General features: G+C 46.4%; 2 protein-coding genes across 8 annotated transcripts; one reads left to right on the top strand and one right to left on the bottom strand.

The window, feature by feature from the left end:
* Window positions 1-3995: 3995 nt before the first annotated feature.
* EOLA1 (endothelium and lymphocyte associated ASCH domain 1) lies at window positions 3996-12946 on the bottom strand. 4 transcript variants are annotated; one of them, XM_081043889.1, is made up of 5 exons: window positions 12865-12946; window positions 11929-11981; window positions 9218-9500; window positions 8266-8444; window positions 3996-5991 (listed from the first exon to the last, which is right to left on the bottom strand). In XM_081043889.1, the coding sequence occupies exons 3-5, from the start codon at window positions 9468-9470 to the stop codon at window positions 5956-5958; spliced, it is 468 nt and encodes a 155-aa protein (XP_080900015.1). In that variant the 5' UTR covers window positions 9471-9500; window positions 11929-11981; window positions 12865-12946; the 3' UTR covers window positions 3996-5955. The 4 variants fall into 4 exon arrangements, with proteins under 4 accessions (XP_080900015.1, XP_080900016.1, XP_080900014.1 ...); XM_081043890.1 differs by having other exon boundaries at window positions 12742-12889; XM_081043888.1 differs by having other exon boundaries at window positions 12725-12889.
* Window positions 12947-13382: 436 nt separating this feature from the next.
* Window positions 13383-40233, top strand: IDS (iduronate 2-sulfatase). Of its 4 annotated transcripts, XM_081043296.1 has the most exons (10): window positions 13383-13645; window positions 15191-15249; window positions 21189-21330; window positions 22009-22186; window positions 24710-24798; window positions 27230-27430; window positions 29017-29187; window positions 30361-30487; window positions 32623-32796; window positions 35386-40233. In XM_081043296.1, the coding sequence occupies exons 2-10, from the start codon at window positions 15236-15238 to the stop codon at window positions 35856-35858; spliced, it is 1569 nt and encodes a 522-aa protein (XP_080899422.1). In that variant the 5' UTR covers window positions 13383-13645; window positions 15191-15235; the 3' UTR covers window positions 35859-40233. The 4 variants fall into 4 exon arrangements, with proteins under 4 accessions (XP_080899422.1, XP_080899423.1, XP_080899421.1 ...); XM_081043297.1 differs by lacking the exon at window positions 22009-22186 and having other exon boundaries at window positions 13593-13645; window positions 21194-21330; XM_081043295.1 differs by lacking the exons at window positions 13383-13645; window positions 15191-15249 and adding an exon at window positions 20415-20655 and having other exon boundaries at window positions 21194-21330.
* The last annotated feature ends 30799 nt before the right edge of the window (window positions 40234-71032 follow it).

The raw sequence follows: 71032 nt of genomic DNA on the forward strand, positions 1-71032 counted from the left end.
AAGCAGAGAACCCTATGATTTCACTGATATGTGGTATGTACCCCCAAAACAAAAGAACAAGACAAACAAATGAGAAACAAAAACTCATAGACACAGACAATAGTTTAGTGGCTACCAGAGGGTAAGGGCTGTGGAGGGTAGGAGATGAGGGTAAGGGGGATCAGAAGAATTGACTCTATTTGTTACCATACAATGGGATTTATAGTTGATGTAACACAGAATTGTACACCTGAAATCTATGTAACTTTACTAATAATTGTCACCCCAATACATTAAAAAAAAGTAATAAATGGATGGATGTCTTGATGATAAATAAATAAATCAAAGATCAATCAAAAAAGAAGAATTTATTTTATTCTACTATTTCTATTATTAGTTTTATATAAATATTTAATATAGAGATTACAATATATTGCGTATAGTGTGTATTACATACAGTGCATACATTCTTGTTGCAAAAAAAATACCTCTGAAAATACAGATTAAGCACAATTTCTCGCTTTACAAAATTCCTCCCCAATTCAGCCCCCTCCTCAGAGGTCACCACAAGTATTGCTGTATATGATTGCTAAACTGATTCTAGGATTTTTCCATACACAGATGTGCTATGAAATACACATATGTGGCATTATCCATGATGTACGTATTGCTCAGTCATATGCCTTTGCCACTTAATGAGATGGATGCCAGATATTCCCATGACAGCACTTATAGACGTACCTCACTTCTGCAAGACAGACAAACAATCCTATTCAAAGAGAACTAAGGAATTGAACAGATGTTTCTCCAAAGAAGATATACACATGGCCAATAACCAAAGGAAAAGATGTTCAACATAGTGATGTTGAACATCACTATGGTGATGGATGAACATCACTAATCATTAGGGAAACGTAAAATAAAACCACAATGAGATGTTACCTCATCCCCTTAGGATGGCTACCATAAAAACATATAGAAAATCTCAAGTGTTGACAAAGATGTGGAGAAATTAAAACCTTTGTGCATGGTTGGTGGGAATGTAAAATGATATAGCCGCTGTTGAAAATAGTATGGTGGGTCCTGAAAAAAAAAAACTAAAAATAATTTGCGTATGATCCAGCAACCCTGCTTCTGAGTATATACCCCAAAGAATTGAAACCTTGATCTCAAAGTGATATCTGTACAGCCATGTTCATAGCAGTATAGTTTAGCTAAAATGTGAGAGCAAACCAAGCGTCTACCAACAGATGAATGGGTAAACAAAATGTGATCTAATGAAATATCATTCAGCCTTTAAAAGCAAGGAAATTCTGCCAGGTGCTGTAACACCGATGAGCCTTGAGGACATTGTGCTAAGGAAAAGAAACCAGACACAAAAAGACAAATGCTGTATGAGTCCCTTCATATGACGTACTCAAAGTAGTCAAATTCATAGAGCCACAAAGTAGAAAGGTAGGTGCCAGAGTTGGGCTGAAGGGTCAGTAAGGAGTGACGGTTCAATGGGTGTAGAGTTTCAGTTTTGTAAGTTGAAAAGAACTCCGGAGGTAGATGGTGGTGATGGTTGGACAACAATTAGAATGTACTCAATACCAATGAACTGTACATTTAGAAACAGTTATGACAGCAAATTTTATGTGATGTGTATTTTACCGCGATATTGAAAACAGATAATTTATGTTACCTTTTAATTTAAAAACACACTATAACAGAAATAAAGAGCGCCTTTGATGGGCTCATCAATAGACTGGACACATGTGGGGATAGAATGAACGGGCTGGAAGAAATGTAAACAAAACTTCCAAAAGTAAAACACAAGGGGAAAGAGAATGAAAAGATGGAAGAACATTTCTGAGAAATGCTGGACAAGTCCAAAAGGTGTAACATAGTCCTAAGAGGGAGATGAGAAAAAAAGGGAAGAGAAAAAATAAACAGGGGAGGTGTTTAAGGTGATAATGGCTGAGAATTTTTCCCAAATCAACAACAGAAATGAAACCGCAGATTCAGGGAGCTCAGAAAACACCAAGTGGGATGAGTAAAAGAAACACACAAACAAACAACAACAAAAAACCTGGGTTAGAACAAATGCTGGCGCGGATGTGGAGAAAAGGGAACGCTAGTGCACTGTTGGTGGGACTGCAGATTAGTGCAGCCACTATGGAAAACAGTATGGAGGTATCTCAGGAATCTGAAAATGGAACTACCCTATGATCCAGTAATTCCACTCCTAGGCATCTACCCGGAGAAATCCAAAACTCCAATTCAAAAATCTGTATGCACTCCTATGTTTATTGCAGCACTTTACACAATAGCCAAGATATGGAAACAACCAAAATGCCCATCGGTAGATGACTGGATTAAGAAGCTGTGGTACATTTATACAATGGAGTATTACGCAGCCATAAAGAAGAAAGAAATCTTATCATTTGCAGCAACATGGATGGATCTAGAGAACATTATGTTAAGTGAAATAAGTCAGAAAGAGAAAGACAAGTACCATATGATCTCACTTATATATGGAATCTAAAGAAAAGACTATGTGAATGAACTAATCAGAGTCAGTTTTGGGGACGCAGAGAAAAAACCGAGAGTGGTTAGATGGGTGTGTGGGAGGGGGTTGGGGATAAGGGGAAAGGTGAAGGGATTTGGAAGCAGCTGGTAACCACAAGATGGCCTCAGGGTTTTTCTTTTGAAAATTAATTTGGGGAAGGTATTCTATAATGTTGTAAAGATTTTGTTGGGTATCCGATGGACATGCGTCCTATTTGGGAGACCACCTCAGGGATACTGTGGATACCTGATCATGGCATTGTACATCAGAAGCTAAACATTAATGAATGCCAACTATAATTTTATATATATAATGTGATGGTTCAGTGTGAGGTCGGAGGGATAGTGGATGGGGGGAGGGGGGTTCACAGTATGAGGGATATAAATGATGAACGTCTAAGTATTACCTTGTTTTGTACACCTGAAACTAATAAATAAATTAATTAATAAAAAAAAAAAAAGAAAAAGAAAGAGACAAAAATAAAAGTCTTTTTCCCCTCCAAAAAAAAAAAAAAAAAAAAAAAACCTGGGTTAGGCATATTCAAACTGTGGGAATTCAGAAAGAAAGAAAACTTGAAAGAATCCTGTGAACAGAATGCCTCCTGTTACTTCTCTTGTGCTCCTGCCACTTGGCCAGGGAGTTGGACCCACAGGAGGGAAGTGCAGGATAGTGGGGGACACTGAAGTCCCCACTTCAAGATGGAGGACGAGAAGGGGGTCCCTGGGAGGCAGGGAGTGTGGTGAAGGCGGTCAGTTCCAAACAGTTTAGACTGTCCATGTCCAGGGGGGGACCTGTGCAGGTGTTCGTCCTGGAAAGCTCCAGAGCTGCATCCTCCCAGCTGCGTTCTCACCAGCTCAGTCAGGTGTGCTCCCAGGCTCCGCAGTCAGTTGTGATCCCAGCTCATATAAAGGCAACATGGCGCCTTTTCCTCAGAAGGGGTGCGAAGCTGCCAGGAGCACTTCTGGTAAACTCAGATCATATAGTCTTTCCCCTGCCCTCCCCAGGGGTCGGGTTGAGGTTTTTCTCCATCCTGACACAATCAGCAGGTCCCCTTCAGTAAGTAAACTTTACATTGTTTCCATCACATCCTCTTCTCCCACAGTCCCTTTGGTCTAGACGGGTTATATGCAAGAGGGACAAAGCATTTTCACACACATTGTCGAAAAGTGACCCAGAAAGACAGGTCATGTTCAGGAAGTGGTCAGGACAAAATTCTGAATTTTCTGCATGTTTCAAAATGAGTTTCCATAACTCTTTCCTCCTGACCATTTCTCCAGTGAGGGGCAGGAAAAGGCAGTGCCTTTCTAGAATGGCTCCATGAATACAGGTGCGAGAACAAGGACAGACATGAGGAAACAGGCAATCAGTCAGTCCTTGCTGTCAACTGCCACCAACCTGGCTAGTCCTGCACAAAACTCATCTGGAGACTTGTTCTGTCTCTAATACAAAGAGTTCACACCAGACAGAGAGTGTTTCAGGCTGACTTTACTGCCACAACTCCACTGTGGGAGAGGGGGGGGGGCAGCGATGTCCCGAGAGGTGATTTGGCAGGTACGGTAGGAACTAGAAGAAATCCCTAGAGATCAGGTCTCTGGGCCCACAAGGATGGGAGTGGGATTGGCTGTTAATGACGATGGCACGTGGTCCCTGTGGAAAAGCCCTTTTCCCCCAATGGCCCGGTGCCATTCTTAGCCTCCAAGGATTCACTTTCTAGAGTCCCCTTAGCTTTGGACAAGTACAAAATGAGACATCAAGAGATAGGTGAGTTTCTCCTCTGCTCCCTGTCCCTCCACTTGTGGACTGGGGGTGGCCTTTGGGCAAGAACAGGGCAGGCATGAGAGTGTCAGTAAAATGCTTTGTTTCAACAGAGCTGAATGTAGGCCAGGTCCCCGAATCAGTCATTAAAAAGGAAAGTCCAAAGGAGACCCAAATTGGAAGTAGGAGGCCAGAAATCTGGGAGAGCAAGAGCCAATCCACCCAAGTGAGGAAAGGAAATGGGGCCTAGAAGAGGCTCTTAGCGAGGCTGAACCTCAGGGCATCGGGTCAGGGGGGGGGTGATTGAGAAGGGTAAATACAGGTGTCCCAAAATGAGCCCGCCTTGGGTAAAGAGAAGAGATCTTATGAGGAAGACACGGAACCAAAGCCAATCCTGTTGTGATCTGGAGAGGGATGAGATTTGGGGGCAAGCACAGCTCAAGAGGGGACGCCCCCCTGCAGCGGAAGGTGGGGCTGTCCACTGGCAAGCTGTTGCCATGGGTAATACCATGTCTGAGGTGTTTGGGGGTAATACTGAGTTTGACGAACCAGAGCAGTGCTTCTACCATGTTGGAGCATAGCCCTGCTCTGGGGAAAACTTGACCAGGCGCAAGAAAACAGGAAGCTTTGTTTGGGCCCATCTGAGCAATACTGACCACCTAGCAGGAGGAGGCAGAAGAGACCAAAGCAGGAAGAGGGGGGTCCGAGATGGGGGCTACCAACTGAGACTGGGCCAACCACCACCTTCAGGGAAGTACAGTTCCCTGGGGTCCCCTCTGACACAGGCAGTCTTGGTGGTAGCCAAGCTAGGGCTAACCAGGGCCTGGCCCTTGAGCAGTTGGCGAGACCGGCAACAGGCCTCCCCCATCTGTAGGAGTGGGAGTGGAGGAAAGGATCATGGCTTCTTAAGCCATCCACTGCCTAGCAACATGAAACCATGTGCCTGGCAGCAGATAGTAATACCTGACCTGAACCCTGCTTTGCAGTACTTTTGGAAAGGAGAGAAGCTGGGGTCCTGCCCCCATCTCCTCCCCCACACTTGGCCAGGGCCCCCTCTCCAGACCAGCTTTTATGACATCATGTGACTAGGAAAGTAGACTCTGACTTAAGCAGCTGGTTGCCCCACGACCGAGTCAATAGAATTTTGGGAACATATATATTGGGCATCGTTGCTGTGACCAAAGGCATTTGTGACCGAGTATCCCAGGTGGCAAAAGCTCCTGATCCAGACTCCATGGCTAGTCCAAGTACCTATGAGACAGAAGAAGCCATGCTGGCCCCATCAGGGGAAGGAGAGCCAGCAATAGGTGTCCCATCTGTCTCACCCCTGGATCCAAATGTGGATCCCAGGGAGATTCTGGGGACCAGTGGCGAAAATGCTGTGAGCCAAGGTCCGGGCCCCCAAGACAGTCCACAACCGCAGGACCCAAGCCAAGGTGCTGCCAATGTGGACGGAAACAGGGCCATTCTTGGGCTCTCCTTCCCCAGAAAGCTCTGGATGATAGTGGAAGATGTCACCTTCACATCTGTGTGCTGGAATGACGATGGAGACGCCATGATTATCGAGAAAGATCTCTTCCAGAGGGAGGTTCTTAGCCGGAAGGGCGCAGAAAGAATCTTTGAAACAGACAACTTGAAGAGCTTCATCCGCCTGCTGAACCTCTATGGATTCAGCAAAATACGCCCAAATGACCCTTCAGTTTGCTCTGCAGGGAACAAGACAATGATGGTAAAGTAGAAATCCTCCCCTTCCCCATGTTCTCTGTTACCCGAACAACTTCTTAGTACGGGTAACAGAGAACAATGCTATCCAAGAAGAATGCTATCCTGAAAGGGTTTCATTTCCAAGGATAACTCTTTTTCACATGAGACAATATTTACCAAAAGTTGACAAAGTATAGGTTTTCATATGAAACTATAACCCCCTTAGAGATAACCTGATGAGATGACTAAAGACCCTAAGGGGCCATTTAATGTCAAATAGATGTATTTTCTCCCAGAATGACTAACATGATTAATTTTGTTTCAGATCTACCGCCACTGCAATTTTCAGAGAGGCAAGCCTCTGCTCCTCGAGAACATCAAGAGAAAATGTAATCTGATGATTATTACTTGCCCAGGGACGAGCGTAGCAATTCCAAAGAGAAAGAGGGAGGTAACCCCTACACGACGCTCCCAAAGAATCCAACTCAAGAAATGCGCCAACGAAGCTGACAAAAAGACCCAGAAAGAAGGCCCAAGAGCCCGGGGACCCAGTGGCACCCGGTCATTCATATTGCCTGATATCTGGTTTATGGGCAATATAGCTGCACGTGCCATGGAAGACCCTTCCTCAAGTGAGCCAGGTGGCCCAAGTGGGGAGGGCACATCTAGGAACATCATGTTTGCACCCAGGGCTACTGCCATAAGGGATGGTGTCGGGGAACTGCCCTCCCACCCCCCAGATCATAGTTCAGTGATATCTTTGTATAACACCTGTTATTCCTTCCTGCTGGCTGCCCTTTCAGTCAAGGCCCCACGCGAGGCCCCGGAGGAGGACGACGAGGAGGAGGGCACCTCAGATTACAAGTGCGCACTCTGCGAGCATATCAAGGACAGTCCAATTCCACAAGCCACTGGCGACTGATCAAATCACCACTGTGTAACTGTAGAGGATTTTCAGATTTAATAAAGAAAAGCAAAACTGCCCGTCAGTAAATAAACATTGCAATGAGAATTGTGAGTCTGTTCTTTGTTCCCATGCTACACACACCTCATCAGATGAGACCATGAGGCTGGAGACCCGGGCCCAACACGCTTTGGTCCCCATTGTCCTCTTTCCTTTGAAGCAGCAGCATTTTCACACACTCAGCTGAGGATCAGGTTGGGATGCCCTTAGGCAAGCCCTGGAGCACCTGGTCCGCTGAGCCTCACTTGCTGGTCAGGACCCAGAACAGGCTGGCTCCTGACCTTGGGGGAATCCCCCTATATTATTCATGCATCTAGAAAAAGGAGTGTCTTTTCTCATGGGATCCCTAGGATGCCAGGGAGTTACTGATCAGCAGCTGAGCGACTCTAGACCAAGTTCCAGGGGCCTTCCAGAGAGGCCCCTAAACCTAGGGCCAACACATCTGCCCAGGGGTGTATGACCACCACAGTCTGGCTCAGAAGACAGGAGGTTTGAATCATCGCCTTGGGGGAGAGCCCACCATCCTCACAGCTAATAACCACGAATCGCTTTGCCAAGAATTGACCCCTAAGAAATAAAAGATTGTCCACAAAACAAACAACACTGGTCATCACTTTTCCATCAGAGCTGTATTTCAGATCCTTTCCTTGGTCATGACATAATTGGGTGCCATGTCTACCACATGGCTTCATGAGACAGGGACAGTTTTACAACAGAGCAAGAGTCACTTGCTGGGACAGACAGGTGCTCCGTCTCCAAGTCTGATGGCCTCTTCGCGGTGAACGGGCCATCCCTGGCTGGTCACCCTCTGGCAGTCTCTCAGCGCCCACTCCCAGCCCTCCCACAGGCTCCCTGGATGCTCTTGAAACATCCTGGGAGTACGACCAGAACAAAGAGAGGGGAAAACGTGTAAGGGAGCCCCGAGTACTAACCAGTTTCTTTAACACATATTTCTTTGTACAACACAGGAATCAGCAGGACCGAAATCAGTGGCAACGCCAAGACATTTAGCGGCAGCTTTCCGTGTTTCCTAAAGTTCAAAGTGCTTGACATTGTCAATGAGCCCAGAAGGGCACCCCAAAGGAAGGTCCCCTGCATCTGAGTGGAGAAATCTGTTTACACAAACAGCCCGTGGTGGCTAATGCTCTCCGTAGCACGGCCAATTCAGATCGAACCCGACCTCTATGTCCATCCGCAGCACGATGGAGAGTTGATGGTCACGCTTCAGCAGGTACCTCAGTCCCCACCCTCTGAAGCGCCGCTTCCGTCAGGCCTCCTGCCCCAAGGGGATAAGGTGCTCTGGGATGTCTACCTGGAAGATATCCTTTCCGCCTTTCCTGGGTATGGGCTCCAGCAACCACCTGGGGTTTGAAAGTGCAGTCAGGTACTTCTGCCTCAGGTTGGTCAGTACAGCTTGATTTTCCAGTTCCACGATATCATCTGCAGCTAAGTTTTCTGGGCACTGCAAAGTTTCCCCAACGTCAACGAGCCCTGTGCAGGAAGACAGAAGCATACAGGTGTGTTTCCTTCTGGAAACTAAGGCCCACCTGTGAGAGAACACGGTTATTCAAAGTGCCAACCACCAGAGACTAAGCTGGTATCACCCAATGGACATGGAGTGAACTGGGGCCCTCTGAGCACTTCCAACATGCCAAACTCTGTTCTGGGAATTCTGGGTGAGGCTGAGGCAGAGCAAGGAAGAGAAGAGGGCCTCGTTCTCAACAACCCCACCTAGTGCTGGGCAGTTCCCAGCCAGACTGCGGATGGCCGCAGGTACAGGTGAGATGGGCCTTGGCTGCTGCGGGGAACCCACAGGCCATCAGGCGAAAGGAGCTGATGTGGGACGTCAACCAGTGAGGGGAGGGATGCGGTGGGCAGTGGGAGTGGGGCCGCGGAGTGCGGTCAGGCCGGCAGCCTGAGTCTGGAGGCCAGCGGGCCCTCTGTGAGTGCTGTGCGGCCTCTGGTCGTCCGTCACGTTTACACACACACGCGCACACGTGCAGACATGGACCTCTCGCTGCCTCTCAGGTCATCAATGGGAATGAGGCCGAGTGGACAAGGGTGAATGGACAATTCACCAAAGTCGGGGAAACTCGGATCACCACCCCCAGCCCGGGGCGCCTTGCTGCCCTTTGAAGTCGTACTGCTTAAAGACACCACGGCCCAACCCTAAAAGGTTCAAAAGCAAACAAGCCGCCAACTCCTGAGCAAGGCCTTGGGGGACCCTTGCAGGTGTCTGAGCAGCTCAGGGCGTCGTCACTTGCCAGCTATCACTCCACGGCCATACTTCTCCCCTTCCTGAAGCAAGGCCTGGATCTGAGCGGGGGTCATGCCCAGCCTCTCCAGCAGCAGCTCCCTCCAGGAGGTGTCTTCCCAGTCCCTGTGAGCAATGTGGATGGCCAGGGTACAGTGCTGGTGGCTCCTCAGCAGGGGCCGCCAACGCGTCTCCAAGGTCTTGACCCCATTTAAGACAAAACCTGCGTAAGGCTGCCGGAAGGAGAGGCAGCAGAACTTCATCTTCCCAGAGACCCGTGGGGCTCAGGCGGCCTGCGGAAACACAGAAGCACCAATGCCAATAAGCATCACGCATCAGTCTTCCCACCTCATGGCCCTGAAACCCCACTGACTGGGAAGGCGGGGAAATAGAGTGCTGGCTCCTTCTTCTATCACCACGTAGTTGGCTGACAGGCCCAAAGGAAGGGGCTAGTCATTGGGATGCCTCATCCATCAGATGGAGTCTTTGGGGAGCTCAAGGACGAGGATAGGGACAGCTAGAGAGACATTCAGCGCAGCATGTGTTCAGTTCTGCAGAGTAGGTCACTGAGCCCCCGTAGCCCCCGTGGAGCACAGAGGAGGGACGGAGGGAGGGAGGGCCCCTTGGCTTCATACCCCGTGGGCAGGTTATAGCCCCTCCCAGCACAGACAGGGACCATCCTGGGCTTTGCTTCTTCTCCCTCCCCCAGCACCCCAATACTCAGCTCTGTGGCCCTGCCACCTCAAGGCACTGCAGGTCCGTAAGCTCCCTGGTACCTCCCCCAGGGCTCTTCAGCACAAACCCTTGGGATCTAATTCCTTGTTTCCTCCCAGCTCCTTTGGGTGCCAGCCTCCTCCATCCCCTTCCCATAGCACTGCTGTCCACTGTCAGCAGATACCCCCAGCCCTGACCCGAGCTCAGAGAAACTAATAAGGGGAGTAGGACAACTGGCACTGGTACGCATGCACTGTCTCCATGCTAGAACCTGGGATGGGCATGATCCAGGGATGGGAGAATTCAATCATCAATTAACTGCATAGGGACAGCTCCACTGTCACCCCACTCTTCACTTGAGAAGGCAGCACCGAGGGATGAAGTGATGGCCCATGATCATAGGGGCCCTGACTACATCATCCCTGTCCTTGTCTTCTTTCCTTGTACTTGGGGTGGCCCTCCTCCTTGCCGGAGGACAGAGCTGTGCAGTGCGACGAGCAGGGCCTCGGGGCCGAATGTCAGTCCAGTCACAGCAGCTGGCAGAGCCACAGAGTTCACGTGGCTGTGAGTACCTGGCCCCTAACAGGACAGTCACAACTGGTGGCTGCCCATCACATCATCGTCACCATCATGAGGCGTGGACTCTGTACTCCAGCCATGAATGAGTCCTCCCACTCTGGTTCGTTTCCATCCTCCCATCTTCAAGGATGTAAATCTCACGTCAGCTATGTCCTTGTGTTTATGGAAACCCACCCACTCAGGAAGACAAGGCCCAGAAAGAACGTAGCCTGCTGTTCACTCCCTTCCCAACCCACCGTCCTGCCCGTCCCTGCACCCAGCTCCTCCACCTTCCTTCCCTTTCTCAGGCTGAGCCACCCTCCCCTGTGCTCTGGACACCACCCCTTTGCTCTCTCAGGGACCTGGCTCCCGTGACCTTATCCATAATGAAAAGGTCTTTCCATAGGTAATCAAGCTACAGCGAGCTCATTGGGGTGGACCTCGTCCTATGACTGCTGTCCTAACAATAAAGGGGAAGCTGGAGAGACACACATGCGTGGAGAAGGCTGAGCTGTGGAAATGAAGGCTGAGAGCCAGAAGCCAATGGATGCCAAACCTTGGCAGCAAACCCCCAGAAGCTTCGGGATAGGGATGGAGCTGATTCTCTCTCAGCCCTCAGAAGACACCGACTCTGCCAATACCTCAATCTCGTCCTGCCAACCTCCGAAACGGTCAGACGTCACCTGTTTATTGTTTCAGCCACCAGGGCTGTGTCCCTTTGACAGGACCACCCCAGCAATCGACTACAGAGGTGTAAGCTCTTTCCCAGTATCTCCACAGACTGCAGCATGGTCTCGCCATTAACAGCACCTCCAGCACGTGCCTTCATGTGTGTCCATCTTCATGTATCCTAGTTTTTGCTGACTGTATGGTGTCCCATCGCTAGTTGTCTCCTACTGTTCTGACTTTCCCGTGTGGATGAAGAGTCACGGACTGCTTTGCACTTTCTGCCACTATAAAGGACATTGCCGCAAACACTTGCTGACTGCAGATATGTTAGGAGGAGGCCTGGGTCACGTGCATGCACACCTGCGATGCCAATACACGCCAGCAAACAGCCTTCCCTGGGGCTTACCCACATATGCTTCACCAACCACGGGCGACGGTGCCATTTCCTCACATGCTTGGCAGCCCCGAGCAGCAGCACTGAGCTTAACCTTTGCCCACCTGATGGGGGAGCAAAGGGTCACCCTAGGTTTGGGTCTGGATTCTTTATGAGGGAGGCCGGATGCCCCCCTGGAGCCTGGCCATTTCTATTTCTTCCATTGGGGTGTATGACTGGACTGCAGCGTTGCCTGGCTCCCACCATCCACGTCCTTGGCCCTTTTATCATCAGCATCACACGAGCACAACAAGGACACTGAAGTGTGTGGATGGAATTCCTCGAGAGAGCTGTGGGAACTGTATATAAAGCCAGGAAATGCCCTCCTGCCTCACCACACAGAGTACCTGCTTTGCGGCCTGAGGAACAACTGCTCTTCCACTTGTGTCAGCTTCTTCACCTGCACAGACAAGAGGAACGATGACGACAGGTCATTAGGGACAAGACAGCAGTGTCGCCTAACGCACCAGTCAGTCCTCTACTCAGCAGGGACTGAAGACCACCAGGACCCAGGCCCTTCCCACTGATGGGAAAGACATCTCACTCATGGTTTGTTCTACTAATCATGCCAGTGGCTCTCTGCTCCCCTGCCTCCTTAGGGACCACGTGTTGTCCCGCCCCCAAGCCCAGAAAATGACTTCCCTTAAGTGGGTCGTGTTCTTCTAGCCCAGTAGACCCCGTGTCCAAGAGGAGATAAACGTTACGTCCCCTCACATAGTCACATGGGCTGGATTCGGGGACTCTACAATCTACAATTCACTTCCTCTCAATGTGATCCTGAGCAGGTCCCACTGGGAGGTGTGCCATGGGCAACCAGCTGAGCCCAGCACAGCACAGCCTAAGGGTCCCCTGAGGAGGGCAGGAGAGAGGGCAGACCTGTGCATGCGGACCAACACACTCGCGTTTGTATGGGCAGTGGCAGGTCACAGGCACACACACAAGGATGGTGGCAAGTGACGGGAGGAAGGGACAGGAAAGTGCGACCTCGGTCGTCCTGCAAGCGCTCCCAGCCCCACAGTCCGGGAAACCCCAGCTCACAATCACTGTTCCCCGGAAGGGCCTAGCAGGCCGGCAGCTGCACCGCACATCCTGCTTCCCTTCTGGTGACGCTAGTCTCCCGACCCCACCCGCCATGCAAGTCACCAGCACGCTGGGCCAACCCGGCTTTGGCCAGCAGGCTGCACAGTCCTCCGTCACAGGCGCCGGGAATACTGCCTCCTACGCTCAGGTGAAGTGACAATCCGGGGCGCGGAGAGACTAGGAGCATGCAGCCCGCTTCTTGCCTGCGCTTCCGTCGCCCCAGGACTCAGGAACTCTGACAGGTGACAGGCGCCGGCTGTGTATAAACCCGCCCCTTTTGGGCGTGGCTTAGAATAGCACGTAAATGTATTTAAATACGCAGCACGCCTGTACGCCACGCAGCCCGCCCTGACGCAACGTAGCTCGCCCTTACGCAAGGCAGTTCGCCTGCACGCACGAATCTCCCCCAACGGTACGCAATTAAGCATGCTGGTACGCACCGCAACGCACCGGTCGGTGCGCGAGGCAGCACGCCGGTACGCAACGCAGCACACCCGCCGTTACGTGACGCAGCACGCTAATACGAACGCAACCCGCCGGCGTGCAGCGCCTACGCGGGCACCGAGCACTCCCCCTGCAGGCACGCCCGTCGCAGGCACGCCCACAAGAGACACGCCCTCACCTGGCACGCCCACAGCAGACACGCCCACAGCAGACACGCCCACAGCAGACACGCCCATCGCTGGCAAGCAGCCAGGCAGTGACGAGCACACGCACAGACGTACACAAGCTGATGTGCACGCTGGCCACGGTCGCTAGGAGACGCTCTTGGACTCGCCAGACGCTGTGGCGCGCGGGACCACCCGGCCCGGTCCAGGGCTCCGGACTGGCGGCTGGGAGAGTGACAGGACGGGGGAAAAGTAACTGCGGGGCGGGATGGCGAGAGGAAGGTGCGGGGGTGGGGTGAGGCGGGCCATAGACATGCAGGAAGGAGGCAGAGCTCGCGGACCAGTGTCTGGCGGCTGATCTGGGGGAAGGCGCTCGGTGAGTAGCTGGGGATGCTCTGTGAGAAAGCTGGGGGAGGAGGAGCCGCGGGAGGGGGAGGCGGGGCCGTGAGAAAGAGCTTGGGAGGAGCTGTGGGCGGAGCTGTGAGAGGAGGGGGTCGGAGCGCTGGGGAGTAGGAGCTAAGGCGAGAGGAGGCGAAGCTAGGCGAGAGCTGCAGTGGCAGAGCTAGGGTAGGAGCAGTGCAGAGCGGGGCGATAGTTGGGGAGGGAGGATGCAGCTGGGTTTACTGCGGGGGGCACACGGTGGAGCTGCGGGGAAGCTGAGAAGGAGGAGCTGAGCGGGGGTGGAGCCTCGAGGGAGCTTTGGGCCCTGGGAACTCCATGGCAGCTGGGCTAGGGCTGAGCCGTGCCAAGGCCAGGCGGTGCCCTTTAGACTGCGGTGACATGTGGTGCCCAGTCCGCACTGCACCATAAGCCTGACTCGAAGTGGCGGCCCAGTGTCCTCAGTGACCTAAGCCGACCCTAGAATGGACCCCGGGGACAGCGATGTGGAGAGAGGGCAGGACCTCTAGCAGAGTCCCGCACCTCAGGACGGGATGCCCACACCAGTTGTCCTTCCTGCCAGCTCCCCACCACCCCCAGGACTGCGAGCAGATTGCCTCTTTTTTGCAGGCCAGGAGGAAAATCCCCACTGTTTCCTGCTGCCCCTCAGAGCTGACAGGTCCCAAACAAAGGCAGCTTCCCTGTCACAGCTGTTTCCTCTCTTGTACCTCTCAGGTAGGGCGCAACCCTCTCAGTGCCTCCACACTTCGCTCCTCGTGTCCCCTTACCCTCACCTTCCTCGCTTTCACCTGATGACCAAGCCCTGTGTCCCTGCCTCTGAAATGCCCGGTCACCATAAATGCTCCTCTTCCTATCCCTGCTGCTACTCCCTGAGTTCAGGCCACGTGGTCTGAGGCCAGTGCTATTACCGGAGACTCCGCACTGGCTGGGACGCCCCTGTCTTTCCTCCTCCAGAGGGTCCTCCACACGCCTTTGAACTGCACACGGGCCCCATCAAGCCTGGACTGGAAACGCCACCGCGTCCTCTCCTGTTTAAGCCCAAACACCTGGGGGCCTTGGGATGCTCCTTCCAGTGTCCCCCACTCTCTCTCATCGCCCACCACTCTGGGTCACTGTGCTGCAGACCCCCTGCACCCTGGGCGCACACACGTGTGCTACCAGCACACCCCCTTTGGCTCTTGTGGTTGCCCAGGCCTGGAATGCCGCCTCCTCCTGCTCTGGCAAACTCTTGTCCTCTTTCCAGGCACAACTTGAACAATCTCTTCTCTTCCCCACCCCAAAGCATCGGGCACTCTGGTCTCCCAGCTTTGGTAGCACCCTGTACCTTCTCACCCACCTTCCTTCACTGGGTGCTTGTCTCTCAGGGTTGTAACTACTCGCTGCTGAGAATCTGGCCCCCGTGGGGCTCTGAGTTCCTGGAAGGCAAGGCCTGTGTCTTACTGGTTTCTGTAAGCCAGACGTCTGAGACACAGTAGTTGGGTTAGTAAATGTGGAATCAGCAGAGGACTTCTTTCTCTTCCAGTGAGCTGCACCTACTCTCTCCTTGCAGAAGCTCGAGGCAACAGAAATGCTGGCGATGAGGTGAGGGGCAGAGTGCGCCTTCATGGGCTTTGGGCCTCAGGACTGCAGGGGCCTTAGTGACCATCAGGTCCAGCTCCATTCCTGCCTTCCCCCATCCTCAATCCTCGCCCCAAGAATGGTTACCAGCTGCTTTCAAACACCCCAGAACTGCCTCTTAGGGGTTTCAAGTCACGTGGGAGGGTCCCCTGAATGGTGGGCTGTTGGTGTTCCTCCTGAATCCTGTGGACTGAAAAAATAGAAGTGTCCAGTGAGCCAGCGGCATCCACTCCATGGCTGCTAGTGTGGGGCAGCAGTGATGGCATTACAGAAGGACTCTGTTTTCTCACCCTTGTGTATGCGGAGAAACAGGTGACAATCTGCCCGGGGCAGCGGAACAGTAAAGGTGGGGAGTGTGGTGTGATGAGGGGGAAGTCCAAGGAAAGTGGCTACAAGGCCAGTTCCCTTCTGGGTGGGGGACCCAGGAAGTGGCCTGGCCATGTTGCCGGCGGGGGTGGCATGGTATTGGGCTGCCCCTGTCAAAGGGACCAAGTGGCTACTCAGTCTTGAGTTTTAGTACAAATAAGACGTTGGCTCCAAACCCTAAGATGATCTGATTTGTGACCTGTAGGTGACATTCTCTTCACCAGTTGGTTCCCATTCCGTCTCAGGCACATCCTGGCAGGGACAGGCCTTCATTCCCTCCCGCTCTGGTCATCTCCGCAGGCAGGTCAGCCCTGGTCTCCCGGACCCGACCCACTCACGCCTTCCACTGCTTGGCCTTCCTCGGGCCTCCTGGAGCCCCGGCAGCTGTCAGTGGACGCAGGGGCCTTCTTGGGGCCCCTTCTGTTTCCTTGAGCCACTGTGCCTGGGGTGCTGCCCCCTCACTATTACCACAGTCCTGGCCTCCGGGACAGGAAAGAGGGTCCTACTCAAGCTGTTCCCCACAACACAACCCATCCTCTGTTTATGACGTCCTTGCCATTTCTGCCCTTGTTCTTTTTAGGGGACTGTGCCCATGGATGTGGCCTCCTCTTCTGAGCCCCGGGCACCTGCTGAGTGTCGGCCGTCCTTTTTGTCCCCCTGGAAGCAACCGGCAGAACACACTGTCCCCAATTGCCATTGGAGCACCTGCCGTTGCAGGTCCCTGTCCCTCTCCTCCCCACCCTGTGTGCTTCTTTCCCTCTGAGGCCCTGGGCGGGTTGCCGTTTGCTCCTGCCATGGGTGAAGAGTGGCTAACTAAACATATGCCACCCAAACTCCCTTTCAATGAAAGCCTCCTGGTCCCATTTGCTGAGAAGTTACCCCTTCCTTCACGGTTTGCCTCAGCTGTAGATAGCCACCTTGCGCAAGATCAGACTCCTCTCAGGGTAGCCATGTTTAATGACTTATCAAGGTGATATAGAAATATCTGGCCATCTTCACCTAACTAGAGACAACTATGAATGGCTCTTCCTGTTCCAGACTGCCCTGTGAGGTTAGGCCAGGCCTGTATCACAGCTCATTTGTTCCTTCTTTCCAGTCTTGCTCCCTTTCCATCCTTTCCAGTGATATTTGCCCCAAAGGCACCCCCTGATAGACATCCTCCTGCAGACTTAACTGCTTCAGAGGTGCTTTCTGATGAACGTAATTCATAAGAGACAATAAATGCATATGTCTGGTTAATTGACTCAAAGTGGAATTGGAACCAGTCATAATTTCTGTAATTTTCCAGAAGTTTATTTAATATTTGCTTATATATATTTTGTATAGCCGGATTAGAACTGTTTGTTTTAGAGGCCCATATGAAATGTCATGTGGACTCAGATCTCCAAAGCAGTGCCAATCTTGAGACATCGGCGATGTGATTGTATGATGCTCTCAGCGAAAAGATTTAGTGAAAGTAGGCTACTCCCTTATAAACTGCTCCATGCATTGAAATCTACTGTGCGAATACAACTGATATTTAAGAGGGAGTTTCACCTTCTGGTTAGTTAGGGGGCTCAAGTACTTTGAAAAAATATCATCTTTGACATTTCAGTAATGGGGATTGTTGAAGTCTAGAATGTCTCTAGCAGTCGGAGCTGCTTTGTGTTCCATAAATAGGGTGATGTATCCAAAAAAATCAGTCATTAGCTTTCACTTTCACTTCTGAATTATCATCTGCCTCTACTTCTGCATTTGACCATTCAAGCCAATCTGTTGCTCTGCAACTTCAAGTTCAGCTGTGTCTGTGGCTTGCTGGGCTTTGTCAGAAACCTGAAGACATCCCCTTCTCCCTCCATCTTTCCTTTGATTATGTCCATAGCTAGATTGAGGACAAAGAGGCTGTTTTTTTCTCTGCATGATTGTGTAGGCAACACATACCCCAGTGAAGCTCGTGGCTTGGTCTTAATGGGTGTAGTTTCTGTGGAACTGTTCAAACCTGCTCTCATGGACTCTTTTGGTGTCCATGCTTTCATAGGCATAGGAAGCCCATTCTACATCTACTTAAGTGTTGTTAGGGTCATCCTTGGAAGAAATGTGACCTTGGGGTCAAAGTCTATTCATGTTACGAATGAATAATGTTGTTGTGTTAATTTCCAATAGCTGTGCTACAAGTGACCACAAATTCAGCATCTTAAAACAATACACACTAGTTCACAGTTTTGTGGGTGAGAGGGACAGGCACAGCTCAGCTGCATCCTCCGCTCAGGGTCTCCCAAGGCTGCAGTTGAAGTGTTGGTTGGGCTGCAGTCCCTTCTGGCGTTCAGAGTTCTGTCAATCTAACCTGGTTGTTGGCTGAATCCATTTCTTTGTGGTTCTAGGGCCGAATTCTGGACTCCTTAGTGGCTGTTGGCTAGAGGCTGCCCTCAGGTCCTAAAGGCCACCCGCTGTCCCATGCCATATGGCTCTCTCTATGGACACTTACAATATGGCTTTTCAAAGACCAGCAGGAGAATTTGTCTAGTGTTTGCTAGCAAGATGGAATCATATGTCCATCATGATGTAGTCACAGGTGTGATAGCCTGTCCCACCTTCACCATATTCTATTGGTTAGAAGCATAGCTTCCACCACACCCAAAGGGAGGGGATCATACAAGGGCATGACTCATTTGCGGTCACCTCAGGGTGTGTCTGCCACAGCTGTCAGTGAATATCAGCTGTTCACCTTGATTCAAATCTAAACTCTCCCAGAAAGATACAGATGAGACTGCACGTCTGGTCTCTCATATCTGTCATCAGAGTCCCAGCTACTGTTCAGAACTGAGTCTCCACCTGCCCCTTCTTGGTGGTCTCCAACACATCAGCCACATGTCAGAGGTGCTTGAATCAATGTTGGGCTGGGAGAACTGGTCTTCACATCCATTGCTTCTTCTGGGGAAACCCTTCTTTTTGATAAATCAAAAGTTCACCTGTGTGACTGCGATCAGGTTGTGCTGCTGCCCCTCCTCCCCGGAAGTGCACAATCTGTGGGGAGGAGGGCAGGTGAGGACCAGTCTGCCTCCTCCTTCCTCATGTATTCATTCCCCCAACCCTACCCCTGGGCCTGGATAGGAAGGTAGTTCATGCACCAAAGAACCGTGGACATTTAGAGAGGCAGGAAGTGTGTTTGACTTTGGCTTCATTCTCTTCTTTGGTCAACCATGGGGTATACCGAATTATTTTTCCTTAATGGCTTTCTGATAGGGACAAGTATAAAATTAGTTCACAAGACATAGGTGGCACCTATTGCTAGGAGCAAGTATTATAGATGCCAAGGAAAGAGGAAAAAGAGGAAGGACACTTTTCTAAACATCCACTGGAGTCCTTGTTGGCACTGTGCTCACGTTTCTGGAAACTTAAGGACATAATTTTGGGAGGGAAAGGGCAAGACCCTGAGCAGCCACCTATAACCAGGGAAGTGTGAGGATGAGAGAGGGACAGTGAGGGGCCAGCTGAAGCATGGGAGTTTCGGGCCTTGGCTGGGGCTGCCCAGCCCCAGGGGTTGAGTGTGCTCTGGCCTGTGGAGAGCAGGCAGGAGCAGGCCCTTCCCCGGGGGGTGGGGGGGGTGCCAGCCAGGCTCCAGAGTGAGCAGGTGCCCTGCTGCGAAGAAACAGCAAGGCAGGCTAAGCAGCAGTAGCAGCAGGCGATGACCATGCTCTGGCTCCCTCTTGAGGAGGCACAGCTCTCCTGGAGAGACACTTTGCTCCTCGACTTGCTGGCTGTGTGTCCTTGGTCAAGTGAGTCAGCCTCTCTGAGTTGTAATTTCTGGATTTGTGAAATGGGAACGATGGCATGTAGCTTGCAGTGTTGCTGTGAGGAGAAAATTACCATGCTGCCCAGGGCATAGGAAGTCCCAATAACCATACTAATACTCATGCGGAGAAGATCTCCAGTCTGCCTCGCATGTGTTAGGTTATGTTACTGGGAGGGGGGGGTGAGTCAGAGGGGAAACACGGACTGTGATGTCCTTCCCAACCTTCAGGCCCCCACAGACAGTGAAGATCCTTGCCAGGAAGTCATGACCTTGACTGCTCCCATTCCATTACCAGGCAGCCACACCTGGCCTCTGTGGTCCTCTAACACTCTCAAGCACGTGCCACACAATGGCTGTTCCCTCTGCCTGGAGCCCCCTTCCTGCAGACATCCTCTTGGTTTGCTCCTGCGCATCCTTCAGGTTTCTGTTTGAATGTCACTTTACTAGCCACCCCATAGGAAGTGACAACTCCTCCCATGCAGATCTTGCATGCCCACTGCCACTCTGTTTATTTGGTTACATATTGTCTGCAAGCTACCGGAGGGCAGGACTTAAAACTCCTCATGCCGCCAGCAGGGCTTGGTAAGCACATCTGCGGTATTTGTTGAAAGTTAAGAGTATTTGTTGTTAAGAGCATTTGTTGAAAAAAATGCGTAGGAAAGGGGGTTCTTTGAGATGGACCCAGGCGGGTTCTGAAAGGGCCTGATTGAAGGAAAATGGCATTTGGGCTTGTGTGCAAGGGAAAAGTGAGTTTGAGAGAGAAATGAGGGAAGAGGAGGGCATCCAGGTGAAAAGCAAAGCACGACCAAGGCCCAAGAGGCAGGAAACTGTTGGCTAAGGACAGTGGTTGTATCTCAGACCTTTGGAGACACCTGGAAAGACGCCGCGCACTTGCTCTTTAAGGAGGATCAGTTGCACGGGCCTCGCTGGCCACCAGGCCCCGCCCCCGAGGTGCAGTGCGGGGCGGGGCAGAAAGTGGGGGCCTAGGCACGCAGGCGCAATCGTGCTCCAGCGGCGTCCTGGCCTCCCAGCCTCCCTGTCACGCAGCCTGGTGCTGCGGAGGCGGTGGCGGCTGCGGCTGGGCACAGGCTTCGTCGCCGGTCACCATCGTACCCTTAGCTGCCGCACGGAGGCAGAAATGTCGCCTCCGGGTCGGAGTCAGCTCTGGCTAGGCCTGGTCTTGGGCTCTGTCTGCGCCTCGCTAGGGTCTGCGGTGCCATCCAACGCCCAAGGTGAAGCCTGCGCCCTGTCCCAGATTGCAGGCGGGGAGACGGGGCGGGGGCTTCCTCCCTCCCAGGTCCCCTGCATTCTTTCCTGTACATATCCATCCTTTCCTCTCTTGCTCCCTCTCTGATCCTGTTGCTCCTTCCTTCCTTCCCTCCCTCCCACCCACAGTGCTTTTTTCCCCTCTAGCCATACTTCTCCCCTTAAATTCTTCTTTCCTTTCCTCTGTCCTTCCCTCCCCCTCTCTCCTTCACTCTCCCTCGCTCTCCCTTGGTCTCTACCTTGGTCTCTCCCTTGGTCTCTTCCTCTGTCCCTCTCTCTGTCCCTCCCTCGTGCTGGCTTGAGGCCTGCATGGTCAAAGCCTAACCCTGCCACCCAGGACTGGGCCTTCCTCTGATCACCCTCTCCCACCCTCTCTAGCCTGGCTAACTAGGCTGTCAAGGTGCAGGGGACTTCCTTGGGCCTGTCAGTACCCTAGCACCTACCATGGGTGGGGGTTCAGTGTTAATGCAGCTGACCTCACCGAAGCCCCACCCTCCAGTGCAGATGCTCTGAATGTCCTTCTAATCATCGTGGACGACCTGCGCCCCTCCCTGGGCTGTTATGGGGACAAGCTCATAAGGTCCCCAAATATCGACCAACTGGCATCCCGCAGTCTCCTCTTCCAGAATGCCTTTGCCCAGGTATGTCTGGGGCCCTTGAGGTGTGGATGTGTGTGCCTTGTGCACTGAGGGTGGGGTAGGGGTGGGGTCCCCTCAGCTGTTGTTCGATGGCACTGATTGTGCCAGGCGTCTCTCTGTCAGAGGGAAGAATCATGTGGAAAATGGTGTTTGCGATACCCCAGTTCGTCCACTGACAAGGAAGTTTGTGCTTTCAAGGGTGCCCTTCCTCCTCGGATGCAGGGGGTGCCCCAGCCCTCAAGTGCTCAGGATGGTCCTGAGCACCTTTCTTCCCTAGGGAAAGGGTTGTGTAGTGCTGAGAAGGAAGAGGTGCCGCAGAGTGCCACCTGCAGGTCCACAGACTGACCTTGGGCGAGTGCCAGGCAGCTTGCCATGGTGGCACAACTTCCTGAACCCCTCACAGGGCCAGCCCTGGGACCCTTGCCTGCTGTGTGAAACAGTGTCCTGTAGGAGGAGGACACAGTATTCTCCAGGTTTGAGGGGCTGAGTGCTTCCCTCCCTCTCTCCCGGGAGATTTACTTCTCTGAGTAGGAGAGGCCCACATCCCACTGGCTGGCTTTGAGATCCTTATGACTCAGCTGTCCAGCTCTTTGCTGAGGACTCCGGAGGTTGCCTGGTTACATTCAGCTCCCAGCTTGTTTTCCTCTGAGGGCAATTCCCTCTGCTTCTGCTCCCTAACAGCAAGCAGTGTGCGCCCCGAGCCGCGTGTCCTTCCTCACCGGGAGGAGACCCGACACCACACGCCTGTATGACTTCAACTCCTACTGGAGGGCACACGCTGGAAACTTCTCCACCATCCCCCAGTACTTCAAGGAGAATGGCTACGTGACCATGTCGGTTGGAAAAGTCTTTCACCCTGGTACTGCTTGCTGTGCAAGTCTGGGTTCCTTTTCGTTTCTTGCCCGAGTCTGGGGATCTCCTCCTGGGGTTGGGGCTGTCTCCGCAGAGGTGTCTTGGGGCTGAGTGGACACCTCGTGATTCACTGCTGCCTTTTACAAAACATTGCTTCTCAACCTGGCTTCATGTCCTCATCCATAGTGAAAAAAGGTAGAAGTTTTTCTTCCTTTCACATACGCCTCATGGTTCGTTTCGGTTCCTTCAGCTCCTGGGGTGGGACAAAGTGCCCTGGATGGGGAGGTATACCCCAGGGTGTCTGTCAGCAAAGTTTGGCTGCCCAATGAACTGACTCTCCTGAATGCCAAAATGAGAATGCTGAAGCCCAGAGAAACATTAAGACTCTTCTTTCAACTTATGGAAGAATTGCGTGCGTGATTATTTGACAAAACGTTGGCAGAAAAGGAAAGTATAAACTGAATGGAAATCACTTACAATCGCGCCAGCCTTAGGAGAGCTGTATTTTGATGTGCCCCTTTTTCTGGGCTCATCATTTTCCTGATTGCAGATCTGTGCATATAATTTTTAAGTCGTGATTTTCTTTTAAACACAGCGTTTTCCACAGAATTGCAATTCGTGCAAAGTGGGTTTAGTGACAGCACAGTAGTCTAACATTCAGAGGTACTGTGGACTTTAGTCCTCATTGTTTTTAGGTCTGCGCTGTCACACACCTCTGGAATGAACATCCCTGGAGGCAGAGTGAACTGTTGATGGGCGGTGGCCCTAGGAATCTGGGCCCCTGAGTTCCAGTCCCAGCTCTGCCACTTCTTAACTGTGCCGTTGGCCTTGGGCAAATCATTTATCCTCCTTGAGCCTCAGATTCCTTCTGTGGGAAGCTGGAGTCATAGCTGCCTTGATTCCCTCCTGGGGGAGCGTCCCAGTGCAGGACGTTCAGGAGTGTGAAAGTGTGTTGAAATCCCAGGCTCCCTGTGGACTGCAGTGCTTATCACTAGGTTTTCAGTAAGCTTTCCCTTTGCTCACAGCTTCCATCGGCAGGTTCAGTAGCCTTCTTCTGCAACCCAGCCGGCCTGTCCATGTTGAGGGTAACCTAAGGTTGGGTTAAGTCAGGTCCAGTTTTGAAGTTGAATCTGTTGCGCAGGAATCGGGTTGTGCAGCCAAAAACCCACCATCAGGAGAACTTTCTGCAGTCAGAACTCCTATCAGGACACCCCTTGTCTGAGTCCAGCTGGAGGGAAGAGACGAACTGCGGGAGAGGAGGAAGTACAGCAGAGGGGAATCGTGCTTCAGGAAAGGAGGCCAAACAAGGCCTGACAGAGTGACTTGGCCTCCTTCCTCCTGATGGTGAGAAGTTGGGATCAGGTTGTAAGCACTGTGTGTTGACCAGAGGGCAGAAGCTTTGCCTGCAGTCGTTGTGGAAACACATTTTCAACTGGGTCTTTGTTCTCAAGACCTTGTTCTGTCAGGGAAGGACCTGTGAAGGGTGACAGCAGCCATGATTGAGTGAGAGCTAGGTACGTGCCGGTTACTGTCTGGTTGCTCCTTTGAGCGTCCCCTCAACAGCAAGCAAGGTGGGTTTGTATCATCGGCATCATTTCCTGAGGAGATAATTGAGGCTCACGGAAGTCAAGTAGCTTGCCCAAGGTTGCACGGGTCCTAAGGGGCAGCGTCGGGATTTGAAACCAGGTGTGTCAGTCTCCTGTGCTCTCTCAATTGCGCTTACTGTGCTGAAGAGCCCTGCACCCAGTGCCCCTGGATGTTTTATTGTGCTGGTGATGCTTTTGGTCCTGTGGCTCTGCCTCTGCTACCCTCTCTGTTCCTCCAGGCTAATCCTCAGAGGTAGCACTTCCCCTCAGACCCCTCGCAGGCCTGCTGCCCACCCTCAGCAGACCCACATCACCTCTGTGCCCGGGGCCACCCCCCACTTATCATAGCACTTCTACTCCCTAGAGAGCTGACAGTCCTTCCCTCCTTGGTTTTACATGTTCTTATTTTGTCCTCCCAAATAGGCTGTTAAGTGCTCAGCTTAGGGGTGGGTTTCTACTCCATGAATGAGCACTGAACCTGGAGTTCTAAGGCATGGGTTGGAACCCTGGCCCATTCAACTACTATCTGGTTGGCATCAGGCAAGGCACTGACCTGCTCTGAGCCTCGTGGTGGTGCCGATGGTTCAGCTGCCTCCTTCAGAGGGTGGGTGAGAGGCTCCAGCGAGGGCTCTGCATGGCTGTGTTGCTGTAACAGGCTGGCAGATCTCACCCTTTTGCGTTCCTTCCTCAGAGCCTAGCACGAATCATCAGGGCTTTAGGGACTGGGAGGTCAGACGCTTAGTACTCAAATAGGAAGCTAGAGAGTAGGCTTCCATGAGGACTTGTCATCTGACCTAAGCCCCTAATTTCATAGATAAAGAAACTGAGACCCAAAGAGGGAAGATATTACTTCCCCAATTGTTTACAAAGTTTTAACTTTGGGTGGGGCGGGCAATGAAGGACGCTTCACATTTTCCTTAAACACTTTCTTTCCTCCCCTCAAGGAATATCTTCTAATCACAGTGATGATTCTCCATATAGCTGGTCTGTTCCACCTTATCATCCGTCCTCTGAACAGTATGAAAATACCAAGGTAAGGGTGTGAAAGGGGTTCTGTTCCCAAAAAGAACCGCCTTTTCTCTGTCTAGCAATTTAAAGTTAAATATTGTGTGTAGTGTAATGTTGTAGTTCCTTCAAGCTGGTATCCAGTGAGGTTTGTGGGTGTGGTGTGTGATCCTAACTTGACAGAGACGTGTGTTAGGGTCTTTAGCATTAGGTGCAATGAGAGTGGTGGGTTTGTTTTAGAAGCCGGTGGGGTATATGCCTTGTTCTAGAACCTTATGCTCTAGTGTGTAAGACTCATTGAATGCCTCTTTGGTGCTCATTCTGGGTAAAGCTCTCTGTTGAGGGTTGTAGGAGATGCCGAGACACGGAAGGGAGAAGAGAGATCTGTGCTCCAGGAGCCTCGACACAGATTGGGAGAAAGGCATACCGTCCATCTGTCTGTCTCAGGCTGAAATGCATAGGTTCAGGTGCCGAGACCTTTGATAAGGGTTTTAAAGTTTTAGAGCATTATGGAGAAAAGGAAATGTACAAAGACACTTAATGGTGGTTCAACGGACTCTCCAATGTATAGATGAAACTAAAACCCACATTTAAGAAATTCAGAAAAGCAGCTGCAGGATTGTAGCACTGTCCTCTGGAGAATGGTGTGTGTTTGGTGGAGATTGGTGGGATGCAGAGGAGTATTCGAAATTCTTGACAGTGTTGCATTTCAGAATACAGAGAAAGCTAAGGGCTCTGTCCTTTCATTTATGTCTCGAGTATTAACAGCGTGAGACTGGAAGACCCCATCTCAATCCTTCCATTCCCAGAAGCCATCTTGTTCCTTTTTGGTGACCTCACGTAGAACTGCCTGGTCCCTGTCCTGCCCTCCCCACAATTGTCACAGTGGTAGGTCTGACTATACTAAATCCCCCATGAGTGCTGCAGATGGTGTGAGCATAGAGGGAGCAGGTGCTGGGCTCTTCTGCCCCGGGGTAGGGTGGACAAGGCAGCCTGTGGAAAGACGCCCTTCTTTGGAGCAGCAGCTGCCACTGCCCCTGGGTCTTTGTGAGGTAGAATTCGTGGTCATGTTGACTTTGGCCTTGTGGCCAGCATGGCCACTTTGGGAAATGAAGCAGTAGGCTGCATTCTGTGCATGGTGTGGTTGACAATGTGGACTGTCCATGGAAGGTCACCTCAACCAGTTGACTGGAGATATTGTCACTTACAAGCCATAGTCTGTCTTTGAAATTGAAGACCGAATATTTTTCTTTTGTTAAAAATTTTGAGATATAATTCATACACATAAAAATCACCCTTTTTAAAGTGTACAATTCAGTGATTTTTCAAAACATTCAGACTTGTGCAACCACCCCCCAAACCAGTGTAAGACCATCATTACCCCACATTGTAGCCTTGTACCCATCATCGTTCACTCCCCATTTCCTGTCAGCATCCAGCTTGTGGCAACAACTGATCTACTTTCTGTCTCTTTGGATTTATGTATCCTGGACATTTCATATAAATGGAATCATACAGGATATGGCCTTTTGTGTCTGGCTGTTTTGATTAGCATGTTTTTGAGGCTCTTCTATGTTGTAGCGTGTGTCAGAAGTTCCTTACTTTTCATAGCCAAATGGTATTGCGTTGTAAGGTTGAACACATTATATTTACCCATTCACCAGTTGATGGACCTCTGTCTCATTTCCCGTTTTTGACCATATGAATTAAACCGCTATAAACATTCATACACAGGTTTTTGTATGGACTTGAGTTCTCAGTTCTCTTGGGTAGCATTGCTGGGTCAGGTATTTGTGTGGACTTAAGTTTTTATGTATTTTTGGTATATACCCATTGCTGGGTCATATAATAAATCTATGTTTAACTGCATGGGGAACTGCCAGAGTGTTTTACAAAGCAGCCACACCATTTTACATTCCCATCAGCAACGTATGAGGATTCCAGTTTCTCCACATCCTTTGCAACACTTACTTTCCATCTTTAAAAATTATAGCCATCCTATGGTGTACGAGTGGGTATCTCATTGTGGTTTTGATCTGCATTTCCACGATGACTAAAGGTGTTAATCATCTTTATGTGTGCTTATTGGCTGTTTGTATATTGTCTTCGGAGAAATATCTATTTCAGTTCTTTGTCCATTTTTTAATTGGCTCTTTTTTATTGTTGAGTGGGACGCAAATTTTTATTTTTGATCTTTCTTTTACTTGAGATTCTTCTCATTGCTACCTACAGACAGAGGAATAAGAGCAGGGAGCTAAGTACTGGTGGATTTCTGCTCCCTGCCTGGACAAGGAAGAAACACTTCTGTGTTTTAGTTCTACTTCCTGTGTTCCTGTCCCCAGTGACTGATACTTAATGGGCTGCTAATATGAATGTGAAATCCATTGTGCATGTCGCCTTCCTGACCTCTGTTTCTTGCATTTAAAAAGCTGACTTTCTGTTTGTTTTTGTTTTGGAAGACATGTAAGGGGCCAGATGGAGAACTCCATGCCAACCTGCTTTGCCCTGTGGATGTGGAAGAAGTACCCGAGGGTACTTTGCCTGACAAACAGAGCACCGAGGAAGCCATACGATTGTTGGAAAAGATGAAATCATCTGCCAGTCCTTTCTTCCTGGCCGTTGGGTATCACAAGCCTCACATCCCCTTCAGATACCCCAAGGTGAAGAGCTGGCTGAGGGCTGATCCAACGCTGCCGTGACGGCTGCGTCGGGTTTGTTGAAGGAGGGATTTGTATAGTGAAGGTGGCCACATCCTGTCATCCCGGGTCACTAGGGGTGCCTGATGGCTCTGGCGTGCTCACTGGTGTGAAGATGGGATTCAGAGTCAAGGCTAAGAAGTAGACTTGGGACCGAAAATAATCTTGTTGGAAACCTTGTCTTTCTACTTCCCTCCACTGGAGGGTTTTATTTCCTTTTCTTGAACTCAGTGAGCAAATGTTAGGTTGGTTGGTGAGATTATGATAGAGAAGTGAGTCAGAGCTAGCTGCCAAAGCCTGCAACAAGGGATGGTCCTTGTGACACAATTCCAGGGACCGTTTTCAGTAATCGTTCTGTAATCGCTTTTCCTCAGCGCCTGTCAGGTCAGACTCTGACACACAGGGCACTGTATTGCTTGTTGGAACCTCAAATCCTGTACTTGTGTGTATATCGCATAGAGCAAGGACTCTCTTCTTTTGTAAAAATCTTTTTTCAGTTTTTCCCCATTATGATTTCTCCAGGCTTAAGCAGCCCATTCTTTTGACGTGGCCTAGAAAGCCCATCACTTGTGATGAGAGTTGAGAGCAGAAGACCTGCTCTTTGATGCTGCCGGTAGCTTGCTTTGATTGGCCCAAGGGATCTCTCCGTCCTAGCAGGAGCGGTCAGCCCCCTTGATGGAGTGAGGCTCAGTTCTCTTGCCTGTTGTGCAGAAGAGAGTTAACCTGGCAGGCCTGACTGTCATCCTTTGAAAGTCCCGCCTACGAGCTTGGCCCTTGTCTGGGAACTTGGATCTCCGGAGTGTTCCCACCATTCCCAGAACAGAAATGCCAGGCTTGCTGTGCCTAAACTAGTTAAGCAAAACCCTGCCTTCTTGCTTGGAGTCTGGCATTTGGGTATGTGCAGGTGGTGGGTGCCTGGGTGACCAGGCCCAGTCAAACCCTGGGTGCTGAGGCTTTAATGAGCTTCCCTGGTGGTAGCATTTCACCCATGGTGTCCCACAGCTTGTTACTGGGGGCATTAAGCACATCCAGTGTGACTTTGCTGGGACAGGACTTCTGAAGCTGGTGCCTGGTTTCCTCCAGACCTCAGGCGTGGGATGTCTCCCTTTGCTGAATGTGTTTGGTCTCCTTTCTCCTTAATCAATCTCGGTCACGAGCATGACCGTGCACTGCGTCCTGTGAGCTCTTCAAGGGAAGTGCCGAACCTGAGGGTGGTTTGGGGAACTTCTACACCTCCCCACACGTTTTCTAGTTGGAGGGTAGGCGGGGATAGGGATTGGAGAGCATCGGTTTATATGAGGGCAGAGAGCTGTCGCTGCTCGGTTCATAGAAAACAAGTCGCATGGTTCCTTTACCACTGGCATGTTGTGAGAGTGACCTCAGGCCCGACTTCCCGGTGGGGGGAAAGACCTGGGGCTTGTTAATGAGCCACCGTGTAAGTCAACATTGCAGCCTTAGAGAAAAGGCAATGTAAAAACCGAGACAGTCCCAGCCGTGTGCCTTTGCCCAAAGAGTGACAACCGCGTGGCTTTGTGTGCTTTTCCCTCTAGGAGTTTCAGAAGTTGTACCCCTTGGAGAACATCACCCTGGCTCCCGATCCCCAGGTCCCTGCTGGCCTCCCTCCTGTGGCCTACAACCCCTGGATGGACATCAGGCAGCGGGAGGATGTCCAAGCTTTAAATCTCAGTGTGCCCTATGGTCCAATTCCTGTGGACTTTCAGGTACCAAGACTTGTTTGGGGGAGGGGTGGGACACTACTGGCATAGTGTCATTGGTGACACCACCTTCCTCAGGACACACTGCTCCATCCATCATGTCTTACTTAGAACCTTCTGTGTACAGAGCATACTGCAGAGCGCTGGGGCTGGGGGTGCTCCGGTGGCATTTAGGACATGGGAAGTGCTGGGTGGATGCAGAGTCTCCAAGTCAGTGTCTCCACTTTACTAGAGAAGGGGCATGTGTAGATTTGGTGTTTAATCTAGGTGACGGTTCGTTCATCAGTTATAGGGTGATGTTGCTGGTACTTGCACGTCCCCTCTGTGGGGAAGCCTGCACGGGCGCCCACGGTTCTCAGGAGGTGGCTAACTGAGCAGGGTGTTGGTGCAGAGGGAGCTCGGACATCACTGGGTCGTGCCATCCAGCTGCAATGTCTGGTGTCCATTTGCCTTGGTGTGGGCTGGGCTGCCACGGAGTTAGAATCCTCATAGTGACTCATCCACCACCCGCTCCCTGGAGTGTAGTAGACATGCTGACAAAGGCCTTTTCTGGAACATTCCACATGCAGCCCTGCCCTTCTGTGACCACGTGAATACTCCAACAGGAAGTGTCCAGAGGAAGGAAGAGGCCCGTGTTTTCAAAGTGTGCTTCCTGGACTCCTGCATCAGAATCGCCATGATGGCTTGTTAAAAGCGCAGAGTCCTGGCCATATGTGGGCGATGATACATTTCTGTCCATTGAAGGCCCCCAGTCTGTCGTCCTCTGTTACAGCAGCCATAGGGAATGGATACAACTGTGTGGTATCTTTGGTGTGACCCTCAGCAGAGTTTGGAGGGACTAAGGGATCAGTTCCTGTGTGCACGGTCTTCTCCTGGCACCCGTTGGTGTGTGTGAAGGAGACAGAAAGAATCGGCTAAGTGGCTCATCCACCTGCTGTGATCTCAGCCCTATGTGAAAGCTTATCAACTTAAGAAAAGAGTCTTCTGACCTGCAGATTTCAGTGTGACCAAGGGGGGAGAGGATGCAGATGGTAGGGAAACGAATGTCGTGTTTTGGCTGAGAAAGTCATGGCATCAGCAGAGGGGTGGCGTTCGTGCGGGGCATTGAGGGGAACTGTATGTCTGTATGCCACGGAAATTTCAATCACCATAACTCTCATTACTTTTTAAAACTTGCAGCGGAAAATCCGCCAGAGCTACTTTGCCTCTGTTTCGTACCTGGATACGCAGGTTGGCCAACTTCTGAGTGCTCTGGAGACTCTTCAGCTGGCAAACAGCACGATCGTGGTGTTTACCTCAGATCATGGTAAGCATTTGGAAATGCCCCGGTGAGTCACTCAGAGTCTCTGAATTTTTCTGTGAGACGTGCTTTTCTAGATTGCCTTCATCATAGGTGTGTTCTTTTTTGGGAATGAGTGGTGCCCTGGTCTGTGATCTTGGGGTGCTTTTATGACCACCTTGTGATTCCTGGAACCTGTCTCCGTGGGTCAAAGGAGCAAGTTGGATGCTCCTTGCTCCAAGGTGGTGGAGGTAGGTGGGTGAGTAGGGGGAACATTGTAGCCACCTGTTTTTCTTGGTGAACACAGCAGGAACTGTCCATTTGTGTGGGCCCCCTTGTCTAATCTTGAGGGGTGGAGGACGTTTCATTGGTCTTAGGAGGATCCAGAGCAATCCTGGTAGAGCCCAACAAGTTCCTCAGACCTGCCTCCACCCCTCCACCCAAGCCCTGCTGTCTGTCCTCTGCCAGGAGCCTGCGCCTGGGGTTCACAATGCTTACCTCCTCCCCTGCTTTTTCCCAAAATGGAAACCTCTTGTTTAAAAATTATTTTTAACTTGAAAAAAATTGAATTGTGCCAAGAGTAGAGGCTATACAATAGTGTGGTCCCGATCTTTCTGCTCCTCAGATGTAATCTCACAGCCATCTTGCTCATTTCATCCTCCCCACCTCACACCCCCCGAATTGCTTTGAAGCACACCTCAGGGTCTATTTTCTCAGTAGTATCTCTCATAAAATGTGTTTCCTTTGAAGGCTAACCCTACTACCTTTATCATACGTAGAAATAGGAAAACAATTCTTTAATATCATCAAATACGAATCACAACACTGTTAGGTCACCATGTGCTCGTTGTAAAAAGAAGAAAAGCATACGGAGCATATCATAAAGGGCCAGAGAGTCCTGCACTTTTATCTCAGCTGCTCGGGTCAAGTGGGGCTGAGAGATCGGGGGCTGTCGGCCAGCCTTTGGTTGTTCATATGCCGGTGGGTATGTGTTACGTGTGTCCATGTATGTAACATGTAGTCACGGAACAAGGCAGGGTTGATTGTGCTTCGTATGTGTGTAGTTTTGTTCCCTGGCTTGTGTTTTATGATTTAACCACGTCACAGACAGTTTTCCGTGCTATTTCTCACAGACCTAGCTTATACCTTGTAAAGGCCCATAGTCACAGTACCCGTTTATGGAGCTGACGTAATTTTTCGCTCTTTCCATAATGACCTGCCATCCACTTCCGTGCCCACGGTCCTCCTGCACCGCTGACACAGCCCACTGCATCCCATGCAGGCAAGGTCTGCTGGGAAGCTCTCTTTGCCCCGTGGCAGCCGCATGCAAAAGGTCCTTCTGAAAGGGCCCTCCCAGGACTTCCTGCATCCGAACTCCAAAAGCCTTCTGAAAATAACCCAGCTCTTCGTGGCGTGGGTTATTTTGTAACAGGGAAACCTCAGTGTACTATCTGTGTCCTTTATATATTTTGTACCAAAATGAGTGCTCAAACTAAAAGAGATTGGACATTTCCAACTTGGAGCATTCGTGGTATCTGTTGCAAGGGATGCTTGCTATCAGGGTTTAGGGTTATTTTTCGTCAAGGTTAAGGATGTAGAATTAGAAGTTATAATTTTTTGGTCTAGGGTATATGATAAACATTGGACAAGTTCTCCTTGTCTTTTTTAAATGCAAGTGATTGTACCAGTGTTGCACAGCTCATTATTTGGTGGTGCACAGCCAAAAGTGAAAACCTGAGCTTTGAGACTTGAGTCCAGACAGGTAGGCACAGGATGAGGCAGTGATGACACTAGGGCTGTCGGGGTCCCTGCCTCGGTGGGGAGGTGGGTCCATGGGGTGGGAGGACCTGGTCCCTTGGAGCCGAACATGGGTATGTATTGCCAGTTGCTTGTTGAAAGAAGATATTTTACGTCGGGAATTTAACATATTTTTTCTTTTCAAGCTTTCATCATTCGAGATACTGGTAAATGTCTATCTTCAAATAAAGCAATATTCAGGTGGAATCACCCTTTTTGTGGTAATTCTAGAGGAATTTCTTTCTTGTCGGTGATGAGTGTTTGCTTCCTCTGGTTTCTACAATGGGAAATGAAATGGTATCTAACATGAACAAGCTGCGATGTGGTTATTTATTTTCTGTCATTTGGTGCTTTTTCTGAACCAGGCTGGGCTCTAGGCGAACATGGAGAATGGGCTAAATACAGCAATTTTGACGTCACTACTCGCGTGCCCCTGATGTTCTACGTTCCAGGAAGGACGGCCCCGCTTCCAGAGGCAGGCGACAAGCTTTTCCCTTACATCAACCCTTTTGATTCCGTCTCAGCATTGGTGGAGCCAGGTACAAAATATGCTGAAGTGATGTTGCTTGGCAGTAATAGCTCCTTTAGTTTATAGAGAGCACCTTACTGAATCATGGCCTGGGATGGATCCAGTCCACCTTCCTGCCCAGTGTTGGCATTGCTGTACACGTGTCCTGAGTGCTTTCCACGCTCTGGGTCACACAGGAGTGGCAGGGCCAGAGCAGACAAGAGTGGCCCCTGTCCACGAGGAGCTGTAGGAGGCAGGGTTTGGGTCAGGATGGGGGAGACAAAGGAGCAGGAGGCATCCCCAGGATGGGGAGATGTGTCATAGAGGTGACAGATGACAGCAGCCTACTTGGGAGGTCAGAGGAAGGTGGTGCGGACTCGGCTGGAGTTCCCTCCTACCCCCGATGAGCAGAACTCTGTTACCTACTCACTTCAGGCAGGGACTCGCCTTTTTGGGAGGGAGACAGTTGCCATTTGGGCAGCTCATTGGTCTAGTGAACCAGGAGATCTGTACAGTTCTCAGGTGGTTCCTCTTCTGCCTTCCCCAACAGCGAAGGGCACATTGACCTGGCCTTGCAGGTGGCAGTCCTCCCATGCTTTGGAAACAGCATAGCCTTCTCTTCTTTAGGCCAAAGTCCTCAATCCTTCAGCTGTTCCTCTCAAGATCTTGGTAGATCTATGGTTGTCCTGGTCTGTGTCTTCCAAAATGTTCCTGTTTGAAAAAGCACTTTTCCAGAAATGTCCCTTGGACAAGCCAACCTCCCTGCCTCAGGGGGCGACTTGGGTGGGTTTTCTGTGAGTTGTCTCGAGACTTGATAAGCTCAGTGGAGAGAAGAGCTGTGCACTTCAGATGACATTTGCTGTTTTTGGAGTGCTTTTCCTGTGGGCTCTGCTAAAGCAGGGTGTCCCCTTTCTGGACTTCTGCATTTAATCCATGTTTACCATGTACATCCTGTACTTTATATTGATTGCGGTTTAAATTTTTCCTGGTTTTGGGTCATCATCCTGGCCTTTCCGGATCTTTCCAAGTTTGCTTTCTACTGCCCGATTTTATTTTCTGCATGTTTGACATTTGTGTGCTGCATTCCCTGTCTTCTTTCATGTCATTGACAAAAAAGTTAAACAGTTTCAAGGCACGATTATAGCCCTTTTTTTACTTGGAGAAATCTGACAGGTTGACAATTGTTTTTGGAATTGTTGGGACGTGTTCGGTAACTTATAAATTCATATAAGTGCACTGGCCTCCAGTTTATTTCCAAATTTAATCTCTAGCCTGTATCTCTTCCCTGAACTTTGGACTTGGCTTTCCAACCGCCTATGCCAGTCTCACCTCCCAAAGCTGAACTTCTGACCATAATTTTACCTCAGGACGTTCCTTTGACACTCTTCCGCCTGTCAGGAAATGACAAAAGAGTCTGAGACCAACACATCACGGAGGCATCTCGACCTCTGTCTTTCTCTCATATTCTATATGTGGTATGCAGTGTGTCAGCAAGCCTGTCACTCTCCATTCAGAATGTGTCCATATCATTTCTCACCACTTCCCCACCAGCACTGTGTACCAAACAAGCAGCCACCAATTCTTGCTGGGTTTCTGCAACAACGTGCTCACATCTCCTGGCTGTGCCCTCGATCCCCTAGAGTTTTGGTTCCTCCCGGTAGCTAATGTGATCCTGTGAAAACCCGAGTCAAGTCGTGTCACAGCTGCGCTGTGGAGCCTCCCATGCTCTCGTGTCTCACTCTGAGCCAGTGTCGGAGCTAGCTATCTTGTACAATGGCCCACAGTCTGGATTTGTGTGATTGCTTCCTGGTGACACATGAGGTTGTGTGCTCCCCTTGTATCACATCTGGTGTCCTTCCTGGAGGCCTGTGCCATTACGATGAAGCCACGTTCGGTCACCCGGTTAAGGTCACGTCAGCCAGGTCTTGCCGTTGTAAAGGTGTCCTTTTCAGACTTTCTTTACGTTTTAATTTTTATTTGGCTTACAAATCAAACGTGTAGGAGATGAAATTGGGAAGCATGGAGCAAACTCTCAGAGATCCAGAATGGCTAGAATGATGGTCCAAAGCCAAGATACATTGAACATAATCCATATCAAGTACAGGATTTAGACTTTAAGGATGAGCAAGCACAATGAGATATCATTTCACACCCATTGGGGTGGCTGTTATTAAACAACACAGAAAAGAATGATGCTTGTGAGGCTGTGGAGAACTTTGAACCCTCAGACACTGCTGGTGGGAATGTGAAATGGTGCAGCTAAAGTGAAAAAGGGTTCGGTGATTCTCAAAGACTTACGTGTAGAATTCCCATGTATGTGGAACTCAACAGTTCCACTTCTAGGTGTATAACCCATAGAATTGAAACTAGGTATTGAAAGAAAAACGTGTACACAGAGCATTATTCACAGTAGCCAAAAATTCAGAAGCAATCTAAGTGTCCAGTGATAGACAAAGGGATAAACAAAATGTGGTAGATACACGCCACATATTATGCTCAAAATAAACATAAAAGCAAAAAAGACAGCCTGTGGAGACCAGACCAGCTCCTCCACGCATTCTGCCTGCCTAGGGCAGCTTTCGTAATGTAACCCATTCTGCTGGGTTTCTTCCTCCTTCAGGCCAGAAAGCTGTGGACCTCGTGGAACTTGTCTCTCTCTTCCCCACGCTCGCCGGACTTGCGGGCCTGCACATTCCACCTCGCTGTCCCATTCCCTCATTTCAAGTGCAGCTGTGCCGAGAAGGCCAGAGCCTTCTGAAGCATTTTCGATTCCAGGACTCGGAGGAGGACCTGGCTCTCCATGGTAATCCCCGTGAGTCGATTGCCTATAGCCAGTACCCCCGTCCTGCAGATTCTCCTCAGTGGAATTCTGACAAGCCGAGCTTAAAAGACATCAAGGTCATGGGCTATTCCATACGCACGATAGACTATAGGTATACTGTGTGGGTTGGCTTCAATCCCCATGAATTTCTGGCTAACTTTTCTGATGTCCATGCAGGGGAACTCTATTTTGTAGATTCTGACCCTTTGCAAGATCACAACATGTATAATGACACCCAAGGTGGAGACCTTCCCCATTCATTGATACCTTGAGTTGCGCCAACGACTGAGGGCACATATGTAATGTGCTGCCATCCAGCTGGTGAGAGAAGGGGTTAGAGCCAGTCATTTTCTGATTAACCATGATATTGGAAGCAGCCCGAGGGGCACGCAACAGAACATGCATCGATGCTTTGGCCTAAGAATGTGTAACAGACAAATCTTTGATTTGGTCTTTATTAATTTCTAATTGGTAACTGAACTGGGGCTGGGCTGAACCTTTTCTTTCCTTTTTATCTTTGAATGGTCGTATTTTTGAACAGCTTCATTATTGAATGAATAAGTATAGAGTGCACAAACTAAAAGGGTGAAACCTTTAGATATCAAGACCGTAATAACCAAATGTAACACTATTCTCAAGTAATACCTTAATTATTTGTGGAATTTAGTGCACTTCAAAGAGTAAGCATATATCCAACTAGGTTTGATACTGAGTTCCTGGTTCTTCCATTTATAACTTAATAAGATTTCTTATTCAGCCCAGTGTATTAAAATACTATGTCAACATGTAATCCAGGTTTCTCTTTAAAGATGTAAAATTAAATAATAATCCTAGATGCCAAGGCCTTGAATATTTTGTCTTCAGTTTTTGTTTCTAAGATCAAAACATTTCAAAATTCAAAGATGAAATGTAAATGAAGAGAATAATGTGTAATTTCTACTTCAAATCATAAATCATGCTCAGTCAGCTAGTGGCATGAGATATATGGGAAACTCAGTTCAAATTTTTAGAGGTTTCTTGGCCCAAATAGTAATTTGTTAGTAAACAATATGGCCTTTGAACCCAAAGTCCATCTATTGGAAAGGCAATGTTATTTGCAATGGAAAACATTTAGAGACCTAGCTCTATCCATGAATTGAGGCATTCAGAACCTTAGTGGTTTTCTCCTTCTTCAGGGCTGGTTACTTGCTGACATCCATTTATGCAGTAGGCAGGAAATATTCTACTTTTAATTGCCGAGTAAAGACAACATTAATTTTATTAAATTCTAAAGTATTTTGAGGATTGTGAAAACTGTTCAGTAGTATAATATTAGGTCATTTCAAACCCCCCAGAATGTAGTTCTATATTCCCTAAATATGAAAGTAACCAAAAAGGCAGGTGGTCCTGACAAGCTTAGCCTGTCATCTTCAAAAGGATAGAATATGCACAACTCATATTTAGAACATGTTGAAGCTGATCAATCATCAGGAGTTATCAGAAGAGTCAACCGTTTTTCCAATAAACATCTAAGATAGTCGTGTATCAAAGTGAGTATTTTTCAGTCATTCTCTCTTTACAGGTACTTCAGTGTTTAAAGGGAAATATTTGTGAAACAAAATACAGCATAGTAGCATAAGTTACTAAAGGGTATGTATTCCATGGCAACCAAAAGGGCAAGGTATTGATTGCATAAAAAAATTACTTCAATTCAGTGAAATTTCAGAAAGTGTTTTCTGTATTCACTAATTAGCCTACAATAGAGGTATATATAGTAACACAAGTATCTTCTAAGTGATGAACTGACTTAATGTTCTGGCAACAACAGTTTCTACTTGTGGTGTGAAGGCCCTACTCATCTCTCTGGATCCTGAAGCTTATGTCTCTTGTGGAAACCTCAACTTTATGTGTGGTTCCCTTTAGCCTTTTCTTTCTCCTCCTTTATCCTTTTGTGGCTCTTATCACTTCCACAAGGATTTTTACAATCCTGCCTGTAAATTCCTCCCGACATATTTTTAGTATATTTAGCTTAATATCCTACTCCACAGTTACAGTAAGTTTTAACACGGGGTTTTATTTCGCATTCACTCATTGCTCCTGTTGGCTATAGTACGCACATGTGATCATTTTTCTGCGCTTTATTTCTTGAAGCACAGTTTCAGTATCACAAATCTTCAAATTCTGGTCTTGCTGAAGTTGTAAGCTGAACTCTGCTGGGAGACAGTCAAGCAACATGCACGCAGGTTGTGCAGCTGCCATTTTGGCAGCAATTCGCCTGCGTGACCAAATCCGCATCCAGCTTTGCATCTGCCTGGGGTGCTTTTGCATGTGGATCTGTCTCTACTGGAAGTGCTTCTAGCTTATCTGTTCTACCCAAGGGTGTAGCCTCAGAATGCTTCTGCTCTCCTATGGTTGTAATTTTTCTTGGCTTCCCTTTACAAATCTATCATTTTAGAAGTGAAGACGGCTGCATTTCAAGTTCCGCAGTGGGCTCTTGCAATCATCGTATGAGTTACGGTTGCTTTTTGCATTTCTGACACTGAACCCAATTTAGAGCCACTTTTGTTGCCTTTTGCATGTCTCCAATACACATTGGGATGAGCAGCCACTTTGTGGTTTTCAGATATCACAGCTGCTCATGTTCCTTATCTTGACTTGACCAAGAAAAACCACACATGTGTTGCTTTTCATAACCTTTCTCCTTTCCTATCGAGCTGGACATCTATTATTAATGGTTCTCCAGTCTCTTGATTTGTAGAAAACCCCATTTGACTCCAGCAGTTCTTTCGTATAGCTCATTTGAAACGTGACCCCAGACATTTTGAATGGCCCTAATTCCGTTCTCACAAACATGAGGGTGTGTCAGAACCACCTGAAGCGCTTGTCAACTCCAGCATGCTGGGTCCTGCCTAACAGAGGATCTGATTCAGTGCATCTGAGATGGGGCCTGAGAATTTGCATTTCTTCCACATCACGCTGCTGCTCTAAAGACCCCACTTTGAGAACAACTTCCCCTTCATGTGTGCTGTCCAGGAGACACTAGGTACATGTGTCTATTTAACTTTACATTAGTTGAGATGAAATCAACATTTCAAAAGCAGAATCCCAGTTGCACTTGCCATATTTCAGTGCTCAACAACCACATGTGGTTAGTGGCTTCCATATTGGACGCACAGATCTAGAAGCTTTCTGTCGTGGCAGAAAGTTGAATGGAGCTGCCCTAGGTTCACTCTGAATTTGAGCTGGATCCACATGGCTGTTGGCAAGTTCCACCTGTGGGCTGATTCTCTACCCTGTGTTTGCCTACAGAGACGTGTCTGGAGGTGAGTGAAGTGTACGGTGAGTTTGTCTGGAGGTGAGTTTGGCGTAAGGCTAGCATAGGGAGTTCACTCTGGCAATCAGCCTCTTCATCTCCACTCCCATGGCCATGGCCCCAGCCTTTCCAAGTAGTTTACCCACCCCTCCTCTTTCCTCCCTGGTCCCTCAAAAATCCATGTGTCTTCCTGATATCCCTCTCTGGTCCTACCCCTTGAGAACACCAATAGTGCCTACGACTAGGTCTACACAGACCTTCACTGAGAAATCAGCGTCTTCCCTGACTCCACGAAGCCCCTTTCCTCGGTTGACCAGTTTCCATACTGGTCCCAAACTCTCCTTTGCCAATCCCTACCTGCCCGTCTACCCCTAGGTTGTCCCCTCTTCCCTCACCATGCTTTCATGGCCATTCTTCACAGCCTGCTCCCGTGGTCCCACCTCAAGGAGGCTGAGGGTTTGTGACTCTCTAGATGGCATCATGGGATGAAATGAACATTGCTCAATAATCTTGTGGTCCCCTTACTTGAGACAAGGCATGGTTTTCTGGTCACAAAATGGTGTTAACTGTAGAAAAATTGGGAAACAGAAATGTCGTTAAAGAAGACGCAGCAGTGTTTTACCCCAAGATAGTTGCTTGATGTCTAGTGTGGGGGGTGTGAGTTTTTAATGCTGTTGTGATCATACTTTATGCTTTCTCATGCAATTTTATATTCTTGTTTTTTCACTAAGTATTACATGTGGTTATTGCAGATTTTTGCAAAGGTACTTTATACTGTAGCAATGTTTTATTGTGTTGTGTTTATCGTAATTTACATAATCTTCTTTCAATTATTGGGAATTTACGTGTTTTCCAAACTTTCAGTATTGTAAATAATGCTGTGATGAACAACTTTGTGAATAAAATGTTTTTATGTACTTCAAAATATTCCCTTAGGTTAGTATTTTAGTGCTTGATGGTCGAAAGCTTCTGTTTTGCTCCTCTCCTCACTCTGCTGTTGCCTTAGGGTAATAACACTGAAGCTAAAGCAAAGAAGCACACAAATTAAAAACTATAACACCAAAAAAACAAACCAAACAAAACACTGCACCCCTAACGATAAGAAGTGAAAGTGGTAGCCTGTTTAACCTTCTAATTCTTTGCTGATGGGTGACCTTGATCATGTTCTGTCAGTACGATTGTTGGGCATCTGTATTTCGAGTGTGTGAATTGCCTTTGAATTTTAGTATTGGGTTTCACTTTTTAAGTAATCAAACAAATCGCTCTTTTCCTACGTGATTTTTCCCCTGTCTGTTTCTGTTAAACATGGAGACCCCTTCCAATCAGAAGATTGAATAAATTTTCCTTTTCCTTTGCTTTTTGTTGTTTGGTTTTTATACTGATTTATGCTGTGTCTCTTTCCCATTACCAGAGTAACACGTGCTCGTTGTGGAAAATGTGGAAAATGGTAGTGATGAAAAGAAGCCCACCCTCCAGAATATAGCCAGTATTGACATTTGCGTGTTTCTTTCCACTCTTTGTCCTGCCCACATACATATGTCCAGATATGGACATTTTAAACTTTCATATGCATTCATTTAAATTGCAGTAAAATACACCTAACATCAAATTCATCACCTTAAACATTATTAGGTGTGAAGTTCATGCCATTAAGTAGCTTTACACTGTTACACTGCTGTCACTGACATCCACCTACATAACTCTTTCCCTCTTGCAAAACCGAACCTCTGTTCCTATTAAACACTCACTCACTCCCCTTCTTCCCCTGCCCCTAACGCCTGGTGTACTTTCTGTCCCTATGAATTTGATTACGCTCGGTGCCTCACATTAAGTGGAATCATGCAGTATTTGTCCTTTTGTGTCTGGCTAATTTCATTTCGCGTAATAATTCTTAAGGTTGATGCGTGTTGTAGCATATTGCAGAATTTGCTTCCTTTGAAAGGCTGAATAATGCTTCGTTATGGATAGACCCCATTTTGTTTATCCATTCATCCCTTGGTGGACACTTAGGTAGTTTCTACCTTTTGGGTATTGCAGATAATGCTACTATGATCATGGCTGTAGAACTATCTGTCCGATTCTCTGCTTTTCATTCTTTGGGGCACATACCCAGCCTACGTTCATGTTTTGTCACTTAAAAATGTTGGGGTATGTGCTGAGAGATGAGCAAGGTGGCTCTGCAGGAGCCTCCCTCTGGCTACAGAGGGCAAGATTTGTCTGCACAATGGCAAGGGGCTGGCTCTTTCCCCTCTTGATCCAAACTCAATGATGCCTGCCAGGTCCCAAGGCGTCATACGCCACCATGTGAATGGCTTTGGGTATAAATTCTGAAATGGAGCGTGGCCCATTCTCCTTGCTCAAGTCCAACCTGCAGGTTATAGCTCCTCTGAGGAGTCTCTTGAATTCTGGCCTGGGATCCAGCTGCCCCCTTTGGCCTTCACCCATTCTCTCTTTGGGCCTTAGGTGTAGCCTGTTGGGGCTAAGCCTGCTGTCTGCCTCGCCTGTTCCTGACTCGAAGCACGTGGTGTCCCCTTGGTCTTCCTGGGCAGGCCCTCTTCTACACACGAGAATTTGAAGCTGAGAAGGCTGTCTCTAATCAGTGCCCTCAGTTTGCTCATAGTGTTGCCATGATGCGTAAGAGCCCTCCCTGCTCTCGGGACTTGCCCTGCCTATGCTACTGGAGCTCCTGCTGGCGTCTCTGTGCATTTGCCCAGCTGGTGGGCCAGGTGCCGCTTTCCTCTCCAGTGCCTGCTGAAATACAGGCAGTCTGATGTGGTTGCGAGTCCACCCCCCAAGGCTTTTCTTTGGGACAGTTTCCTGTCTGTTATTCCACGTCCCACCCAAGAGCGCTGGCAGCCAATGGTGCTAGTCACTGACAGATGTCCTTGTTTGGCTCTGGATTCCAGACAATGGCCCTAAGGCTCGGATGGGGTCAAGTCTGCACTGGAGAAAATAAACATGACGGGTTGGTTCTGGATGAGGTGGCTGGACACCACCTGTAGGTGCGCTCACACAGTGTCCTGTGGCAAAGCCTTGGCAGGAGGAGCAGAGCCCCACTGCCAGCAGGGAACAAAGGCTCGAGGTCTTGTGTATTTGGCACCTGCTAGGAAGCCAGACTTTGGATGTGGATACAGAGAGGGGTAAAGGCCAGGGGTTAACCACTTTTGCTCTTTCCTGTCTGTAAAAGTCAAGGACCGTGATTTATTGGGTAAGGCTGTTTGGAGAAGGAGCGAGTCTGACATGTACGAAGCTGTTGCCCACATTTATCATTGTTTTGGGTGTGTTTTGGAAGGAGCCTTTTGCAGGTGATTGATATTGAAAAGTCATTACTTGCTTAACAGATTTTATGAGTTCATCTTTCACAATATTGAAAATGATACCCTTGTATTTGCGTCAAGTGCAGCGTGTGTTATTGTACGATTAAATCACATTAAATTTGCCATTATCATTGTGTGTGCAATTCTTGCTGCTGTTTCCAGACTGCTTGATGCTGCCCTAAAATAAATGAAGCCATTTAACAGATCTTGATACGGTGGTAGAGGTTTGCACCTTTATGGTAACCATCCTGTCCCACCCGTGTGAGGCAGATGTCGTGTGGGTCTTAAGAAGGAGTTGAATTCTTGAGGGTAAGAGGTGAGTAGTAACTTGGGGGTAGATGTGCTTTTCTGGGCAGTGATATTTCTCCCAGCTTGCCCTGTAGTCAGTCTCCTACAAAGAAGGAAGTGTGGAGCTCAGGTGGGTGGGCCTTTTTTGGAATCCAGATATGCAATAGCAACCATTTCAAGGAAAGCTGACTCATCTTGCAGGAAATGGGTGAGTTCCTGGGGTCCCAACCGGAAAAGCCCCCTTGTAGTGTCTTGAGGTAAAACGTGCTTTGAGGAACCTCAGCTTATCTTTTTCCACATTTGCTTCTGTATGAGTGAAGACGTCATAAATTTCCAAAAAATATTGGCGTTGAGTGAAGACGTGATAAATTTCCAAAAAGTATTGGAACAGGCTAGAAGGATTGGTTGAATCTAAGCAGATGAAATATGCCAAATGTATTTATTTGCTGGCTTGTTTATTGTGACAAGGTAATATGTGTGCACAGTACAAAGTTTAAAAGGCACACACATATACACAATGAAGAGTCATTTTCTCCTATGTCCCATCCCTAGCCACCCTGCTGTCCTTGGAGGCAAGCACTGTTACCAGTTTCTTGTGAATTACTGAAGTTTCAAATGGATACATGTAGGCCTAACAGGTGGGCCCCAGAACCAAGTTGCTAATGAGGGGTGACCCAAGGGTACAGTCATACATGCAAATCTTTAGCATTTTGATCAACAGCTTAGTATAGGGACTTAATGTGACCTAGCAACAGGAAGTGAAAGGAAAATTGGGCTACATAAATGCGTATTTGGGAGGAAGCAGGTGGACACCTGTTCTTCCTACACAGTCAGCCAGCACCTGGAGAATTGTGTTTAGCCAAGAACCCAGAGCTGTCACAGAAATGTAGAAAAACAAACGGGAGGCACAACATGGCATATGAGGAACAGCTGAAGGAGGAATATTCAATTTGGGACAGAAAAGACTTGGGAGCAGGTGTGGGGTGATGGGGGGCTGAGGATGGTGCTATCTTGATATCTCTGCAGAACTACCATAGGCAAGAGAGTTGGGACATGATGTCTAATGGCCCCAAGGAAAAAACCAGCTCCCAGCACCAGACACTGCAGGAGACAGATGGCTGCTCGGGGGAAGTTTGAAATTTAACAGTAGCTCATGGTTGGAAGAGTCTGCTCATAGTTGTGATGAACCCTCTTTCACCAGCAACACGGAGGCTGGTGGCTCTCAATGGGTGGTTCTGCCTTCAGGGGACATTTGGCAATGTCTGGGGTCATTTTTGGTTGTCACAATTGGGGGCAGTGCTACTGGTAGTAGGTGAGGAGAGGACAGGGGTGATAGGAAGCATGCATAGGACAGCCCCCCAACAAAAACCATCCAGCCCCAAATGGCAATAGTGCTGAGGTCGAGAAACCCTGACAGGCAATACTTTTCCAAAGCAGGACTAACTAGGAAAACCCCTTCTGCCTCTGAGACTTTTATAATTTGGGGAATACACACTCAATTATTAAAATAATGTGCTGACTATATAAAATGAGTGGCCCTTTGCATGTAGTCTTGAAAAATAAAGAGGGCAAGGAGCTTTCAAATAAAGATGAAGGTTTTAAAACAGCAACAAAAAAAAGTTTCTATAATAGTAGTTTATTAGATTTTTTCCTTTCTCTTGTCAAGAGAGATTCTCCCATGTTAAGTTCCTCTCTGATAGAAGAGGATTTATATATACTAGGTAATTTCTTTTAAAAAATAATATTGAATTCCTCCCTTACTGCAATAAAATTTACATATTCATCACAGAAAAATTAGAAACATATACAAAACATATACAAAAGCAAAGGCGATAATCTAACACTACTGTTAACTTGGCATAGCCCTTCCTATGTGTAACATATTCAACAATTGGACCCTATTCTACATTTTGTCTGTTTTCCTACATCCTATTTTACAACATGCTTCATGATTTCTAAGGCTTCCCCAACTCCATCTTCCTATGACATACAAATCTGAAGCATTTGCATGTGAGCATGTGGTGCTATTTCCTGGAGGACAGAACTGGAAACCTCAGAGCTTCCTTCTTCCATGACAGCTTATAAATGTGAATATTTCTACAAAAGTTAATACCAAGACTGCTGTTCTTCGCAGCCTTGACCTTCGTGACCTTGCTGGCCATGGGGCCTTGGAGAGCCCAGCAACTCCATGGGGTGTAGACATCCACCAAAAGTCCATGTGGATTTCACCTCCTTCAGTATATCCTGAACCCATCCAGGCCTCTATCTCTGCCTGTACTGTTTCCTGCCATCATCTCCTATCACTTGGACACTGACCACTTTCTAGGTGGTCTTCTGCAGTCCAGCTCACAGTTCTGAAGATGATCTTCGAAAAATGCAAATCTGATAATGTCACTGCCCAAATATAGCTGGGGGTGCCAAAAATGTATACAAGTGGACACTTTGGTCAACGTTGCTCAAGCAGTAGTTTGCTGTAATCAGAAGTGTCTGGACGCTGATGGTAACTACTCTGAGCACCTCTTGTCATTGCAGAAGTCAAATGTGACTTGAATTCATCTTTTGTTATCGGTATAAATTGAGTATTACAATTTTAATACAGTTTTCCTTTCTTAAAATGTGTGTACATTGTTTTGGCACCCTCTGTAGTGTTCAGTGATTTCCCATTGAAGTGAGGACAAGCAGAAAACACTTCAACCTGGCCTTTGTGTAGACCCTTCATGAATTGGCCCCTACCGACCTGCCATACCTCCTTCTCCTGACTCCTACTCTGTCTTCAGGGCCCACTCGAGCCTCCCTTCCTTAGGACATCCTTCCCTAATGCCTTTGACTAGGTCAGGAAGCAGCATACGTGTGAGGGCAGAGTCCCAGAGAGCAGTTTCCAGGCTCTCGGCCTCACGTGGAAAGGTGCTGGCTCGGTTATTAGATGGCCACCAGCTGTAATCAGATGGCCATCCACTGTAACTGGTTGCCCATCAGCTGTTACCAGTTAGCCATTAGCTACTAATATAACTGCCGTGGCTACGCTGGCAAGGGGGTTGGTTGGTTGGCAGAGAAGTGGATGGCGGATTGCGGCTAGCAAGTGTTGTTGGCAAAGAAATGGACGGTGGATTGCGGTTAGCAAGCCGATTACATTGCGGATAGTGTGAATCCTACTTCCTGTGTCTCGCTCAGCCGCCAGTGAGACTGCGGTGCAGGAAGACCCCTTGTTGGGGTACTGGCAGATGTTTGCTTATGTGTCTCGACCAGTCGCCATCGAGACTATAGTGGTATGACTCCCCTATCTATGGCTCCGTGGGTGTTCCTTTTTGGCCTCACCATATCCTGCTTTCTTGTGCGGGGGAATAAGAGTCGAGACCCTGCCTTATAATACCCCTACCGTTTTTTCTTAGCCCATCAGCTCCGTTGTACTTTCACACTCATTTATGTAATTACTTCATTTGTATGTGTACCCTTCCCCCCTCCCAGTAAGCTCCATGGGGGCATAGAGTGTCCGTTTTTGCATCATTTCTCACAGGGCCTAGAACATGGTAATCCTCCCCCATAACAAATGTTAGTGAAATGAATGAGTGCTTGTGTGAGTATTAACATAACTCTCAAGGATGAAATTATACAAATGGAATTTCTAGGTCAAATATGTTTGTAGAGGACATTTGTCATGATTTTGGCCACCTGGATCATAAATGTCTTCCTCTGCTGGGGATATTCCTCATGCTATTATTTTGGGTGGGAGGCAGAACCCACTTGCCACTGTAGAGGCACAAAAATGCCAGGTGGCCATTTTTCCTGTGGCTCCCTTGTGTCTAAAGACCAGGTATGTGACCTTGACTCGGCTAAGCAGACACCCTGCTCCCTGATTTGTGAAGCAGGAACCATGGTGACTCCATCTTGGCGATAGGAAGGAGTGGTGGCATGGCAGAGCATGAAGGCTCTGCAGCAACAGTGGATGTGTAGTGGCCACCGGTGTCCGGCAGTGGCAATGGCACTGTCCATGCCAGACTGTTTTTATGGTGTGATTTCAGTGGTGTGGCAGCTTCTTTGTCCCTTATGTCCCTACCTGGGTCTGAGACTGCAACCTTCCCCGGGACTCTGCGAGTTACTCAATAGCCTTTGAAAAAAACAAACCCAAATCCTTTTCTGCTTAAGTTAACTAGAGTTAGTCAAGCAAGTAGGGCTCCTGACTAATGTAGGGGATATATAGGACAATCTAGAAGCTGGTGCCAAACTGGCTTCCAAAGAGGTCGCACACATTGACAGTCCCATCAGCAGGCAACCTTTGGCTTTATGTCTCTCCTCTAGTATTTCTTCTCTTGTTTTGTGATGACCTAATTCTAAGGAAAGGGACATTCCTTATTCGTGTCTCCATGCTAAGCCACTCACCCAGGGCCTGGCACATTTTAGGACTTACATGTTTGCTAAATGAATGAAAATAATTTTTAAAAAAGATTTTGAGGAAGACCAAACTGGAATCAGAGACTCAGAGTTGGGAGGATGCCTATGCATTTCCTTATTCCACGAGGGGAGCTAAAGCCCAGAGGAGGAAGCTACTCAGCCAAGGGTTGGCAGCTAGCCAAGCGGAAGCTTGCCTCAGCCCTAAGTCCACCATGTCTGTTCTATGGCCACCTCCAAGGCCAGTTCTCTGTGCTGGCTGCTGCAAAGGCTGTGGCTTAGACAACCGTCCTCTTCTTGGGTCTCCCCACCCAGGAGGTAGGTTTCAGCTGAAATGATGAGTAAATGAGCCAACTAAAAGCTGTGGAGCTGCCAGAAAATCAGCTTGTGAAAGGAGAAAGGCTGGTGACCACCCGTTTAGAAAATTGCCTTTGTGTGTGTGTGTGTGTGTGTGTGTGTCTAAGGATCAAGCGCTGTCCTCTCTATGGCCATATTTTTCATTTCCCTTTATTCTTGTATTGCTTTCAAATCAAAGGGAAGCTGTGGCAGACAACCTCTTGCCCCGAGCTACATATATGAAAATGAACAAGCTGATGGGAGTCGTGTGTTTTCAATAATGGATCGGCAGGGCAGCCCTTTGTTGAAACTGAAGCAAGAGGGTTGTTAGGTTGGAGAGAAGAGGCAGTGGGTGGGGGTCCCAATTTCAGGGGTTTTACCTTTCCCACATACCCCAACTAGCCATTTAAGCATAACCAACTGGTAGAAGAATCAATTCCGTGCCCGACCATCTCTCATTCTATTTAAAGGGGCTTTTTTTTTGACGTTTCCATCACCACTTAGTTAAAGAAAAATATTCACATAGCCGAGTCCGTTTTCAAGAGAACATCTGTAAAATTGGGTCAGCAGATATGTTACACGTTGGCAGGCAAGATGAAATACAGCCTTACTCTGGTCGGAGCTTCACAGCAGCAGGGATGAGCTTTGTTTCCACATGGAGCATTTGGACTTGTGCCTTTGGGCGGCGATCCTTCCACACCGCCCAGCCCAGGCCCCGGGGCGGTGAAGGACGCCGCGCTCCCGCATCGCGCCCAAAGGCTCTGGCCCGGTGTTGAGACAGCGTGCCGTTCCCCGGTAGGCCACTGGAGGCCGCTGTGGCACCAAGAACGCGAGGAACTTGCCCAGCTGGCGGAGGGGGCGTCTCCTAGGAATAATGACTGTCACACTCACACACCGACTGTTCTAGAATTCTAGTCCAGGATTTTAAAGACACTGTTATGAATTAACAAGAATAAAAGACTCGGCAGATGAAGCGCGGGTCTCGGATTCCCTGGGGTTGTTTTCTAACTGCTTTCTAACTCATTTCCCTCCCCCCTCTGGGACTGGGTCTGATTTGCATCCCATGAGATATTGGCTTTATACACGGTGAAAATGTCCTCCAAAAAAGACACGGGAGGAAGAAATGTCGCGGCTGCAGCCTGTAGTATTTCTCCCCCAATACTTTTGCAAAACAGGATATTACAGTTTTCTCCATCAAGCAGCACAGGCAGCAGGTGCAGGGCACCAAGTGGGCTACAGGAAGAGGGCTGATGGATGAAACGCAGGACACCCAGTTAAATCTGAATTTCAGATGAACAACGAATCATTGATTGCTATCACTACGTTCCACAAATCTATCACATGGGTCATACTTAACTTTTCGTTGTTTACCAGAAATTCCAGTTGAACTGGGCCTCCTGCGTTTTGATTTGCAAACTCAGGCCACCCTACACAGGAGGGGTGATTTGGAACAGGTAGACTTGAGCTGCCCAGAGGGAACGCAGAGACTCGGGGTGGTTCAGGGCTGACGCTGGCCACAAAGAGGTCTCATCTCAGGTGGGTGATGATAAGTACCACATGTTCAGACAGAGAACAAATGGCCTCTCAGACTTGCCTGGTGGTAAGGGGTCTCAGAGGAAGGGGTTTTCTCACTGAGAAGTGGCAACTGGAGGTAATGTTCTACTTTTCTCTTTTTGGTGACTGCCCTCGCCTCAACACCTAGACAGGCACATCAGCTTCAGGGAACTTGATTGCCAGCCCCACTGAGTTCACCCATTGGTCACTGGGCTGGGAGGCCCTGCAGTGACATAGGTCCTACCCCTGGCGCAGTCACCACAAACCCCGTGGCAAGCCTGGGGCTGCAGGTGGGACCAGCAATAGATTTAACTCTGGGCAGCCAGAGAGGGGCGGTGAAGCTAGCAAAGGGCGTTTGTATTGCATTATAGATGGTGCACTAGGCGTTTTGACTGTGGGGCCCCTGAAGTCCCTGTGGTCCCAGAACGTTCATGTTCACCCCTCTGCCCTCACAAAGCTCTCCCCTCTGGCTGGAGGTCTCCAGGATTCAGTGGGGATGTGCAACCCTGGAATTTCCATTTTCTGCTTTGGCGAATAAACCAGATTTCCCAGGGAGCCCCTGATTCTGGTCCCTTCTTTTTGATCTAATCAGCCCTTCAAGGGGCCAGGAGAAATCCTGGAGGGATGTGGAGGAGCCCACACACACCTGGGTTGATCCCATTCTGTCACCTGACAGCATCTGCCCGTGTGTCTTCTCTTTTTCCAAACTCCATGATGAGGATGGGGCGAAGGTGGGACCCTCTTGAAAGTGATCCATCTACCACTTGCCAGGCCACCACTGCCGGAGTAGAAACATTTAAGAGGGAAGAATCCCCTGGTTAGGGGATTCTTCTGAAATAAGCAGCTAGTTAGCAGAATTGTACTTTGCAAGTATCAAAGTCTATGGCAATTATTTGGACCATTCATTGTTTGCCTAGGCTGTGAGCAACTTGAGGTTAGGGATTGTGCTCCCATCTCTGCCCTCCCAGTACTAAGATTCAAGCCTTGATCCCAACCGTGACCCTTGGGTCCTTGGTTTCCCCATCTAGGAGGTATCCTTCCCAGCTAACATACTCTAGACTCCTGTAAAAGGCCAGCTCTTTGCACGGGAGCTGTGGTCATGGTGAGTGGCAGTATACAATCATAGATTTATTTTCCTTCTTTCTAGTTCTATCTAGAACTAGACTTAGATGAGTTTAACCTCAGACCAAACTCACACATACACATTTCCTCAGTTCCTTGGGCTGACAGGGTCGTCCCAGACTGGCATGGTACCAGGCCAGACTGTAGCTTAAGGGTCACTTCCAGTTTTGGGGGGATCAGGGCTGGGGGAGGCTACCTGACAGAAAGGTGGGGATAAGGGTTTACACTGCAGGTCTTGACCTCCAGAGAGAAGACCCTGATCTGGACAGCTGGCCCTGCTCTGGAACTCACACATGAACAGCCTAGGGGAGTGTGATTTCCTCAAAGGGCCGTGGGCTGTAAAAATTGTCACCTGCCTCATTTCCCTGCCCACCCAGTCTTCAGACCTGCCATATCTCTCTCATATTGCCTGGCTTCATTTCCTTCACAGCACCTACGATTTTCTGAACTTGAGTTCTGTTCTGGGTAATGGGTCATCATACATTCCCAAAGCCACCAGAATGTCAGGTCCAGAGAGCAGGAACTACGTAGTATCTTATTTACCACTGTACTCTCACAGTGTAGAACAGGGCCTCACAGGGGTTCCCAAGGTATTTGTTGCAACACTTTTTGATCACTGTTTGGAGCTAGTCAGAGAAACCATGGCAGAAAAGAATGGTTCCTGATTTTGGAGTGTGAATTCTGATTCCACCCCAGACTAGCTGTGTGGCCTTAAGTAAGTATATTAACCTCTCTGAGCCTTAATCTCTCTCTGCATGTGTAAAGGGGATGATGTATTTTGCCTAGTTCACTGGGTTGTTTTTAGGATTTGATCAGACCGTGTGAACAGACTGTCTAAACCCAAAGCATCAGAGTGGTTATGCCACTGCAATATTGCCCAGCATTTGGACAGCATTTGACCTTGGGGGATCAGTGAGGATACTGACATTAGGATGCTGCCATATGCTGATCTCCTAATCTCTGGTCCAGATGGCTTTTGGTTCCCTGTTCATGGCCTCATCAAAGTGACCTTGGCAGACTATGTATTCACATAGGAGAAAAGCTTGCCTGTTTTCCCACTGGGAATTTGTAGCCTTGGATTTGCTAGTTCCCAGCATCCTCACTTCCCCAGCTGGCCTGTGTGGCTCTTCTGACAGGGCAGCAGGTTAAAGGTGGGGGTGAGGGCCTAGAGGCCCGACCTTGTTTGTTAAAGCATTTCCTCTGTGGAAGGCTCTGGCTGTCTCGGTCATGGTATCCTATCCCACTCAACCTGTAGCCTACAGCTCTATCCTTTTTTTGCTGTTCTCTTGATGTGCTACAGCTGTGTATGCTGCAGATTTTCCCCACAGCCAGGATGGGGGAGGGCCCAGTTTTTTTCCATGGTGGCTCCATCTTCCAAGAGCTGCCCGGAGGAATGTCGACAGATTTGTCTCCTGAAGGAGCCAGAGGATTCCTGGCTGGGCCAGGGGTCCCTGCACCAGCTCCCTTTGCAGTGATTAACCAGCTAGGGTTTGCTACCTCTGCTGGGTTTATCTTGCAAATCCACTTTCCCAAATCCATGGCCTTAGATTCGTAACAAGAGAAGTTGCAGCATCTGTAAGCACTTTGGCAAATATTTGACGGAGCTCTAGGCTGGTGTGTGGGGACTCCAGAATAACAGGACCAGCTTTGTGACTTTTTTTGTCCTTTTCTTAGTCAACTCCTCTAAAGGCCACTGGAATGACAGACTTTGAAATAACTCACTGTGTCTAGAGGTGTTCATTCACTCATGTGTTTCTTTTCTCAGTCCATCAACACAGAGTACTGCTTATTCTTGGCCAGGTCCATGCTAGACTCAGCTCTTGATGGGCCGTCAGATCTGGGCTCTGGGAGTGACACTAAGTTCGAGCTCCAGTCCCTTGGGTGTGGGGCTTTTTCTGGGGGGGAGGGGTAGTCTCTGCAGCCTCTGTCAGAAAACAGAGTAGGCTTGAATCAGCACTAAGTCTGTGGAGCAGGGTGGGGTGGGGCTGGAAGACACAATTGACTCCAGCTCCAAGGACCTGCCAAGGCAGCAGACGTGGGAAAATGGGGCAGGCACTGGCAGCCTCTGCCAGAGTCATGGCGATGCATTTCAGAAAGGTTCTGAATATAGTCTGGAAAAGGGATGACAAACAGGTCTCTTCTCGCCTGCCAGGCCCTATTGACTGCGAAAGGCTGCCTAGAGTGTGCCTTGAGGGAGTCTCTGAGGATGCGACAGGGCCCAGAGGAAAGATCAACTCATGATGTCTGTCATGGACACAGGAAGGGGAATGCTGGATTTAAGTGTTTGCGAAATCTTCATAGGTGACAACTGTGCCAGTGAGGAGTTAGAGCTTCTACGTAGCTTGAGCTCTACAGCTAAGTAGTTCTGTTACTTCAGCAAGTCACTTACCTTTATATATATATATATATATATATATATATATATATATATATATATATACATATAATATGTATCATATATACATAATATATGTATATATATAATATATGTTATACATATAACATATATGCTTGTATATGTATATATATATTTGTATGAGAGAGAGAAAAAGAGAGAGAGAGAGAGAGAGAGAGAGAGAGAGAGAGATTTGTGATTTAAGAAATTGGGGGTTGGCAAGTCTGCAGGGCAGGGCATCAGGCTGGAGTCAGGTAAGAGTTGATATTTCAGCTCAACTCGGAAGAAGTCTGAATGGGAGACGATATTTGCCAATGACACATCTGATAAGTGGTTAATTACAAAATCTATAAAAAACTCTACACCAACAAAACAAAAAAAACAATCCAATTAAAAGTTAGCAGAGGACATGAAGAGACATTTCTCCAAAGAAGACATACAGATGGCCAACAGACATATGAAAAGATGCTCAGCATCACTAATCATCAGAGAAATGCAAATAAAAACAATATATCATCTCACACCTGTCAGAATGGCCATCATAAATGAATCGACAAGCAACAAGTGTTGGCAAGAATGTGGAGAAAAGGCAACAGTAGTGCACTGTTGGTGAGACGGCAAATTGGTGCAGCGACTGTGGAAAACAGTATAGAGGTTCCTCAAAAAACTAAAAATAAAACTACCTAATGAGCCAGCAATTCCACTCCTGGGTATTTATCCAAAGAAATACCAAACACTAATTCGAAAATATATGCAGCCCTATGTTCACTGCAGCACTATTCCCAATAGCTACATACAACAGAACATTACTCTGCCATAAAGAAGAATGAAATTTTACCATTTGTGACATGGATGGACCTAGAGGGTATTATGCTCAGTGAAATAGGTCAGTCTGAGAAAGACAAATACCATATGATCTCACTTATATATGGAATCTAAAGAACAAAATAGACAAACAAACCAACCCAGAAACAGACCCATAGATAACAGAGAACAAACATTTTAATGGTTGCCAGATGGTAGGGGGGTGGGGGTGCAGGGTGAAAAAGGTGAAGGGATTAAGAAGTACAAATTGGTAGTTACAAGAGTCATGGGGATATAAAGTTTAGTATGGGAAATATAGTCAATAATATTGTATAAACTATGTGTAGTGTGACTAGTACTAGACTAATAGGGGGGAATCACTTCATAATTTATATAAATGTCTAACCACTATGCTGTACACCTGAAACTAATATAAAATAATATTGAATGTCAACTATAATAAAATAGTCATGGGGATATATAGTAAAGCATAGGGAATATAGTCAATAATATTGTAATAACTGTACGGTGTCAGATGGGTAATAGGCTTATTAAGGTTATCACTTTGTGAGGTATATAAATGTCTAATCACTATGTTGTTTTGTACACCTGAAACTAATAAAAGAGAAAAAAAAATATGAATAATTCACACAACTCCGTAGCAAAGCAATAAATAACCTGATTAAAAATGGGCAAAGGACCTGAACAGACATTTTACCAAAGACATACAAATGGCTAATACATATATTAAAAGGTATTCAACATCACTAATCATCTGGGAAATGCAAATCAAAACCCCAATGAGATATCACCTCATACCTGTTAGAATGGCTATCATCAAAAAGATAAGAGATAATGAGTGCTGGTGAGGCTATGGAGAAAAGTCTTTTATATAGTTGGTGGGCATGTAAATTGGTATGGTCACTACGGAAAGCAGTATGGAAGTTCCTCAAAAAATTAAAAATAGAATTACCATATGATCCAGCAATCCTACTTCTGACTATATATCTGAAGGAAGTGAAATCACTATTTCAAAGAGATATCCGCACTCTCATGTTCACTGCAGCACTATTCATAATAGCCAAAGTATAAAAACAACCTAAATGTTTGCCAATGGATGAATGGATAAAGAAGAAGTAATATATAATACATATGTTATATATATATAAACAATTGAATATTACTCAGCCTTTAAAAAGAAGGAAATCCTGCTATTTGTAACAACCTGGGTGAATCTGGAGGCCATTATACTAAGTGAAATAAGCCAGATTGAAAAAGATAAATATTGCATGATCTCACTTATATGTAGAATTAAAAAATAAAGCCAAACTCATAATAACAGAGAGTGGAACGGTGATTACCAGAGGCTGGAGCATGGGGGAAAAGGGAGAGTGAAAAAAGAAAAAAAAAAGAAAGTAAAATGGTATTTTCCAGCAGTTGAGGGGCGGGGGCATGAGGAGGTATTGTTTGGTAGGTACAGAGTTTCAGTTTTGCAATATGAAAAATGATCTGGAGATAGATGATGGTGATGGTTGCACAATAATATGAATGTACTTAATGGTACATTTAAAAATGGTTCAGATAAGTTTTATGTTATGTGTATTTTAGCACAATAAAGAATGGGAAAAAAATAAATAAAAGATTCCCCAGGGTGAAATGTTTATTTTAAAACTGAAAAAAGAAAATATTATACTTCTTTTATTATGAAAATGGAACCAAGGATGGGAAAAATAAGATGAGTTGCACAAAGATATATGTATCCATATTTGAAAACTTGGTCCCAATTAGAACAGTAGATGCTGTCATAGGTTACAACTGCATATAATATTAAAATCTTGGAAAACAAAAACAAATTAGTTCCTCTTGTTTTTGTAAGTTAAAGTCCAAAGAAGTTTCCAAATTGAAATCTCCTCTTATAAGTCCAAAGCTTAGAATTCTTAACTCCAAAGAAATTGAAGTCCAAAATTTATTTTAATTTTTTATTCTGCTGAGTCTCAGCCATCGGTGTCCTGGATGTCTAGGCAGAGTGGGTGTCATGCAGGGGACCCTGCTCGCTGCACCATGTGTCAACTAGGGCCAAAACCCTCTGCACATTAGAAGGGGACCAATGTATGGACAGTTCCAAGTGGGCCTCTGGTCCCTGCTCGTCCCCTCTGACCGGGTACCTTGGCCCCACCCCTAATCAAGCTGAAAGGAGTCGCCCTCAAGCTGCCACATGAAGCCCTGGAAGGACATGGGTCGCGCTTTCCCAGACTTCTCCTTTAGGCTTCTCCGGAATTGCTGCTCCGGACGCAGCTGTTTCCAAAGTTCCAGCAGGAGTGCATTGGGTTTTCGGTCTATTTTCTTCCAATCGACCCCTGCTGCCATGAGATCACGCCACATCTGTGCATATGATACTCCCTGAGGCCCGCGACCTCGCCCCTTCACCTTTGGTTTGGGCTTCCAGGTCTCAACTGCGCGGACCTCCTGTCTTAACTTCCTTCACCTCCGGCTTTCAACATCCCCTAGGGTGGCCATGGCAGTTGTAACTTCATGGATCTGTCGCCCCACATAGTGTGTAAAAATGGCAACCAAGGATCCAAAAGCACTTGCAGGTGCAGTATCCAAAACCAGATCTCTCATGCTGGTTGTAAAAAGCTCATCATCCGGCCCCTGCTTATTAGGGTTGAAAATAGAATGTCTCATACCCATTTCACAGATGATTTGAATAAATTCCATATATGACTGCCATTGACTCACAGTGTCTGGCAGCTCGCCAGCCTGTCCCCATACTGTGCGTACTGCAGCAATGACCCACTCCATTAGAGAATGGTTGCCCTGGTCGTGGGCCAACCTATGGCAGTTCTGTAACCTTTGTCGCAGGGACGGATGCACTGTCACAAAGGCTAGCTTTTCCATCTCACCTGGGGAGCAGAGAATGTTGTCTGCCCCCTCATCCCATAAGCGTAGTAGCCAAGCAGAGACTGACTCTCCAGGGCGCTGTCTGTACTGCCTCCCCAGCTCCTGCAACTCAGTGGGAGTGTATGGGTTGTAGGTTGTGAACTCAGTCACAGCTGGGTTGCTGGCAGCAATGCCCCCGGGGCCCAAAGGTTGCTCACGTTTTACCCTTTGCTTCAAGATTGGCCGGGCCTGGGGGTTGGGAGCTACATTGTCTCCACTCGCTTCCTCCACCTCTGCCTCAGAGTCTCCACTGTGGGGCCCCTCTTCTAACAGGAGGACCTGAGCTTCCAGCGCTTCCAACCAGGACATCTGGTCCGGCCCCTGGACCATTTCATTAGGCGCATTTTCCGTGTTGAGACTCAAGGTCGTGAGGAACAATCAGCCCACGTGGCCGGCTGTAGCCTTCTCCTCCTCCGGCAACCGCTCAGCCAGAGCCTGCAGGGCCCTCTCCACGCTGGCCGGAGAGCTATCCATGTCCTCCCAACCCTTGTTGGGGATCCAACTCCTGAGAACAGTGGCCACCGGACACCACACACTGTGTGGGGGCCACACGTCCTCCTGCCCAGAGTCAGACTCCATTCCTACCTGGTTGGAATCCTGCTCGCCGTGCCAGGTGTCTGAGTGGGTGGTGGCCTCAGTATATAATGTCCACAATCCTCGGAGCCTACAGCAGAAGCAGATCAACAAAAGGAGGACAACGTCTTCCATGGCCAAGAGGGAGGTGTGCCATCTGGAGACTCAAGTCTCCCAGGCAGACCGTGCCTCCTGCTCCCGACGTCGCTCCTCGCGGGCCTCCTGAAGCTGAACTTTTGTACGCATTAACTGCTCCACCATCCTTCGGTGAGTTTCGGCCGGCACCGTACCCTGCTCACTGTGCCATTTGTCGTGTGGGGTATCAGGTGAGGAGGCCTGCAGGGTCTCTGCTCCCTCTCCTCACACAAGAACACAGGACATGGTGAGGCCAAAAAGGAACACCCACAGAGCCATAGGTGGGGGAGTCATACCACTATGGTGTCACTGGAGGCTGGGTTTACACGACGTGCGACCTGCTGTCTGCTTTGCTCCCAACCGACCAACGACTCCACCACAGCCACGGCATTTATATCAGTGGCCAATGGCTAACTGGTTACAGCTGATGGCCAACTAGCCACAACTGACGGTCATCTACTACCCGAGCCAGCACCTTTCCACGTGAGGCCGAGAGCCTGGAAACTGCTCTCTGGGGCTCTGTCCCCACAGTGGGGCTTTCTTCAGCAGACGGTGCCTGGGCTGCCTTCCTCTGGAATGAGTATTACAACTCGGGAATTGAATTAGCCTTTCTTGTGCCCTGCTGCTTTTAAAAGTCCCATGGCTGTGGCCATGTTGGTCTTCAATTTTTCTACTGCTCAGACTCAATGTACATCTTTAGTCTGCCACACTGTGGTAAGGAGTTTGGTCTTTATCCCAAGTGCAATGGATTCAAAGAGATGTTTTAAAAAGAAGGGTGACATGATGACTAGATATGAATTTTTTTATTTAAATTTATTTATTAGGGTGACAATTGTTAATGAAATTACATAATTTCAGGTGTACAATTCTGTATTACATCAACTATAAATCCCATTGTGTGTTCACCACCCAGAGTCAGTTCTTTTTCCATCACCATATATTTGATCCCCCTAACCCTCATCTCCCTCCCCCCACCCCCCTTACCCTCTGGTAACCACTAAACTATTGTCTGTGTCTATGAGTTTTTGTTTCTCATTTGTTTGTCTTGTTTTTGGTTTATATACCACATATCAGTGAAATCATAGGGTTCTCTGCTTTTTCTGTCTGACTTATTTCGCTTAGCATTATACTCTCAAGATCCATCCATGTTGTCACAAATGTTCCTATATCATCTTTCCGTAACGCGGAATAGTATTCCATTGTGTATATATATATACCACAACTTCTTTATCCATTCGTCTATCGAAGGACATTTTGGTTGTTTCCATGTCTTGGCCACCGTAAACAAAGCTGCAATAAAGATATGAATTTTAAATAGATCCCATTGACTGCCTAGTGAAGTGTAGTTGAAGGGGAGTTGAGATAGGTAGAAGTTAGGAGACTTTGCATAGGCTAGGCTATTGTTGATGACAGGGTGGTGGCAGTGGTGACAGAGAGAATTTGAGGAATGGCTTTAAAGATGTTAGGAGGTAAACTCAGCAGTATTCATTTAATGTGAATGATGACAGATTGTTCTTTTGTTCCCATGCAATACCTAGGTAGTGCTTTTCCTTCCTTTCTTCCTTCCTTCCTTCCTTCCTTTTCTTTCTCTTTCTCTCTCTTTCTCTCTCTTTCTTTCTGGTACTGTGCCTTATTATCATGGGAAATACCAAGAGGTGTTTGCTCTCAGGGAACTCAGTCTGGTGGTAGAACTTGGGCACAGTTTCAAACGACTACGTATGTGATAATAACAGTGTCTTCCACGCGTTAACTCCTCCTTGCTGTGCCAGACACTTTACACACATAGTCCTTTTGTCTTTGCATGTGTATTAATTATATATTTCAGTGATGGTCCTACACCATGTAGTCATTTATAACTCCGATGGAGGCCCTGAAAAGTTGGTGCGTGGGAAAGAATCTAGCCCAGCTCCCGAAATCCACAACTATCCATGCTTTCACTCTTTTCTACCCATCAATGCCCACAGAAAAGCTATTGTTAAGGGTCCTTAAGTGTCCATTAAACTTTCCAGTGATGTTTTGTTTTGTGTGGGACCTGTGTTAGAGTCCTCTGAACCCTAATTCTATGATTACAAGTGTTCTGGGAGTCATAGGTGTCCATCATCACCTCCAACTTTCCACTCTTCCCAAGTGAGAGACCAGGGCCCTGAAAAGGCTTGTGTACAGGGCATGACTGTGATTCACTGGATAGTGGGAGATGACCCCATTTCCCTTCTTTATCCCCAAAACATCCTGTAGATATTTCAGTGCTTGAAAAAAGAATGAGGGTTCATTTCCACAAACTCTGTGGATTTGAGATCATTGTTCTGGGCCTCCTAGCAATAATGAACTCCTTTGGGGTCTGCACCCCAACTGGCCCAGCTGCTAAGAGTTCTGGTCACCCCATCCTTCCCCCAGCCTCCTCTCAGCACCACTTTCTCCCCTTTTCTCTCAATGCCCTGAAACTTTGCTATTTAGAAAGTAAGCCTTAGTTATGAGGTTTGGTAACAACCAGCCTCGGGTAGAATCAACCCAGTGACCTCAAGGGGAAAGAATTTTTCCTAAATGGCTTTTTTCTTTTAGGTTTTCAAAGGAACCGGTACTGTACGTTTCACTTCACACATCACAAATTTACATCTTCAAAAGCTGGAAAGCGTCAACACCTCAGGAAAATACAGTGTAAAATATGTGGACATCTGCTCACCTGGAGCAGCAGTAATCACAGAGAAAATTGTAATCTCCTGGGTTAGGCTATCATTAGGCTTTAGTGCCTCCAGCCTGACTTCGGGCCATCTTCAACCTTCTTAGCCCCATGTAACATAAAAGCCTAGCCAGCACGTTCCCGGAATTAGGCTGCTAGTCAAACCAGAAACTTGTTTCCACAGAGAGTCGACAATGAAGCCGTTGTGTTTCACTGGAGTGAGACAGGCTCACAGGAGCTCTGCTTCCCACTGTGGTGTAACACCTTCAATGGAGCCGTCCTCTCCAGCCCAGGCCCACTGAGATGGGAGTCAGCATTCCGCAGGTATTTCCTGAGAGCCCCTCTCATCGTTCCCTCTCAACGTGTGCATTCATGACCAGGTCATTTATCCTGCCTGCCACCTTGGGCTGATGAAAATGTTACTTTGACTTATGGCTTGAGCACTTCCTCAGAAAGTTGGGGACCCCAAGTGAGTCCCACTCCTAACTTTCTCCATGGAAAGGTTTTCATTGTTTATAGTCTGTGAATTTTGGATAGCAGCCACCATGATAAATACGTGATGTTATTATCAGTATATTTGACTTTATATAAATACTTTCTTTGTCTGAGAGGACATCTGTGTAGTTTGCAAGTTCATACATTGTCCTCTGCTGTTAATTGGCAATCATGTTTTCATTTAACTATTATGAGATTAGTATAACCTCTTTTTGAGCCCTAATATATCACATGGTGAAGAAAACCCAGGCATTTTTGGATTGGGAAACATTAGCCTTCCACCAGGCCTCACTTCTAATTCCTGGAAGATGAGCCAATTATACTAAGACGTAGCAGTACAGAAAAGACAAACTTATCTGTGGGGTGAGGACTCGGTAGCAAATAATAGAAGAATTATTTTGCCTTGAGGACAGCTTCCTTTCTGGATTCTAACTGAGAGAAGTGGTAAAATCTTTTCCAAGAATCTTTAGGAATAATAGAAATGGTCATGCCTGGTACGGTTTAGGCATTGCAACTTAGGGGATACAAGGATGCTGTCTGGGTACCTCGGCGCCATCTAGGGATGATGGTTAGTGGTGGGTAGGGTTTCTCCAGAAGAGCTCCTTGGTTGGGTCACCACATTCTAGAAAAGTGTTTTTTGTGTTTTGTTTCAAAACTTATTATTACTGATTTGTTGAAAAGGATGCAACTCAGAAGCAGTCAAATGGAACCGATGTGCAGGGCAAGGTATTGTGGAGGCAAGGAATACCATGGGGCTTCCATGCTCTCTCCAGGCACACCATTCACCAAGCACCTCCGTGTGTTCACAACCATGAAACTAGACAAATGGTTTTTGACCTTTTTAGATGCATGGACCACTTTGGGAATCTGAAAGAACACGTGATTTACTTCATAACCCTACATGCTCAAATGTATATACTGTGTTTCCCCGAAAATAAGACCTAGCCGGATTATCAGCTCTAATGCGTCTTTTGGAGCAAAAAATAATATAAGACCCAGTCTTATTTTACTATAATATAAGACCCGGTCAATATAATATAATATAATACAATATAATATAAAATATAATACCGGGTATGATATACTATAATACTGGGTCTTATATTAAGTTTTGCTCCAAAAGATGCATTAGAACTACTTGTCCCTAGGTCTTATTTTTCAGGGAAACACGGTACACACACATTAATACATATAATTTCGTGGAGTTCATTGAACTCCTAAATACCTAGCCTAAAATACCTAAAGGCCTAAAAAAGTTCATTGAACTCCTAAATACCTAGCCTAAAAGACCTTGGAACCCAGGTTACAAAATCCAGCCTGCATTCCAATTCTCAGTCTTAAACTGTGACAGAGTGGCTGAAGTGAGAATAGACTCATGCTAACTGAAATACTAGACAGTGGGGCTTCCCTCTTTCCAGTATCCAGAATGCTTTTGTGTCTCCTCAGTATTCAGAGACCTGGGATGCAGAATCATTCAGTAAAATATTGCTTGGAGATGTGGGTGGCCTGGGGTGGGCTTTTGCATTCCAGCACTAAGGGAGCTCTGCAATCTGACCCTGTCCCAGAACAAGGATCATTTCCTTAGTGACTCCAGATCCAAGATTTTTCTCCCTTAGATAATGCTGCATAGAAATGACACCTTGTACTTCTTTGAACTTGGTTTCCCATGCTGGGCAGCCCCCTTCGTGGACTCATTGTTTTCTTTAGACAGGACCTGTTTTCTGGAGCTCTGGAACCATGTCTGTCTCCTCCAACTCCCGGGTGTCCCCAGTCTTAGCTTATAGCTCACAGGTATGAAGGGTCTGTGTGAGCAGGGGATGGACCCAATCCCTGTTTTTTCCTTCTCCAAGCTGTCCTAGGAGCTCACAAGAAAACTGGAAGGAGCTCCTGGAAATTTGATGTGGTTTGTGGCAGTCCTGTTTCCTTTGTGTCTATCCCAACCCTGCACTAGAGTTGCACTTGAGACAGGAGAGGACAGCAGCTTTGTGCAGCCAGGGAGGCTGTGATTCACCATTTGCCCCCAATGACTGATTCAGAAAGCCTACACGCACATTTTAATGTTCTGTGTTCATACTGCAGATGATATTTTCAGCCACTTTGCCAGAAATCTATCTGTGCTGTGTGCCCTATTAGCTTCCATAGTTGAAGATCCAAGATGGTCTGCAGAGTGGAATAGTTGAGTGCTAACTTTGGGGGAGTCCATGAGCTATGGAAACATTGATATCTGGGGATTCTCTAATATCCAGAAACATGCACATTGACTCATGTAACCTAAGACGGCAGAAGGACACCTTCCTAAGCCTCTATGAAGACTCTGTTGCCCTTTTCTGAATCCTAATGGGGTTGTTTTGGAACGCAAAGGCACCTGGGTGAATTTGTATAGTACTGATGGAACCCCCAGGTCAGGCTTTTATCCAGCAGTAGGTGAGTTGGACATCTGGAAACATCAGTATCTTAGAACAGTTATAACCTCCCTGTCAAAGGTTTGACAGTTGAGCTGAGGCCAAATATTTCTAACAATAAGAGCAAAATGTTGCAAACTAATGACTGGTCCTGGAGAGAAAGGAGTATCCATGGCACAGAACACTCGTCTCTGGGGGACTGCCTTGTATTTTCATTCTTTAGACTCGCCTTCCACCTCATAAATCTGTCAGTCATTTCAAATAAAATTTGTTTGTGTTGGGCAAATGATTTCCAGCATTTTATACGAACTATCTGGCAAGCTGGTAGGACAATAAAGACTGTATTCCACATTGAAACAAGGAGACAAAATCAGTTTTTTTTGTCTTAACTGATCATTTCTTTGCTACCTCTAATGCTACACACCTATTAAAAAGCTAGTATCACATTTCCTTCAGTTTGGAGAATTTAAGTTGAATCTTCTCATTTGGGTTGCCATCTGGTGTGCTACTAACAGTCTCAGAGAGTAAGAGGCCATCTGTTAATACTTTTTCCAGGAAGCTTTTTATAGAGCAGTGAAGTGGCAACTCTCAAAAACACATTGTAATGACTTATGAGATCTTGGGTATACGTACAAGTTGAGGCTGATATTTTATTTCTACCAACAGTACTTTCTTCCATTGAGGAGGAATCAATAAATATGACATATTTGCATGCAAAAATGCTTATCTCTGACATGTGGGGAGCCACAAGGTTAACAAGTTATTGATCTTATAGTATTTCAAAAGGAAGATTGTAAATGCAAACTGAGAAGTAATAACAATGATGATGATGATGTTGATAGTCAGTTACTGAACACTCACTGTCTTCTGCCCACTGTGCCAAGAGCTTTATATCCATTGTCTTCTTTTCTCCTTACAACCAAACAGTTGCTGTTATTATGCAACTTACAGCTAGCATATTATATTATATATTATATTATATTATATTATTATATCCCGGTCTTATAGTAAAATAAGACCGGGTCTTATATTAATATTAATTTTCACTCCAAAAATGCATTAGAGCTGATTGTTGGCTAGGTCTTATTTTCGGGGAAACACAGTATGCTATAAACATATCATTACCTCGAAAATTTATCTATCACCCTCTTTATTTATTATTTTTTTATGATAAGAACACTTAACATAAGATCTACCCTCCTGGGAAATTACTAAGTATATAATACAGTATTATAAGCTATAGGTCCTATGCTATACAGTAGCTCTCTTACTTGTCTTATACAACTGAAACTTTGTACCCTTTGACTAATACCTCCCAGTTTCCTCCTATTCCCAGCCCCTGGCAACCACCATTCTATCCTCTGCTTCTTTGAGTCTATTTTAGATTCCTCATTATAAATGGGGTCATGTACCATTTCTCCTTCTGTACCTGGATAATTTCACTTAGCGCAGTGTCCTCCAGGTTCATCCATGATGTCACAAATGGCAGGATTTCCTTCTTTTTAAAGGCTGAATAATATTCCATTGTATGTATATACCACTGTTATGAGCTGAAGGTCTGTGTACTCATACAATTCATATGTTGAAATCTTAACACCCAATGTGATGGTATTAGGAGGTGGAGTCTTTGGGAAATAATCAAGTTATGAGGGTGGTGCCCTCATGAATGGAATTGGTACCCTTATAAAAGGGAATTCAGAGAGCTCTCTTGCTCTCTTTCTGCCATGAGGCTAGAGGGAGAAGTTGACTGTTTGAAACCTGAAAGAAAGCTCTCACCAGACTCCAACCATGTTGGAATCCTGATCTTGGATTTCTAGACTCCAGAAGTGTGAGAAATAAATTGTTGTTGAAGCAATCCTGTCTGTGGTACATTGCCATAGCATCCTGAACTAAGACAACCACAATTTCTTTATTCATTCATCGAATGATAGACATTTAGGTTCTTCCATCCTTGGCTATTGTGAATAATGCTGCAATGAACATGGGAGTACAGATATCTCTTTGATATCCTGATTTTAATTCCTTTGGACTTATATCTAGAAATGGGAAAGTGGGATCATATGGTAGTTCTGTTTAATTTATTGAGGAACCTCCATACTGTTTTCCATAGTGGCTGCACCGACTTAAGTTTCCACCAACAAAGGAACAAGGATTCCTTTTTCTCCACATCCTCACCAACGCATATTATTTGTTGACTTTTTGATAATAGCCATTCTGAAGGTCTGAGGGGTATCTTATTGTGGTTTTGATTTGCATTTCCCAGATGATTAGTGATGTTGAGCACCTTTTCGTGTATCTGTTGACTATTTGTATGTCTTCTTTGGAGAAATGTCTATTTAAGTCCTCTGCCCAGTTTTTTAATGAAATTATTAGTTTTTTTTTGTTTTTCTTTTTGCTATTGAGTTTTAAGAGTTTCTTATATATTGTGGATATTAACTCTTTAGCAGATATATAGCTTGCATATATTTTCTTCCACTCTGTAGGTTGTCTTTTCATTCTGTTGATTGTTTCCTTTGTGAGTAGAAACTTTTAGTTTGATGTAGTCCCACGTGTTTATTTTATTTTATTTATTTTATTTTTTTGCATTTGCTTTTGGTGTCATATCCGAGAAATCATTGCTGAGACCACTGTTAAGAAGCTCTTTCTCTATGTTTTTTTTCTAGGAGTTTTATAGTTTCAGGTCTTATATTTAAGTCTTTAAGCAATTTTGAGTTTACTTTGTGTATGGTATAAGATAAGTGTGTAATTTCATTCTTTTCTATGTGGATATCCAGTTATCCTAACACCATTTATTGAAGAGACTAGCATTTCCCTGTTGTGTATTCTTGGCTCCCTGTGGAGGATCTGTTGACTGTATATATGTGGATTTATCTGGGCTCTCTATTCTGTTCCATTGGTTTACATGTTTTCATGCCAGTTATCATACTGTTTTGATTAGTGTAGTTGGTAATATATTATGAAATCAGAAAGTAGGATGTCTCCAGCTTTGTTGTTCTTGCTCAAAATTGTTTTGGCTATGTGGAATCTTTTGTGGTTCCATTATTGGATTTTAGGATTTTTTTTTCTATTTCTGTAAAAAATGCCATTGGGATTTTTATAGGGATTATATCGAGTCTGTATGTTGCTTTGGGTAGGAGGGCCATTTTAACAATATTAATTCTTATAATCCATGAACGTGAAACATCTTTTCATTTATTTGTGTCTACTTTAATTTCTGTCATCAGTGTTTCATAGTTTTCAGGATACAAGTCTTTCACCTCTTTGGTTAAATGCATTCCTAAGTATTTTATTATTTTTTGGTTATAACAATAAGACATGTTCATTGCTGAAATTTAGGAAAATATAGTAAAAATGATAAAAAGGAAAATCACTCATAATTACTAATGGTTCTATTAAAATAATAATTACTTTTAAGGTTTTAAAAAACAACTTTTAGGTTTTATTTGTATGCTCTACACACCCTCTACACTCTTGGCCTCCTAACAAATCAGTCCCCTTTTCTGTGCTATAGTGGTAACTGTACTATTTCTTCATGGCACTTGTTGAAATCTGTAGTTATGTGTTTATTTGTGTATTTGAACATTGAATACATCTGCTGTACCAGAGTGCAAATGGCACGAGGACAAGTTTGTGTTCTTCTTCACTATTGTATCACCAGAGCCTACTAGAGTGCTTGCCGTATCATTGGTGCTTGATAAATATTTATTGAATGAATAAATTAATAAATTGTACATGTATAATATTCAATTAAATCATATAATTGAATTTTCTTTTATTAAAATTTCATAGTATTTCAATTTCAATTATGTTTTTAATTTCTGTGCTCTTCTCAGGTTCCCAGTATAGTCAAAATAAACATTCTTGTTTCATTTAAAGTAAGCCAAATGGTGGAAAATGACAGAGGTATTTATATTACATATATATATAATGTAAATTGGGATTATACTTTAGTAGCATGCTTTTTATTACTTTACCCTGCATTATATTTTACTTAACTATATACTGTATTTCATAAGTAGTTTTCATAATTCTGACATTTTTGTATAATAATTTTTGAAGGCTGTATGATATTTTATCTTATAGATAAATGGACCATGATTTATTTAACCATTTCCTTAGTGCTGCCTATTTATATTGTTTTCAATATTTTGCTCCTATTAGCACCACTATGTATTATGCATACTTTCTTGGGAACACTTCTGATGTATCCTTGGAATAATTGAAAGTTCTGGATCAAAGTGAATACATTTCATTATGGCTCTTGTTGTATTGTCAAATTGTACTTCAGAAAAGTTGTACTAATTTAGATCATCCACAATACAGTATGCGAGTGTCCTTAGCTCTGCGTCTTCATCAACCTCACATATTATAATTCCTTTTACTTTTTTCCAATTTTATAGATGAAAATATTATTTTACTTGCATTTCTTTGTTTACTAATAAAGTCATACAATCTTTCTCTCCTTTTCTTCCTGCCATCCTTCCCTCTCTCTTTCCTTCCTTTTCTCTCTCTCTCCCCTCCCCATTCTTTTTGCCATTTGTAGTTTTTCCTTCATGACTAACCTGTCCGTGTCTCATATCACTTTTTTTCTCTGTTGGAGTTTTTTTCCCCTCTGATTATTTGTAAGAACTCTTTATTTTTTTAATTTAGTTTTTATTTCTGATTACAAAAGTGACCTAAAGGTTGTAAAAAGACTTTACAAATATAGGAAATAATAAAAAAGAAAATGCTTCCTCTAGTAAATCACATTACTCAGAGATGATAAATATTAACATTTTCCTAGAATTTTTTAGGTGCAAAAATATATGTTTTCAAAGATTTTTATTAAAATATAGCTAAAATGTAATATTATATTAGTTTCAGCATGGTACAGTGTCAGATGGTAAGAGCTCTTTACATATTAATGGTTTTGATTCTTGCCTGTCACATATAATTGTTTTTCCAGATTTGTAATTTCTCTTTTTTTATTTATTGTCTTGTTGAAATAAATAAAAACTTTTATGTAATCAAAACTAGCAGTTTTTCCTTTATTGCTTCTACCTACTTGTGCTTAAAGAATTATTTCTTCCCCTGAGATTAAATATTCACCTTAATGATGTCTAGCTTATTTTCCCCCAATGGTTAAACATTTCACACTTTGCTGTTTAATTCATAGGATATTTATAATGGTGTAGAGGAGGAAAAATATTTTTTTCCTCTACCTTTCCAGGTTCTTGACTAGATAATAAAAGGTTCTTGGCCACCTGTAATAAAAGAGGTTAGCAGGAGAAAAAAATAATTATATACATATGCACACATAGGAACCCCATGAAGATATGAGACTCAAAAGGTAGCCAGACCATTGAGTTTTATGGACCATTCTGAGCTATGGAAAGGGATACAGGACTGGGGCTTCAAAGGAGGGGTGGCAACTCACAGCAAGGTGAAAAGAGGAAGTGTTTGGTAAACAAAGGTTTGCTCTGCCATACAGATAAGTCTTTCAGATGAAAAAGTGATCTCTGGTAACAGCTCTCTTTCTAGTACAGGCCCCCTTTCTAATGCCAATTCCTCTTACAAAAGGGTAGCTTCTACTCTGTTTTCAGAGCTTTTCCTGTATCTGCAATTTCTCAAAATAATCCTTATGCCAAAAAGACATGTTTTGGGGTGGTATATTCTGCTACTCTTCAATGGCGAATGTACTTTATTTTATTTCATATTTAACCAATTGTAGCAGCTCTGTGCAAACTCCTTACTAGTTTGGATTTCAAATCCCTCTTACTAAAATAGAAGTTTACTCCTAGTATTCTAAAGGTTTTATTTGTGAATGGGATTTTCTTTTAAAATTATATTTTCTAACTTGTTATTGCTGACATACAGAATACTATAAATCCTGTACATTTATTTGGTAACCACCTAACTGAATTTTCTTAGTTCTTATAGTTGATTCTCTTGCATTCCTAAGTAGATAGAATGTAATAACATCTGCGAATATGATAATTTTGTCTTCTACTTCCCAATATTACTTTTAAATTTCTTACTTTGGCATACATATGAGCTATGAATAATTATACACTATTGGGATCATACAGAACATAAAATTTACATATATAGCTCCATATAATATACTCGTAGTGTGAGCATTCCCTCATTGGCACCCTATTACTTTAAGAAAACCCTAAGTTTAATATTTATATAAAATTGCGTTGTGTGAGATACAGTATAATTAAAAAATTTTTGGTATCTTTATTTAAATTTTAATTTTGAAATAATTTCAGATTTACAAAAATTTGCAAAACAGTACAAAGAATTCTCATATAACCTATTTGAACTTGTAAGATGAGTTGAATTTCAATGGGCATAGAAGTCTTCTGCCAGACCCAGGGATGACCTGAAGAATGACAAGAAGATCAGAGTGAGGGTTTGGCAAGCTCTTCAAGGAGCATGTGTGACAGACTGGAGGTGGGAGGGATAGTCAGTGGACGAAGGCCAACTTGCAGGAGGCCATTCTGTGAAGGGTTTGCAGTAGGGAAGCGTGAGCCTGTGTCTTCTCTTGCAGAGAAACTTGAATGTCCCAAGTCTTTTCTGTCTTTGGTTTGGTTCATATACAGCTTCATCAGCAATGTCGGTGATGTCCATCCCCCCCCCCCAAAGGACTGTGTCCCAGTTTGTACCCTGGAGCTCCGAACAGGGAAATATAACAGACAAACCTATGACTCTTGGTGGCTCATCTGGCCAGGAGGGGTATTTAATCCAACATCACCCAAAAGACTGCAAACAGAAAAGAAATAGTTAAGATTGACAGACTGAGTCATATACTTTCTTTGAACATTCCCCGTCCATTTCTTATATAAAATGAAGTAGGCACTCAATCTATGTTTGATGAGTCAATACTTCTTGATTTCTCCCACAATACCTCGCACAAAGCTGAGCACCCAGTAATAACTGGCCACCATTTTCTTTAGCACCCCAACCTATCTGTTGCTTACCTGAGTTATCTCACTTAATTCTCACAAAAAGCACATGACACCAACCTCAGAAGCTACAGTGAGGATTAAGTGGTATACTCCATATAAACCAGTTACCATAGTGAGTAGCTGCTATGAGGCTGATTTTATAGATGAGGGAATGGAGGCCCAGGAAGGTTAACAACTTGCCCAAAGTCACACATTAGTAAATAATAGAACTGGGATTCTAGCCTGACTTTATTAGGCAGGCTCAAAGCCTTTCCCATGCTTTCCCCACTTTCCTATGCTGGAGGGAGGTGGGTTAGTCAGCATGGAATAAAGAGTCTTTTTAAAGGCTGTCGTTTACCCCTGGAGAACATTACGCTGGTTATTTGGCTGCCCTGTTTTGCTAATTCATTTGTACTTGCTTGAAAGCAGTAAAAAAGATTATGGTAAAGTTTTGAAGTTTCCAGAGAAAAAAGATTGTTTAAATTTGTCACAGTGGAGCAAGCAGAGAGAGGAAAAGAAATGGAGAAGAGAGGAGGAAGAGGCCTTTCATTGTATTGCCCTGTGCCTGGTTTTCAAATTAGACATTCCAAAGTCTTCCATCAGGGTGGTTTGGTGTGTCCATCTAGGCAGTTTTCCACTGCTTGGAAAAGACACAAAAGCTTTTGTTCATCACGAAAACATTTTCTCATTCCCACCTACAGTAACTGCCAAGAATGAGATCTGTCACAGTCACTCCAAAGGAAAATGAAGATTTTTCATTGTCTAATGCCACATAGTAGAATTCAGGACCAATGTGAGACGTCGCAAAGGCAGCAAGCAGCCTTCTGTGTGGGTCAGCAGTGCTGTGGTTTAAGACTTTCCTTCTCAATTCTTTCTCTCTGGGGAGGGTCCAGGGTGCTTCTGCGACCATAAAGAATCGTGTGCTTTTGAACAGGGCCATATGCCTTCTGTGTTTTTTTTTCTTTTAGATTTGAAGTCTGAAACCCAGATAGGAGAAGGGATTTGCTCCATGGCACGCAGGTAGTGGCAGCACCAGTACTTGAACTCAGATCTCACTTCTGTGGGGAAACTGAACTTAATCCAACCTCACTGAGGAGTGTTGAAGGACACGCCTAATCATGTGTGCTAGAGAAACTGTCAAGGGGAACCAAAGGAGGAACTTATAAAGGACGGTGAAGAACAAAACATCAAAGTGAGCCTGATAATCATGGAAAACAGCCTGTCAGAGTAATTACCGTCAACCTTGACAGTAGGGTTTGAACATCTCCCACTTAATAAAAGTAGGATGATGTATACGAACTGTAGCTCTAATTCCGTATAAATACAGCTGAAAATCACTACAGTGTTGGAGCCACTTGCTAGCTCCCTGTCTGCATTCCTGGTGTCTGCTTTCCTCAACAGTATATTCAGCTTATTCTGTACTTAGAAATTGGTGTGCTCTTTGGGTCTCCTTTTTTTCTTTCCTTTCCTCCAACACTTCCAGGCCAGTTCATTGCACTGCAGATGGCCTTTTCACTTTTTGCCTATTTCCTGTAAAGGACCAATGAGATTTTTTAGGTATTAAGGAGTTGTCCTATTGAAAGAACACATAACGAAACACACCTTCCTCTCACTTCTCCAACCTCTAGTGTTCCTTTAGTCCCGTCATCTGTGAATTAGGAATAATAATACTATTTTATTTGGGTGCCTAGCTTCCCCTACTAGATACTGGGCAGTCCTCCCAGACACGAGAATATTTCGATGTCAGGACAAATGACACATAGACACCAAGGGATGTGGTAGGCTGAAAAATGGCTCC

This window comes from Rhinolophus hipposideros, assembly GCF_964194185.1.
Source record: "Rhinolophus hipposideros genome assembly, chromosome: X".
NCBI lineage: Eukaryota > Metazoa > Chordata > Mammalia > Chiroptera > Rhinolophidae > Rhinolophus > Rhinolophus hipposideros.

Excerpts from the sequence above, each read along its gene's own strand:
- EOLA1 (XM_081043887.1), bottom strand. The coding sequence starts at position 9,470 with ATGAAGTTCTGCTGCCTCTCCTTCCGGCAGCCTTACGCAGGTTTTGTC. Across the intron at positions 8,445-9,217 it reads TGGCCGTGGAGTGATAGCTG|GGCTCGTTGACGTTGGGGAA; the intron begins GCAAGTGACGAC and ends CTTCCTGCACAG.
- IDS (XM_081043295.1), top strand. The coding sequence starts at position 20,562 with ATGTCGCCTCCGGGTCGGAGTCAGCTCTGGCTAGGCCTGGTCTTGGGC. Across the intron at positions 20,656-21,193 it reads GGTGCCATCCAACGCCCAAG|ATGCTCTGAATGTCCTTCTA; the intron begins GTGAAGCCTGCG and ends CCTCCAGTGCAG. Across the intron at positions 24,799-27,229 it reads AACAGTATGAAAATACCAAG|ACATGTAAGGGGCCAGATGG; the intron begins GTAAGGGTGTGA and ends TTGTTTTGGAAG.